This window comes from Panthera pardus, unplaced genomic scaffold, assembly GCF_024362965.1.
Source record: "Panthera pardus isolate Hobbes unplaced genomic scaffold, ASM2436296v1 HiC_scaffold_12, whole genome shotgun sequence".
Taxonomy (NCBI): Eukaryota; Metazoa; Chordata; class Mammalia; order Carnivora; family Felidae; genus Panthera; species Panthera pardus.
This window is the reverse complement of record NW_026526677.1, coordinates 93,685,095-93,757,183: the sequence shown is the minus strand read 5'-3', so window position 1 is coordinate 93,757,183 and position 72,089 is coordinate 93,685,095. Positions and strand designations below refer to the sequence as shown.

General features: G+C 39.2%; 3 protein-coding genes across 3 annotated transcripts; all 3 read right to left on the bottom strand.

Annotated features, from left to right (window-relative positions):
- Positions 1-9,129: 9,129 nt before the first annotated feature.
- On the bottom strand, positions 9,130-10,472 carry LOC109257353 (olfactory receptor 8B4). Its single transcript, XM_019433381.2, has one exon. It carries the CDS (start codon positions 10,441-10,443, stop codon positions 9,514-9,516), a length of 930 nt encoding a protein of 309 aa, XP_019288926.2. The 5' UTR covers positions 10,444-10,472; the 3' UTR covers positions 9,130-9,513.
- A 15,256-nt stretch (positions 10,473-25,728) lies between these two features.
- On the bottom strand, positions 25,729-27,586 carry LOC109257352 (olfactory receptor 145). Its single transcript, XM_019433380.2, has 2 exons — positions 27,414-27,586; positions 25,729-26,680 (listed from the first exon to the last, which is right to left on the bottom strand). Exon 2 carries the CDS (start codon positions 26,677-26,679, stop codon positions 25,732-25,734), a length of 948 nt encoding a protein of 315 aa, XP_019288925.1. The 5' UTR covers position 26,680; positions 27,414-27,586; the 3' UTR covers positions 25,729-25,731.
- A 32,228-nt stretch (positions 27,587-59,814) lies between these two features.
- LOC109257374 (olfactory receptor 8B12-like) lies at positions 59,815-60,768 on the bottom strand. The gene has a single exon (XM_019433403.2). The coding sequence runs from the start codon at positions 60,748-60,750 to the stop codon at positions 59,815-59,817; it is 936 nt and encodes a 311-aa protein (XP_019288948.1). The 5' UTR covers positions 60,751-60,768.
- Between the last annotated feature and the right edge of the window lie 11,321 nt (positions 60,769-72,089).

Below are 72,089 nucleotides of genomic sequence, written 5' to 3'. Positions count from 1 at the left end.
GGATGGCTATTATCAAAAAGACAAGATAACAAGTGTTGGCAAGGATATGGAGAAGAGGGAACCCTTGTGCATTGTTGGTGGGAATGCAAATTGATGCAGCCACTGTGGAAAACAGCATGGAGGTTCCTCAAAAAATTACGAATAGAACTACCATAAGATCCAGGAATCGTACTTCTGGATATTTATTCAAAGAAAACAGAAACACTTACTTGAAAAGATATATGAACTTGAATGTTCATTGCAGTATTATTTACAATAGCCAAGATATGGAAACAATCTATATGTCCAACAGATGAATGAATTTAAAAAATGTGATATTGTATGTATTTTTAACATATCTTACATGGTTTTATATATATACACACACCATGGAATAAATATACGGAATATATATATCATATAACATGATATATACCATATTTTACATGGATATATATACACACATATATATGTATATATACATACGCACACACACGTATATCTACCTTGGAATATTATTCAGCCATAAAAAAGAATGAAATCTTGCCATTGATAACAACATAGATAGATCCTGAGGGCATTATATAAAGTGAAATAAGTCAAAGAGAGAGAGACAAATACCATATAATCACACTTATATGTGATATCTTAAAAAAATATTCACAGATACAGACAGAGAACATATTAGTGGTAGCCAGAAGTGAGAGGAAGTTGGGCAATATGAGTAAAGGAGTTGAAAGGTACAAACTTCCAGTTACAAAATAGATAAGCCATGAGGATATAATGTACAGCATGGTGACTGTAGTTAATAATAGGGTATTTCATATTTTAAACTTGCTGAGAGAGTTAATCTTAAAAGTTCTTATAAGAAAAAAATTCTGTAACTATATATGGTGACAGCTGTTAACTAGACTTATTGTGGTGGTCATTTCATAACATACACAGATACTGAATCATGGTGTACACCTGAAAATAATATAATATATTTCAGTTACACCTCAACTTAAAAAAATAAGATCTGCCACATTCTGGTGATGTTCAGGAGATTTCTTTAACTCTGAAACAGTTTATTCCTCTGTAAAAGATGATAGTCAAGGTAATACACATTATTTCTACCTTCTAAGAGACTAAGGACAAATGGGAGTTGCGTAGAAAGGTATTCAGTCATTCCTAGGAAGTTCCTCTGCCACATCTGTTTCCTTTATGGAAGAGGAAAAAAGGATCTTTGTATGTGCTAGGGAGCTATATTTGCACAGTTAAGAAAACAAAGAAATTTCATGCTATAGACAGCCCTTGGTCCTTAACTAAAGACAATATGCTTTGTTTTTTGCTCTTACAATTATAGGTCCCAGAATTTTTGTCCAAAACTTAGATTGCTAGAATATAAAAGGAACTATATATAAAAAATGAACAGGACAACGAAAATATCACATTTTACCTAATATAGCATGAGTTACTCAGGGCCAGGAAAGAAATTTGACAAATGTAATGTCTCTGTGAATTTTGTCCAAAGAGGGCAGGCAGTTTGATAAACATTATATGTTGCTAGAAATAAAAGCAAATGGATGGGTGCCTGGATGTCTCAGTCAGTTAAACATCCCACTCTTGGTTTTGGCTCAGGTCATGATCTCACTGTTCATGAGATGGAGCCCCATGTTGGGCTCTGCACTGACAGCACGGAGCCTGCTTGGGAGTCTCTCTCTCTGCCCTGCCCCCGCTCACTCGTGTGTGTGTGTGTGTGTGTGTGTGTGTGTGTGTGTGTGTGTACATGTACATGCGCAAGCATGCACATGCTCTCTGAAAATAAACTTAAAAAAACAAAACCAAAAAACACTGGCAAACCCCTTGCTTAAAAAAAACGAGTAGGGGTTTAGTTCTAGCTTAGAAGAGAGAGAGAAAGAATCCAAACTTCAAATTGGCTCTATCAAGTCCTATTTTATAAGGTGAATTTAATCAAGATTGTATGATGAATTTTCACTGTGGAGATGATCATATGATTTTTCTCCCCACTCAATTAATAAATAAATTACATTCGATTTCCTAATGTTGAACCATCCATGCAGTCGTGGACTAAATCCTACTTAGATGAGTTAATGATGGTTTTGTTTGTTTGTTTTTTCTGCTGCTAAAATATCTAAAATTTTGTTTAGGATTTTTAAATTGATATTCATAAGTAAGGTTGGTCTATAGTTTCCTTTTTTGTATGCTATCTTGCCAGATTTTGGCATCAATGTTACGCTTATCACATAAAAATAATTTTGGAGCTTTTCTTCTTTTTCTAGGCTGAGGATCTGTTTAAATAGTACAGGAAGTATTTGTTCTTAGGACGAATTCTTCTGTGAAACCATTTGGGTTTGGGAATTTTTGTAACTCTTTGACAACTTTCTGTATTTATCCTATGGAATTGGACTCTAGACTGTCTATAACGTTTCAGCATTAGTCTTATTAAATTAGATTTTCCTCAAAAATGGTCTAGTTCATCCAGGCTTCTTAATTCATTTGAATAGAGCTGAAACAAAGTAGTTTATTTGGTGGGGAAGGTTATTTCCTCTATTTCTATCTCCCCTTCTTTCTTAACTTTTGTATTTGTTCTCCCTCCCTTTTTTTCTGAATTAGAACAGATAGAAGTTGATCTGTTGTATCAGTTTTGCAAAGAATCCACTATTTTTTATTCATTCTGCTATTGTGTTTTCTAATTCAATAATTACTGATTTTAACTATATTAATTGCTACCCTATATTTTATCTAATTTTATTATGCTTGTTTTCCTGGCACGTTAAGGCTTAATTCATTTATTTTCATTGTCCTGTTTATTGATACAGTATTTAAGGTTATGAGCTATTTTTCTGCTTTAGCTGTACACATATCCCATAAGTTGTAAAATGTTGAGTTTTCATATTCCTCTTCTGGAAAGTTTATAATTTTGCATGTTTATTTCACCTGCAAGTGGCTTTAAGAGAGTTTTTAATAGCCAGCTTATAGAGGACTTTTGTGTTCTGGTTATGTAATTAAGTTTGGTTTTATTGCACAGTGATCAGAAAACATTATCTGTACTATATCCAATATATGAAATTTATTGAGGTTTGCTTTTGTGACCTAATATCCATTCAATTTATGTGACTGTCTTGCCCTTTTCACAGTAGGCTGTATTTCTAATTTCTAGGACACAAAACTGCATACACACACACACACACACACACACACATTAAATTTATATATATCATTGAAATGATGTATATATAAATTAAATTTATCTGATTATCTTATTTAGACATAAGATTTTCTTTCTTTTTTTTTAATTTTTTTTCAACGTTTATTTATTTTTGAGACAGAGAGAGACAGAGCATGAACAGGGGAGGGGCAGAGACAGAGGGAGACACAGAATCTGAAACAGGCTCCAGGCTCTGAGCTGTCAGCACAGAGCCCGACGCGGGGCTCGAACTCACGGGGCCGTGAGATCACGACCTGAGTTGAAGTCGGACGCTTAACCGACCAAGCCACCCAGGCGCCCCTAGACATAAGATTTTCTATCTTTTCTCTTTCTCTTTTCCTGTAAACTTGTTTTGCCACAGACTGACAAAGGTAATTTAAAGTTTCCTTCCACAATATGTTTTTTCTTCTTATAGCTCCTGATATTTTACTATTTGTTGAATGGAAGGTAACAACCATTACATACACATTGTTAATTTTACTCTATAACATTATAAAGTATTCTTACTTAACAGTTTTTGGCCTGATTTCCATTCTAGCTGATACCCATATTGTTTATTTGTTTATTTGTTTGCATTTACTTGGTACATCTTTGGCAGCCACCATTTTATTTTCAACCTTTTTGAATCATTTGGTTCAGATGTGCTTTTTGTATGCAACATGGACTTGTGGTTTGCTTTATGATTCAGCCTGAGTCTTTTTCTTTTTTTTTTTAATGTTTATTTTGAGAGAGAGACAAAAAGTGCAAGCAGGGGAGGAGCAGAGAGAAAAGGAGAGAATCCCAAGCAGGTTCCATGCTGTCAATGTGGAGCCTGACATGGGGCTCAATCCCACAAACTGTGAGATCACAACTTGAGCCGAAATCAAGAATTGGACACTTAACCGACTGAGCCACCCAAGCGCCCCAGCCTGAGTCTTTTTCAATTAATAGAGAGGTTAAGACATTTACATTTATTTATATATTATATATTTGCTTTAATTCTATCATAATATTTTTTATGGTTTTTATCTTATATTTACAATATTTTAATCATTCACTAGATGGTTTGCTTTCCTTTCTCTTCATGTTTGTGAAATTCTGATACTTAAAAAGATTTCTTTTTTATATTGGTACATGCTTTATAATTAAAACTTTATATAAAACTCTTACTATATTAGTTCCCTGCTATGATTTAATGATACAATTTCCTCTTCCTATCCCCTCTCCTCCCTCTTCTCTACCATCCAGTTTTAGCCAATAATAAATCCTTCCTTAATGTTGACTTTACACTGTTGAAGATACTTACTCTTTTTCTTTTTCTTTGTCAGCTTGTAGATACTCTTGTCCCACTTCCAAGGAGATGTCAAGTTGTTCTAATTAGGAAAATGTTCTAATTTAGGATTCTCAATTTCAGAAAGCTGTATCAATTAACCCCACCTCAGTTTAGTTATCAATTAAGGCATGTGGTTGTGCATGTTAATGGAAACAAAAGACAGTTTCAAGTCTAATGATCCCATAAAATGACATCTTGAACTCTTCACCTGTAACTTACCAAGAATTTAGGGAATATCTGTTGAACCCATCAATGGTTGGGCAAATCCTATAAGATAAGCAAGCCTTCTTACTTTTCTGTGATATTATGGATTCCTTAGCCTAATTTTCCTTGTCAGATTTCTCTGTTAGCTTTCAGTGAGTCCCTCTCTCTGTGACCCTATTTGAGTTGCATTTTGTATATTCTTAGGAACTTTGTTCTTGGTATGGTTTTGAAGGGTAGCAGAATATGCTACTCCAAAATATGCCACTTTGGCATAAGGATTATTTTGAGCTGAAGGCAATTTTAAGAAAAAGTAGATACAAGAAAAACTCTGTGCCTTCCCCCTATTTACCTAAAAGCAAGATATACATTTATAAAGTTGTTCCCCCTCCCCTCCCTACCTCCTTCTGGATGAAACTGTAGACATTTAGCCCAGAGACTTCACCAGCAGAATTACATAACAAACCTTACTAGCCCTTATCTTCCATTAGTTTCCCCTCATATATTTACCTTTCCATAGTTTGCCAACCCTAGAAGTACAAAGGACTTTTTTTTTTTATCTTGCCACTTTTCTACAAATTATTTTTCCTTTGTTAAGCCTTTGCTTTCCTTTGCTTAAGCCCAAGTTGTAACCACCCTTTGGAGTTACTCATCACTGAGTACTCCCTTAGGAATGCAGGATGCACGTGTTAACATACTTCTGTTTGTTTTTCTCTTGTTAGTCTGTCTTTTGTCATTCCAATTTTTAGGGCCCATCAAGTAATCTAAGGTAGATAGAATTTTGTTCTTCCCCTACAGTTTCCAATAACCCACCACAGATCAAGGGGGGAGCATCTCGAAGCATAAGAAAATGACACCTTTGGTTACCAGAAGTATCTTATGCTAAAAGTGCAAAGATAACCATCATGTGGGAGATTTAGATCTATTAATCACTCACTGCCCCTCCCCTGTGAGATCTAACTGGTGAGAAAGTACAAGGAGCCAAAAAAGCATCACAATACCATTACACCTTTATTAATAGCAAAGCTGATTAGGGAAATATGTCAGGACTCCAACTTCCCTCCCAAAACCTGGACTCTAACTTCACCCAGCAAAGAACAGGAGGAGGAGGACTTGAAAATGAAATAGCGCAGATCTGGCTTGTTCTTGTCAAGACTTTGTCTTAATTCAGTACAAACAGGTCAGTGATCAAGAGAAACTGGGTACAGCTCCATCAATGACCAACTTGTCTCTTTTTTGGTCTTATCTGTCAGATTAATCTGTCTTCCTCTCATAGAGTACAGCAAGCAAGAGAGCAAAAATGGGGTGGAAAGTGCTCAGTTCTTAACTGTTCCCTCCTGGCAAGTGGAACCAACTCTGTTCTTTGGTAGAGATTGCTGATTGCCTACCCGATAGCCATCTCCTCCTTGAAAGTAACAAAATCCTGATTTTTTTTCCCAAGATGGTAATGTTCTGAAGCTAAATACCAAGTTGCCCCATCTGCCTTGTAAGTAGGCACGGCCAGTAAGATGTCAGTGGAAGTCACTCGTTAGATAGGTAAAGCACCCTCTTCCTTTCTTTGTCCTGTGTCTTCTTGCTGCTTGGAATGTGGACACGGGAGCTCTAGCAGCCATATGGAACCCATGATGCATCCGCAAGAATGTAGCCACGACTAAGACATAAGAAGGAAGAGAGAGAGTCTGAGTCCTTGATGACTCACACTGCCATATCAGCCTTGGACTGCCTACTTCTAGATGCCTTTTATGTTAGAGAAAAACAAACCCTCATAAGTTTAAGCTACTGCAGTCAGACACATGTCATTAGCAGCTGAGGCAATTAGTAAATGATTTATTTCATTTATGGAAGTGTGAAGGAAGGGAGGGTGATAGGTTTCTCTATCTAACACATGGGCTGAGGGCCAGCAATGAGCCATAATCACAGTTATCTTCCCATATGCTCCACAGAATACAGAGAAACACCTGTCCCGGCCCTCCAAACTCTACCCAGAGTTCTTCTTGGACTCTCACTCCTGACACTTGATGTCTATCACTTATCTCAGTACCCCCCACCTATTTAGAATGTAGGAGAATGTGCAGATATCAAGAACAGTTTATTCTTTCTTATAATCCAAAAGTATTTTACCACCTAATCATTACATAATTCTATTTGGACATCAATGTTGATGAAAGTTTTATATTTTTAACTTAAAATTGATTATAGATTATAATCATAGACCAAGACCAGAGTTATGGACTTAAGAGTCACCATAAAAATGCATGGTTGTTGAAGCCAGAAGAGATGGAGAGATGCCTGAGGAAGATCCAAGAAGAGAAGTGAACTCAGGTCTGAACCCAGAGGAATCCCAGCTTTAACAATGCTTCCTAAAGGGGAAAACTTCCTTTCCTGAAAATGAAAATGTCATGATAAGATCAGGTGACAGGGTTTTGGTATTGTGGCAGAGGGATTCACCTGAGGACACTGGACACAGAGTATCAAATTAGGTCTCTCCGTTACTGTAAAGCAGAAGCCCCAAACCTATTCCTGTCTGTTGACCACTGAGAACCTACAATTCCTCAACACCGACCTTAAAAGGACAGGAAAGATGACTTATCCTTGGTTTGGGAGAGGAGTGAAGGTCTTTGGAATTTACAAAATGTTGTCTTTCCTGTAGGAGCAATAAATGTATCTTATCTGGCTATTGTAAGAACCAGGAAAGTACCTCTGAGTTTTGTCATTTCAGATCTTTAATGGGACTGCTTTCCAAAAGATCCAAGCCAGTATCTCCATAAGTCAAACTTATGTTTTCACCTCTGCTCACCCCAGTGCCATATGTAAAGAGTGTAAGGAAGGATATTTTGTGGATTTAATGCATTTATTTCATAAGTATTCCTTTTCATTCATTCATTCACTCATATCCTTATGGTTCTGATTTATTCCTTGTTCCTACTCATTTATACCAATGGTAATTTTTTCTTTGTATCATAGTATACTTGCTATTATCTCTCCCTATTCTCTACTCTTTCCTAATATCCCCAAGATCCCCACATATCCAGACACAGACAGTCCTCCAGAGGGTAGAAGTCAGCTAGGCCCAAAGGACCAACAAGCAGTTGTTCAGTATGGCATTAATACAATTCCAATGAGTTTAATGTAGGTAAGGGACCTTAAAAGTGCCCAAACATATAGTATATACTCAGTAAATATTAAGTATGATTATCATAATCTAGGTATAATCCAAATATTTAGCAGATTTTTCTACCTTCTTTTGAGATCTCCTCACGTTAGCATATTTGGAGAAAATAAGGTTTGTCTTCTGTCTCCTCCTTAGTCGGTTCCATGCTGCAGGTCCTTCCCCATTCTGTTCTCAACTCCATCACAGTCTGGCATGCTTCTGGCCAAAACCTGGAACACTTGAACTACCTTTCTTCTCAGTATGATGCTGCTGCTTCCACATGAGTATCAGCAGAGAACTAAATGTCAAGAAGGACTAACTTCTTACTGCCTTGTTTCTCATACCAATACAAACTGAGCAACTATCCAATTTTATGGACGAGGTAAAGAAATACAGGCGAAGAAAAGTACATCAACTCAGTACTTTATATTACTCTCTCCATATCCAAAAAAAGTACCAAATACTCTTCACAGAGAGTCTTCTCAAGGGCACCCCAAGTTCTAGCCTCTACTCAGCCCCATTCTTCTAGCCACACTGAGTCTCCATCTGCCCATCTTTGCACATGGGTTGGTCTGGTCCTGGGTTCACCTTGCTGCCTACACTCAAGGAAGTTTATAAGGGTATATTCCTTGAAATCTGAACTATTCAATATAGCATAGCAGAATCTTCAGCAGAGCAGTACAAAGTGGACTTTGGCACTCAAAATCTGGATCCATTTCAAGTTTCCCTGCAAGCAGAAAGTGTAATATGACTCCTCTTTCTTCCTGATTCTCTAATAGTTAACTGTAACACACACACATACATATATCAATACATACATATTCTTAGAGACAGTAAAATCTAAATCGACTTTAAAGAATAAAAGAATTTTCCTAAATGCCCCGTAATGTACACAGTATCTCCAGGGAAGTATAGAGGAGAGGTAGCAGTTAACAATCATATAAATCTGTGAAATTTCTTCTTTGTTCTTGCTTTCAGCCTTAGCATACAGAGCCCAAGAAATTGGCCCAATTACAAAACCGCCTACACCATGGTTACCATTCCAAGCCCTAAGTGTTCTGAAACTTGGAAATGAAAGATTTTAGTTTTGATTTATCTTTACATTTCAAACCATGTAAAGAACTCTTGTGCAAGGGCTTCTCTTATGTGTACAAGTACGTACATTAAAGAGATGATTTATGATCTCCCTGGGCAAGCAACTTCTCAATGAGCTGGGAGACTATCTTACTTATGGCTCCAAGGTATCTACATTGGTCTTTGGTAAAGCTACTCCCATACCTGAAGAAAACATAAGTTCACTGTCCTGGACCTTCATACCATCACCTGCTCCATCCCCCAGCCAGAAATGTTGTTTGGAAAATCCATTTAGCCTACCAAGAAAAGAATGGAAGGCATGGGGCCACATCTTATTCATCTATCTCTTGGGCCCCATATAGAGTCTAGTAAACAGTAGACACTTAATAGATGCTAAATTGCATGCAATGAACCAACTTAAATCTTACAAAATAGCATAATCTTCAAGAAGTGTATAAGCAAGAGACTTGTGGTTAACTGGAAAGAAGACCTAGCTGAGAAAAAAGATGAAAAGTTCTGCACCTGTAAATAAAAAGATACTTAAGTATGATGCTTACCAGTAATTAATTTATACAAATAGAACCATCAGGAGAGCACTGTTCTCAGGGTTTTACCCAGCGCAAGTTTCACATCCTTATTCCTCAAACTGTAGATCAAAGGATTAAGCATGGGAACCACATTGGTGTAAAAGACTGAGGCAAATTTACTCTGGTCCATAGATGCAGGAAAAGAGCTTGTTAAATAGGTGAATGCCCCTGACCCAAAAAACAAAGCAACAGCAATTATGTGGGAGCCACATGTGCTGATGGCTTTGGATCTACCCCCAGCAGAAGGAATATGGAGGATATTAGAGAGAATCAAGGCATAAGAAATGAAGATGCTAATACTGGATATTGTGATGACCACTCCCACAACAATAAAAAACACTAGCTCATTGACATGGGTGCTGGTGCAGGAGAGCTGCAGGAGAGGAAGAACTTCACACAGATAATGGTGGATGATGTTGGAATCACAGAAAGTCAGTCTCCATATGCTCCCAGTGTGGGCCATGGCTCCAGCAAACCCTATCACATATGAACCAAACATGAGCAGAGAACAGACCTGAGGGGACATGGTGACCGTGTACAGCAGAGGCTTGCAGATAGCCACATAGCGATCATAGGCCATTGATACCAACACATAGCACTCAGAATTGACAAAGAAACAGAAGAAAAAAAGTTGAGTCATGCATCCCACGTAAGAGATGACATTTTCTGACAGAAAATCATTCAGCATTTTGGGGGTAAATACACAGGAATAACAGAGATCTATAAAAGACAAGTTGAAGAGAAAAAAGTACATGGGAGTGTGAAGGCTAGAACTTAGCCCAATTAAGGTAATCAAGCCCAAGTTGCCCACCACAGTAAACACATAGATCCCTAAGAACAGGACGAAGAGGGGAAGCTGGAGCTCTGGTTGTTCTGATAATCCCACTAGGATAAACTCAGTCACTGAGGAGCTGTTTCTCAGAGTCATTCTCTTCCAGGGAGCTGTCTGTGGAAACAAACAATAAAATACATAGATTGATAATAGATATAAGCATAGCTGATGGAAGAAGGCTCTAGAAGATGAGCCAGTGCATGGATGTCCTTCCTTTTTACTTTACTTTCTTCTCTCATCTATGCACCGCCCCCCGCCCCCCCACCCCCAGCCAAGCCATTGACAACATGCCTGTGACTATATCTGAGCCCCCCTGGGCTAGAGTGTATTCTTGGGCACAAGAATTCTGTCCCTTCTTGAGAGATGAGGAGACAGAATTCCTGCATTTGCTGCCCAAGGACTAACAGAAGGACATCACAAGAGCCAGGAGTACAACCTGAGCCTACTGCCTCAGGCTCTGAGAGACAGGAGCTCTCATGTGACTCACTGTCTCCACCCATTCTCTGCCTCCCTCCCCTATAGAGAAAGCCAATAGTGTCCCCTACTGTCTCTGCACACCCTATTCTCTTCCTCTAAGCCCTCCACTCCATCTCACATCAAAGTCAGTGTTGAGAGCAGAGAAGAGACCAATATACCCTAGACCTCTTGGATGTGGGTTTAAAAGAAAACTATAAGGAAACATGGGATTCAGACATTCACCTTCCTTCTCCCTGGCCTCACTCAGTGCTGGGCTTTATGCAGCCTTTTTTCCATTAGCCCAAAGGAGAAAATGATGTTCATGCATAAAGGAGGCAGCCTCAAGTGCACTCTTCTTATTCCCTTAGTGTTGAGAATCAGACCTTTTACAGACCCCAGTCACCAAGGTGCTCTGGGAATAGACTAAGATTTCTGTTTGTGGATTTTCCCAGATGGTCTACATCAACTTCAGGAGCAAAAAAAATAGCAACTCTCATTTTTACCAGAACCCCAGCTGGCATATCACAGAGAACTTTATGCTACTTGATGATCTCAGGGGCCTGCTTACAGACAATTTCCCTGGGAATTTCTCAGAGACTTGTCTGTGAGGAAGGACTTGCACTGTCTTTGTTGACAACCTGGATAATGCTGCTTAGCTGGCATCTTGGGACTCAGTTGTTCTACTCAAATTTCCCCATTACCCCAGGGATTTCATACCATTCATGCTGAATGTGGGGGCTCATTTTTCCTCTCCTTCATTAACTCTTGGTACTTAAGGTTGACTTTAAAGAAAAATGGCCTTGGGACACCTGGGTGGCTCGGTCAGTTTAGCATCTGACTTCAGCTCAGGTCATGATCTCACGGTTTGTGAGTTCGAGCCCCACATTAGGCTCTGTGCTGACAGCTCAGAACCTGAAGACTGTTTCAGATTCTGTGTCTCCTCTTTCTCTCTGCCCCTCCCCCACTCACACTCTGTCTCTTCCTCTCTCTCTCTCTCTCTCTCTCTCTCTCTCTCTCTCCAAAATAAACAGTAACAAAATAAATAAATAAAGGAAAATGACCTCAAACTTATTTTAGCCACCATTTCCAGATCTTCAGCAGGAGTTTTGCTAATAGGACCAAAACATTTTAGATCAGAATTGTAGATGCTACAGAGAGCACCTCAGACAAAATGTTTCTAAGAGCTTGAGCTGTTCAGAACAGTGGAGACACCACACCACCACCACCACCACAAACACCACCTACCCTCAGCTCTATTAAGGGCCACAGGCAGGCCTTTGCTATATATAAGGAGATTAAAATATACCAACACATATGCAAGGAAGCACACACACACCTGCATGAAGTTACTCTATAGATGTGTGAAGGCCGAGATGTAACAGGAGATGTACCTGTTTTAGTCCTGTCATTCTCCAGATGACAAAGCTGCTTTCCATATGATCTGCTACATGAATATTCTAAGAAACATTCAAAGGCATGTAAGCAACTGCATTTGTAAGTTAACTGAGGCTGCCTAAAATAATCCCAGTTTCCCTGGAATAGTTCTGATTTACATCTATTATCCCTGTATAATTATTAATAGCATACTTTCTCACTCTGAAAAGTGTCTGGATTTGGAGAGGAAATTACATGGTCACCCTACTAAAAAGAGCATAAGCAGCTGTTCAGGTCCTCTGGCCCCTACTGTCTCTTAGACCCATTGACCTCCATCCCCATTCTGGCTAAGGAAGTATCTGTCTTTCACCCTTCTTGCCCTGAAAGTTCTCCTTAACTGAACTTACTCCTTCTGACCAGCCAATACTGTATCTCAATAGATTCAGGTTCAAAAATAGGAAGAACACTTGCTGCAAGCTGTTTCTGATTTATACCTAACCAAAATCTCCAAAGCAGAGAAATACAAACCTGAACTACCTGCCTAAAATAGGTGGAAGGAAATAAGAGGGAAAAGAATCACATCGGTTGAAGGAATAAACATTAGTATAATTTTACCTTGTAACCATTGGTACAATGGAACAACATTGTTGAATATCATGGTATATAGTACAATAAATTGATTAGTAATATTTAACAAATTTGGACATAGACATACATTTTGACCCATCAATTCAACTGCTAGGTCCATACCCCATAAAAATAAGTATACATGTTTACCTAAAGACATGTCAAGAATTTTCATAGCACCATTATACATAATAATCAAGAACTGAAAGCAAGCCATATGTCAATCAACTGTAAACTGGGTAATAAATTGGTATTAATAAAACAGAATTCCATATAGCCATGAAAGCTAATAGCATAGATAAAGGTCACAAACCGATTATGAAACAGAAGAAGCCAAGCACAAAAGAGTGCATACTTTATGATTTCATGTATATGAATTTCAAAACTAAGAAAATCACTGTGGTGTTAGAAGTCAGATAGCAGTTATTCATGCTTGGTCTCCAGGCTAGTGACTGGAGAGGGATATATATATATATGAAGGATGTCTCAGGGTTGCTGACAGTGTTCTGTTTTTCATAGGGATACTGGTTACATGGATTTGTTCAGTTGGTAAAAATTCATCAAGCTGTATCCTTGCTACACTTGAAATTAAATGTTGAGTTAAAACATAAATGGAGAACAAAAACAAATTAATATTTTAGCAAATCATCCTGTCAAGCTACTTTAACACTAAATTTACTAAGCACCTTTGATCCATAATTCCCTAACTTGTAAAATGGGAATTTACTGACCTAACAACTCAGTATGGTGGCACATGCAAAAGGACCATCATTTTATATTTTTTATCCATCTTGTATCTCTTAAGATAAAACTCCCTTTATTTCTTATATAAAGGGAGGGAATCAAGAAGTAAAAGAATTGATGCATATGGTGCAACTACAGTACCTGACATTATGCTGGATGTTTTCTAATATAACATAATATTTACAACAACTATACAGTATACACGTATATGGAAGATGTTTTTGTTTTTTCCAAAGATGGCCATGCCAGTGCGCATGTGCGCGCTGTGCGCGCGCGCGCGCGCGCGCACACACACACACACACACACACACACACACACACACACCTTGCATCCCACATGTTCTTGGTACAATAGGACTGACATTCCTCAAATAAAGAGATGGGATTTATGTTCCCTACACTTGCATCTAGGCAAGGACTTAGGATTTTTCCAAAAGAGCATGGCAGAAGCAATGCTACGTGGCTTCCAAGATTCAGTCCTAACAGGGTACAGCTTTTACCTCTCTCTCTGTCTCTCTCTGTCTCTCTGTCTCTCTCTCTCTCTCTCCCCCTCTCCCCCTCCCTCCCTCCTTCCCTCCTTCCCTCCCTCTCTTTCCACTCCTATTTCTCTTTTGTCATCTTCTAGACTTCAGGACAGTCATATTGGAACCCTCCGGCCTTTCCTCAAGACATAGCACAGGACAGCAAGTTTATGGTCATTTATCCAATATTAAGGGCACAGAAGCCCTCTAGGACCTGCATGCTAGTTGGTAGACATCAGGGGAAAATACTCAAGGGAAATGGCTAGAGGAATTTTTAGTACAAGTTTGAACTACTTGATCCAATTCCCCCTTACTACTCAGAAAATCTCCTTTCAGTTCTGTAGTTAGATGTTTTTAGGCTTATTTTTATGAAGAAAATAGTTATTTGCTTTTAGTACACATAATTTCATATCCGCTACATTTCTCTCTCTTGAATAACAGTTTGACAGATGTATGGCAATGGCCCAGCAATGGAAGAATGGGCATGATCTCTATTTATTAGAGTAGAATCAACTTACTCATTGATTCATCATCCAATAAGTATTTATTAAGGCCAGCTATTTCCAGCACTCTTGCAAATTTTATGCTCAGAAAATTCTCCCCTGATAGAACAAAACTAAGAATTCTGAGTAAAATATAAAAATCCTCTACCTGTTAATGTTTGATGAGGCAGGAACTAAGTGAATACCTGTGAGAGCAAAACAGAAAAGATCTGTATCCAAGGGGCACACAAGCACTGGACCTGGAGTTTGTCCTTGGGGAACTAGTAGATTTCCTGTGGCCCAGAGTTGGGTGTTAATTAAGTTGCCTATGCAGGACCCAAGAGATAAATCCTGGGATAAATCCTTTTATGACTGAATCCTGGAAGCCTGAGAGTTTGGAACCATTATTGACTCATAATACTGGGTCCCCAAAAAGAAACATCTTCCATGGCTAAAGTAGATGAATTTTAAAAAGCCCGCATAGGAAGAAGGCAAAGATATGTGTCTGACTTGGCCTTGGCTCTAGGGAAGAGAAAGAGATAAAATATCCTCTGAGAATTTCTAGCAACCTCTGTGTTTCAGGCAAATAAATGGATGGATGGATGGATGGATGGATGGATGGATGAATAAATAAATAAATTTTAAAAATCATATTACATATATAACAAAAAAAAATCATCTCTGGAAAATACAAGTTAGCTCCAGATATCAAAGAATTTCCCCAGATAACTATCCAGGGATCATGAGCTCTTAATGAAAAGCAGTAAACAAACACAAAATAAGCCACCAGAAATGAGAATCATCATTAAATGATAAACCACAAGCTATAGAACCAGACCTGCAAAATCATTAGGCTTATCAGGGACAGAATACAAAATAATTTATTTAACGTGTTCAAAGGGTGGGGGGGGGAGCAAATTGGAAGTGTAATGAAGGCCCCATAAAAATTGACAAGGCAGGTTTTTAAAATAATCAAATAGAGCTTGTAGAAATGAAAACCTGATAGTTGAAATGAGGAACTGTATAAATATGTTAGACAGCCTCTTAAACACAGGCGAAGAGATAATGGGTAAATTGGAGGGTAGATCTAAAGAAATTATCCAAAGTTGGCATCAGCCTGGGGGATGGGGGGGAAAGACTATGAGTTAGAAATGTAACTTAAGAAATGTAAAAATAGTGAAGGTCCAATAGACAGATAGAGAGCATTTGCTACATTCTTGGGCCTGTGTTTCGCTCTGAGAATAAAGAGCAACCATCAAAACGGACACAATCCCTGCCCTTTAAATATATAATCTAGATATATACCTAGATACCTAGAATAAACAGATGCTTATACATAACTAGGTAGAAATATTGACTGTGCAGCATTGGTACTCCTTCCATGTTTGGGAATCTGCCCTTGTGTGACCCTTGGTTGAAGCCAAACTCAGCCTCCTTCTGTGAAACTTCCCCAAAGAACAAAAGACTGAGCTCAGCCAGTCAGATGTTCCCATGCAGGACTCTGAGTCTGGAATAAGTGACACAAGAAAGAGGAACAATTTATATTTCATTTTGTCAAAGACAAAGACAGAAAAACTACCAATTGATAACAAGTATTAGGTATTGGTGATACCCAGTGCAGCCTAACCAGATGGTTCTGCAGTACAGCTTGGCTGTGGTTCTACCACCTGGCTTCCCCTGACTAGCTTCAGAAGCTGGTTCCCCAGCCTTCTCTAAGAGTCTGTTAATTACCCCCAATTTCTTGCCAATTAACTCCCTCTTTTGCCAAAGCTAACCAGAATAACTTCTGCTGTTTGCAGTCAACAACTCTGGCTTGTATAATAAAAACTGGAGATTCATGGGGCTGTACACGGGGAGTGGAGACAGAGAAAGCATTCAGGCTGTGGGACAAATTTATCCCTGGGATGAAGGCGGACACATCTGCAAAAATCACCTTCTTAGAGGGATGTAACAAACTCTCCCTCAAAGTTTTGCTCTGTTTTGAATGATTTTTCCCCTTTCATGGAAATGTTTGGATGTGGTTTGGAGGATAAATGAACAAGTATCTCCGATTCCACAGATTATTCTTCATACTCCTACACAAAGTTTTTAAAACTTTCAATTCTTCGATGACTCTTTTTTAATGTAATACAGGCCTTAGAAAATAATAATAATAATAATAATAATAATAATAATAAAGAGGATTATATTTAACAACTAAGGCAGCTTATGGCACAATAACTATTTTTATTAATGATTAAATAACTAGCGTTTGTTTAAATTGGGCAATGTCATGATAGGGTTCTGTTTTTTGTGGACTCTATCTTCACTGTATTGCCTTTGATATTTTGTATAAAATCAATACATGGAATAGCTTTTTGTACACTTTTTAAAACTTGGGAAATCATTTTCCTCCAAAAAATCATTATAGAGTATTCTAGAAAGTATGTCTTTGATTTTTTGTAACAGGTTATTTTGTACAAATCAAAACCACATTGAGACACAACCTCACACCAGTCAGAATGGCTAAAATTACCAACTCAGGCAACAACAGATGTTGGCAAGGATGTGGAGAAAGGGGAACACTTTTGCACTGCTGATGGAAATGCAAACTGGTATAGCCACTCTGAAAAACACTATTGAGGTTCCTCAAAAAATTTTGAAAAAAAAATAGAACTCCCCAACAGGTTATTTTGTGCTAGATCTTTATTCAGAAATAGTCTCCAATTATTACATTGTTACTATGGAAATATGCAATCTGTTTTATGATATGGTTTTAGAAATGCATTGCTATTAGGCTTGAATATAAGTAGAAGGTTACCAGCAGAGAAAATCAGGAGGACATTCTGAGCAAAGGGAGTCACAAAAGGAAATTAAAAGGCCATTAGAGGGAAAAAAGCAGTGTGAATTTGGGGAATGGCAAATGATAGTGAGACTTGAATTATTGTATACATGGCAGAGAGGGGTAGGAAATAGTTGAGAAGGGTTAGGGGTAATAATAATAAATCATATCTCTCTTCCATTTCTGAAATTAGACACAGATGTCAGACCAAAAAAAAAATTCCAGTTTTATTGCTGATAAAGTTGATTGAAAGACCCCTGGATGTACAATAGGACTTTATAATTCCTTCATGGCCCATCACAAACTAAATTAATGAATATAGGTCTAAACCAAGCTGGTCAACAGTTGGTATTCTCCAATAAAGGAGAAGGGTTACAAATGAAAGAGATGATTGGGGATCTTGAGAATGTGCCTGTCCTAATCAGAAATGGGGCAAGGGGCCATAAGAAGGTGGCTAGGCCACACTGAGCCACATAAGTTCATTCTCCCAATTTCTCATGAGTCCTATAAATTGTTCCTTTCCTTTGGGTTACAGTGGGTAGGATATGGGGGAAGACAAAGGGTTGCTTCTTTAACTACCTGCCTGGGATGTAGAGTCTTCTTCACTAGGGAAAGAGAAATGTGAAGCATAAATAAGGCTAGAATCTCTAGACTTGCCTTTGACTTTTGGTAAAAGATAAGAAGGATGGAGACCAGGAAAACTGAACTAATGTAGTGGGAGGAATATGCAGAATTGACACTAAGAATAAATCAAAGACAAAGCTACTCTTAGAATTTAGAGAAGGAATTTGAGATCATCAGATGAACATATCACAGTTAAAAAAAAACTCTTTGGAAAAAAGAAAACAATGTCTTTCTGTGCAGAAAATAGCAACATTTTGCATCATTCCACTGATCTTTTAGCTTTAAATGCAATGAATATAGTCATTGAAAATCATGATTTTGATAAAAATTTAATCACATGGAAAGCTGTTTACAGTGTGTTACAGAATGAAAAGTAAAGTTACAAAATTGTACTTAATATCACATTTGTGTCTATATATATATATATATATATATATATATACACACACACACACACACACATAGTTTTTGCAAAAAAAAACTATAGTATAGTATAGTGTGTGTGTGTGTGTGTGTGTGTAGTTTTTGCAAAATGGTCTAAGTCACCACAACTACCCACACAGAAAAATATTCTGAAAAAATATACACCAAAATCCTGAGTAGTTATCTCTAGGTAGTAGGATCATGGATTTTTTAAAAATCTTTTGCTTATCTCTACTTTTATATATTCCCATAATACTTGAGCATTACTTTTGCAAATATAAGAAAAATTATTTTTAAAAATTATATTAAAAACAAAACACTAATTTAGTATTTTAAGGTCTCACTAAGGATTCGTTCAACATTTATTTAGCACTTTCTATATCTGCCAGGCATTACATTCTCTGCATGTGTTAGATCACCAGGTTGAGGTTTGAAATACAACCTCAAATAAACATTTTCTACATGTATTACTGCCCAGTCCCTATTACAGTAGTTCAGCAGGTCCCACATAAGTTTATATTACTGACCCTACTAGTTTAGTGCATTAAATGAAGAGAAAAATCTTTACGGTCTTCCTCTTGACATACCTTTTAGGCACATTGTTTCCAAATGAGAGTGAATATATCAACTTTCTCAGCTCAAAGGCAGCAGGAACTTGGACATTGCACAAATGAATAGATGTGCATCACATGTGCTATTTCTTAGGCACACAGATTGAGCCTCTGGAAGGCAGCAAGTGTAAGAGTATAGGCTCTAGAATGAGACAGTCTAAATTCAATTCTTTACTCCACCACCTACTATCTGTACAATCTTAAGCAAGCTCCTTAACTTGTAGAGAAGATTACGCGAGAACTTGTATGTACAGTCCAAAAGACATAAAGTTTCCAAAATGTCATATTGGGGTTTGAAAAACATGAGTCCCTTGAATGTGGAACTCTCGTCCACCTTCATTCTCAAGTCACGGAAGTCTGGAAAGTTAGGATAAAAGTAGGGGGTGCATAGTCACTGCAAGCAAGATACAATATGAAGGAAGGAAGCAAATGGGACTAGGAGTCCTAGCTTTAAGGAAGCTAGACAGAATGGTATCAAAACCAAATTGTGTGGACAAGAGTCTTAGGACTTTTTTCCCTCCCACTCCAGGCCTATTTCTTCCTTTCATGTGGTCTCACCAGTCACTGATGGGAACCTAAAGAGATTGTCATGTGAGTTAGTAAAAAATGGTGAGAAGGGGACCACAGATGACACTCAGGAATCACTGACTTTGGGACATGGAGCATGGGCTTATTCACAGGGAACCAGGTCTATCACTTGTACACAGACAGGTATCCTCAAGGAAGAAAACATATAAATGAATATTTTATAAACACGAATATTCTCCCATTAAATACCTACTTGCAGAACTACATTAAATACAGCTCATTCCACCTACCATTCATATTTTGGTTTTAAACACCATTTGTCTCTAAATAGAACCAGTGCTGGGGCAGGGAAGTTACAAAATAAGCCTGAAACATATTGTTTTTCTGTAAAGCAACAAAGTGCTCAAAATCTAATAGAGAGATATTAAAAGAACATAGGAACTTGCATGAAGAGGCTCCCACTGGACAAATCAGGGACAAATTGAGCATCAAAGTAAGCAATGACAATAATGAATCATAATCCATTACATAAAATTAGAAAGCATGAGTCCACAATAATATGAATGAATAACTAGATGAATGAGTGAATAGATAAATATATACAGAAGGAAACGTTCTTCCTGACAAAGTACCAACTAGCAAATGAAGGACTGATGGAGTAAAAAAATCTCTACTTTTCAACCATCAGAGTAGTATTGATTCAGGCAAGAATTATCAATGGATGCTAAAACTAGAGTGTGAAAAATTGAAAAGAAACAAGACATTTCATAGTCTCAAAATATCTTCCCACAACTTTGTTTTCATTATAAAGGGAAAAGTAGTAATTTTCCTCAATAAAACTACTAGGAAATTGCGAAGTTCCAAAAACTATATCATCAAATGTTCCCAGAAACAATCTGACAGGTTATAGAATATATTCATTTGTGACAGTAAAGAAAGGAAGATTTGCTCTGAGAAAACAGTATTGTGCCCTGCAAGGTCAACAAGGAAGAATCAGTCTATGGTCTTGGTGAACTTTTTCTAGTTTATCTTTGGGGGCGCCTGGGTGGCTCAGTCAGTTAAGCATGGACCTAGGCTCAGGACATGATCTCATGTCAGCTGCGCTGACAGCTCAGAGCCTGGAGCCTGTGTTGGATTCTGTGTCTCCCTCTCTCTGCCCCTCCCCCACTCATGCTCGCGCTCTCTCTCTCTCTCTCTCTCCCCCCCCCTCAAAAATAAACATTAAAAAGAAAAATAGCAATATGCTAATTTTTCGTTTGAACACAATCTTGCTGGCTTAATCTGATATTCTGGGGAAAATGGGAGCTTCTTACATGAATAATTTTTTTTCATTGTATAAGTTTTTCTTCAGTGTGTTGTCTCTGGGATATGAGTGAAAATGGAGAGTACAGAATGAATACATAATTGTTGGTATTTTATAAAATTTCTTTCAGAGCCAGTGTTCAATTGATAGTGATTTAGAGTTTGCTTAAGTTAATCATTTTATATTGACAGCACTATACTTGACCATAAAAAGGAGTGGAAAGTTGGGGCTTTCAAATCTAAGATAGAGCCTGGTTCTGCTATAGCCACTAGGTGTGGGTTATTAATCAAAATGGACACCAGGAACTCCCCTCACACAAAACTTACAGTCTAATTTGTAGTGGATATGTATACAGAAAAGTAAATCAGTGGCCCTACACTTTGACCAACACTTAATAGGTTAAGTACAGTATGCTCTGAGAACACAGAGTAGAGACATTGAAACCAGCAGAGAGGTGACAGAAAGCTATTCCACAAAGTCATCTCACAATAGAGAATCACAAAAGTAAAACTCCAGAGTATCTTCCCTTCCTTGGCTCAAAAAAAGATTACTGAGTTATGATGAAGCCAAGGAAAAGCCATTTAAAAAATAAAGGGACGAAGTAGAGTAAAATTTGCTACCCCAAAATATTTATCTTTGGCATAAGGGTTATCTTGATCTGATTAATTTTAAGAAAACAAAGGCATAGAAGAAGCTCTGAAAACCGAGTAGAAGTAGCCCTTTTGTGAGGGAAATTAATATTTATAAGGGAAATCTCTATGTGTAAGAGTGTCTCTCCCTCTGTACCAAGAAGAGGGGGATGACTAAATCTCTAGAAACTATTGTCTAGTAGCAACTTAAATCTGCATAGCAACTATGCCTTCATTTATTGTGCTTTATCTGATAACCTTTCATAACTGATGACCCTCCCCAACAGCATCCTCTTTTGTCTTTAGCTGGAAATGGTGTTTAAGGTCATGGCTTGGGCCATTCTTCCTGAGTATCTCCCATGTATACAGGAGGTATACATGTTATTAAAGTTCTGTTTGTTTTTCTCCTGTTAATCAGTCTTTTATCACAGGGGAGTCTCAGCCAAGAATCTAGAAGGGTAGAGGGAAAATTATTTCCCTCCCCTATAGGGAGTATATGAGGAAAAAAAAAAGGCAGAAGAAAGCAGTCTCAATTCTGCTCTTTCTTTTCTTCCTTTTCTTTTCTTTCCTTTTCTCTTCTTTTCTTTTCTTTTTTTTCTTTTCGTTTCTTTTCTTTTCTTTTCTTTTTTTTCTTTTCTTTCCCTTATCCATTCAGATACCACAAGTAATTTATGAAGTAGACAGGAATAAAAGGAGAAGACAGTAACACAACTCCAGCACTATCAAAATTAAAGGTAATCAGTTTTTATGAGTGGCACCCTTACTAGTACAGAATCTGGCCAAGAGTAGACAGTCTGAGTTTGTTTATACTGCTAGTAAGAGTGTGAATTGAGATAAACTTTCAAGAAGGAATTTTGAAATAATATTCAAAATCTCATGTCATTCAGTAATTCCCAATCTAAAATATTTATCCTCATTCGGGAAAACTCAAAGAGTCATTGAATAAGTATGCTAAGCATTATTGGTAATTTGGAAAAACAAAATAATATACAGTAGTAGAAAGCTGTTAATGAGATATACCCCCATATATTAGAATTTTGCAATCATAAAAATCAAGTTGGAAGAAAGAGAACAGAAAAACCAAATTCTGTGAGCTGTGTCTTGGGGCACACACTTATATAACCAGAGCTGACATTCCCTTGCTTTCACATTATGCTTTTCTCTCTGCCTCTTTTTGGGTACCCACAACCCTTCATATATTCCTTTTCTGCTTTTTTTTATTCATTTATTTATCTAATAACAGCCCCTTCTCCCCCTTTTCATTGGTAGTTACATTTTAAAGGAACTGCTCATAGACTTTGAAAACAAGGAAAAGATTGTGTGTATGTATGTGCAGGTGTAACTGAACTCAAGAGGCTTCCCACTTGGTGTGCACTGAATTGAACACAACACAAGAAAGGGCTGAAAGCAAAGAACTTTGTACTACTTGTCACAAGTAAGGAGAGAGGAAGATAGGTCTCAAAGCACTGTCTCCCTGTGGGGCTAGTACAGGAAGCTTTTATTCGGTATATTAGGGGCAGGGAGCTTGCATATACAATAAGGAACTTAATACAATCTCTATTACTTGGGCTCTTTGGTTCAACTGCACACGTCTGGCGTGTCAACATGCTAATGAATACATTGTATGTTTAAAATAGGGTGGAAAACTGCCCATAAGAGGAGATCTTAGTATTGTAATGAGTTAAAGGTAACTTCAGGACAACTTGGGGGCCCCTGCACAGGTCCTCAGCTCCAGACCAGCTCAGAGTAGCCCAGGCAAGGGGCTACCAGGGGAAACACCTAGCCTGGCCTTTCCTTGTCAGGAACTGCTAGTTCTGCAAAACAAAGCATATTCCTTCCCTGCTTTTGTCCCTTCCCCCTCCTCCCTTCTGCTGATAGCTTTCAGCCCTCTGATCTGAGTAACTCCCTGTTGCATCTTGGCTAAGACAGGCACTGTGCATAGAAAGACTCTCTTAAAACATACAACCAACAAGCAACAGTGACAGACCCTGGGGAGGATACAGAAGGACAAGAAAAGTAGAGTAAAGGGAGACTTCCTTTCACTGATCATTTTTTGGTAATAATTATAAATACCATGAATATGTACTGCCCAGTCAACATACAAATAAATACATATTGTAAATGGGATGTGGAAAGAATGGAGAAATGGAGAAAGAAATAATTAATTCTCTTAACAATCCTGCGGAAACTGTTTTAAAAAGGAAGAGACATCAGGGGCACCTGGGTGGCTCACTCCATTGAGCGACCGACTTCAGCTCAGGTCATGATCTTGCAGTTTGTGAGTTTGAGCCCCGCGTCGGGCTCTGTGCTGACAGCTCGGAGCCTGGAGCCTGCCTCGGATTCTGTGTCTCCCTCTCTCTTCCCCTTCCCTGCTCGTGCTCTGCCTCTGTCTCTCAAAAATGAATAAACGTTAAAAAAAAAATTTTTTTTTAAAGGAAGAGACATCAACTAACTCGTGTGAGGTCACAGAACTGCTCAGTAAAAGCGAGGGTTCAGATTTTATTCCAACTCCTTAGTCTGCTTTTTCGGAGACTTTATGCTGTTCTTCTCATCTCCCCTGTCCCAGTCATTCCAATTCTGTGATGGTTCTCTGTTCCGTGCCATCTAAACACAGTTCCCTGATTCCACCACAGTCATTCTTTTGAACTCACTCTTAGTGATCTGTACCTTCCCTAATGATACACCTCTATATCCATCCAGACTTTATTTTTACAAATAGAAGAGAATTTTCCTAAAAAGAATCTCATAAATCAAAAGTATTTTCAGAGCATTTCACGTATCGTTGCTTCTCAAAGAAATATTTACTACTTACAGTTTCCTTTTAAACCAAAAAGCGACTCTGCCTCCCTTTGCACAGTGCCATTAGGCTGTGGATTTGCAAACCTAAACTGTATAATCCTTCCACCCTTTGCTGGAAGGTGTGTCAATCAGAGTCCCAGCAGAAAACAGATGATCCCCTGAAACAAAGTAATTGAAAAACATAACAAGGGCACTATTTGCATGGGTACAGGCAAAAGAGTGGTTGAGAGAAACCCCAAAAGGATTGTAGAGGCTAGTAGAAGCAACACTACCACCCCTTTGAATGAAGAGACAAAAGAGGAAATAGGCATTCAGTGACTACAGCCCCCTGGAAGAAAGTCAGGGAAATAAATATCCTAGTATCAGGCTCCTCTTTTTCTCTGGTTTTCTCTGCTGATGCCGCCATTGCCTTAACCCAACCAGAAACCAGATGGCCATGGAGCCCATTGACAAGATCCATTAGGGAATGCCTCCCAGGACTTGGAGCAAGGTACACAGAGGCAGAAAGTTGATCTAGAGAGGCACAGAGAGAATACCTCGCGTAGTCTCTGTCATATACATTACCATAACAGTCAGTCATTTCTTCTGCTGACCGGCAGCTGTGTGGTGCTAACCTAATTACTGGCTTGTAACACAAAGTCTTCTCTATGGTTCTGAAATATTCTCCAGATTTTTAGCTGACCACCCTGAGCTTCAGACTTCTCCACCCAAGTGTTAAAAGCACAATTTGAAAACAAGGAAATGGCTGTGCGGGAAAAATTCCTCAAACCTGTACTTCATAACTTTGATACTTTCTACAAGGTCTTCCAGCCAGCATGACCAAATCCTTTCAAGTCCAAGTCCCTGAAGCTCCACACTACTGTCTGAGGAGTTACCATGCTTGCTGCTCTCTGGGTCCTAGCATACTCCCCACCATGTACTCTGCAAAATTCTTGAAGAATTTGGTCATTTAGCCAAGACCATCTCAACAAAGTTTTGTACCTCCTACCTTCTCTGCAAAAATGTGGTATTTAAAATTAGCCCTTGAAAAGTTGCATGAAATTTCTGTAGATAGAACTGGATCTTAACATCCTAGATCAGTTCACATTTGAAATGAAATCTTCCAGGGCTGATGGAGGAAGAAAGTGAGCCATAGTGGAAGGCCACTAGAATTAGAAATCAAGAGCCTACATCCTAGTCACAGTTCTGCTGCTGAGTAACTGAATGACCTTGGAGAAGGTACATAAGCCTGGACCTATCCTCAGAAACATAAGCGAACTGAATTAAGTGATTCTTAAGATCCTCTAAATATTGAGTACCTTATAGCTTTAAGGATAAATAAAATGGGGAGGATAAACTTCGAGAAAGATTTAAAATTTCCTCTATGTAACCAATGGAACCTGAATTATATAAGGAAAGAAGAAAAAAAAAAAAAAAACGCTTTCCTAAGTATCGTCCCTTTCTCAAGAGAATGTCTTTTTGCTCAATGATTTCTTCAGAGCAACTTTGACGTCTTTATTTCTTAAGCTATAGATTAGCGGGTTGAGCATGGGCACAACGGTGGTGTAGAACAAGGAGGACACTTTCCCCTGATTCATAGGTAAAAGAGAGGATGGTTTGAGGTACATAAATGCCCCTGACCCAAAGAAAAGAGAAACAGCAATTATGTGAGAGCTGCATGTGCTGAAGGCTTTGGACCTGCCCTCAGTGGAACGAATATGGAGAATGCTGGTGAGGATGAGGGCATAAGAAATGAAGATGGTAACTGTGGGCACGCCAATATCAATGCCCACGACAACGAAAACTACCAGCTCATTTACATAGGTGCTGGTGCAAGAGCGCTCAAGAAGGGGGAGGATGTCACACATGTAGTGGTCAACCAGATTGTTGGCACAGAAGGTCAGTCTCACCATGCATGTCGTGTGGGCCATGGCCCCAGCAAACCCCATCACATAGACACCCAACAGAAGAAGCGAGCAGACCTGAGGAGACATGGTGGCTGTGTACACCAGTGGGTTACAGATGGCGATGTAGCGGTCGTATGCCATTGCTGACAGGATGAAGGACTCAGAGACAACAAAGAAAAGAAAAAAGAAGAGCTGAGTCATGCACCCTGCGTAGGCGATGATGTTCTTCTTTGAGACAAAACTCATCAGCATCTTGGGAGTGATAACAGTGGAATAGCAAAAATCTATGAAGGACAAGTTGAAGAGGAAGAAGTACATGGGGGTGTGCAGGTGAGAATTCAGCCCAATCAGGGTTATCAGACCCAGGTTCCCCATCACAGTGACCACATAGAAACCTAGAAACAGGAAGAAGAGGGGCATCCGGAGTCCGGGCTGGTTGGTTAAGCCTGCAAGGATAAATTCTGTCACAGAGGAGTTCTCAGCTGCCATTCTCATTAAAGGCATTCTGTGGAAACAAGAGGAAAAAGTCACTTAGAAAGGGAGACAGAGACAGAGGCCCCTTCTTCCTCCCATTCTTGAAAGCCTGATCCACACAAAGAGATTTTGGACTTGCAGAAAGGCCTTTCGGGATGCCTGTGTGTCTGTTCTCACAGCCCCCTAAGGAGTCTGCCACTAGAGTACCCTCTGGAGGATGGACCTTTCTCCATGGTGAGGGCAGATGCTGCTGGGAAGAAGGCTCTCAAGGATGAGCTCAGGAGTCTCCTGGGTCTTTGGTCTATTTATTGTGTCCTTCCAACTCCAGCTTATGCTCAGGATTATAAAACCTCGGGCCAATACCTGAGGAGAGTCCGCTTAAGAGGTGGGAGCCAGCCCACTGTGCCTGGAGTTTCCACTCCATGGTCACCCATGGGAGAGGGTCTTCCCCAAAGCCTTTACTACCTGAGGTTGGGGACTTAGGAAAAGTTCAGCCCAGATTCAGTCACTCACCCTTCTTCAGCCCAGAGCCTCAATTGTGCCTTTCAGTCCTGTTCTTATCCTCAATTGTTCAGACAGATAAATGGCTATAATGCTAACACAGATAAAGGAACAAAGCACAGACCATTTTAGCTCCTGTCCTGTTTGAAGGATCAGAATTTGGACGGCCTTAGAATTTGTTCTGCGCTAAAGAAGGTGATATTTCATGGAGGCTTTGCCCCAAGGCTATTTTCCAGTTTGTAGAAGGGAGACAGGATCCTTACCTATAATCAGTGCCAGCTGGTGACAGGAGACTGAGCAGTGTTTTTCTAGGTTTAGAGATCTGGGGACCTGATTAGAAGTAGAAAGTCAGAGGATCCCCCGGGATCACAGCCCTAGAAACTAACTTTTTAAAAAAATGAATATTTGCTTGTACCCTTGATAATATTTGAATGGGCTTTTAGAAGAATTATTCATTTTCCAATTAACATCTACTCAGTAAAATGCAAAGCATTGTGCAAAAATAATCACTTACCATTTATTGAGAACTTATTATATATACCAAACATTCCTAGCACTTCTGTACCGACCCCAGCAGTCCAGGATCCAAAATCATTTCACAAACAATACTTCCTTTTAATTCTCCCCCAAATCCTATGAACTGGGTTTAATCACTCCTGTTTTAGAGGTGCAGTAATTCACCAGATGTTAAATTAAAAAGGCCGTATTAAATCTAGGTCCATCTTACTCCAAATCTGGTGTTCTTAGTAATTGTGTTTAACATCTGCCTATGGGAGATAATAAAATATGTAAGCAGGGTTCTTGCCTTCAAGGGTCTGACAATCTCTTGGAAAAGATAAGATAGAATACACTGAACTTAGTATGCTGAAAAAGATATGATAAAATACAGAAAAGGTAAAAGTAAAATGCTATTCAAGTTCAGAGAAGGGTATTCCATACACGACTTAAATTTCAGTTTATCACAGAAATCCCATAATATCTAGTTCAGGGAGAAACAGACTTTCCTTGTAATCCCTTGGCATTGGAGTTTAGCAGTAAAGAAAAATCCCCATCAGTTAAGAACTATTTTTTCCAAAATTGCTAAATTGTTGGAATTTTTGATGGCCCCTGCCCTCTACCCTGTCAGCTCTCTTTCAGGAGGCTCCCAGTGAGCTCATACTGACTCTGATGACCTCGTAGCTTGAACTCCCTTCTTCCTACCAAACCACCAACGTTTATGTCCCTATTTTGCTTACTTTGCTCTTTTTTAACTCTCCCTCATGACAGAAGTTATCCCACTGTGCCTCAGTATCTCAGTGTCTTGCTTGAGCCCAGTGACAGCTAATTCACACTTTTGGGGTCTCAGATTTGAAGCAATATTAAAAACCATCTAGTCCTATGACTATGCATAGTTGAGTTAGATGAGCCTATGCATATTAAAAGTGCATTTACTGCTGCTCCAATGCAAACATAATAAATTCAAATCCCAGAAGTGGAACTTTATGATCTGTTTTTACCTCTAAATCTGTCCCTGGTGATTGGGGTGTTTAGCCAGGTTTGGGATTCACTGATCTAGCCCTCCAACCCTGCATCACCCAGACAGGAAAACTGAGGTCCAGCTAGTCGCACAGCTGGTTGGTGGTGGAGTCTGGAATCAGACTTGAATCTCTAACTTCTCCAGTTGGAGGGGTTTTCCAGCCTTTCTAAAAGAAGCCCACCTGCTCTTTGACTTGGCTGAGTACAATGCAGAGCACAAGGAAAGGGCATAATTGGACATCAAACTTAGAACAGCACCCCAGGGTTATAGTAGGGAGAGACTTAAATGCCATGTCAAGAAATGTGTATGCAGTGTGAATCCATGGAACATTTTGAACAGAAGAATGGCATGATCAGGGGAATGACATGATCAGATGTGCTGAGGAAGACCAATTAGTCTAACAGGCTACTATCAGACATCAGCAGTCCCTCCAGGCAATGTTCTGTCTTGTAATTCAGACAGGATGCTTTAACTCCAAGGACAACAGTAAGACAAAGGACAAAGTATGGACTTTCAAAAAAGAGTTAAATGGAGCAAAAGGCCTTTCTAAACTTTTTGGCACAGTAAAAATCACATAATGTGGCCCCTGCCTTATAGCTGTGGTATCATCTACCCTCTGCTCTGAACAATTTTGCAAGGCCCTGTCCCATCACCAGGCTGTCTGTGTTGGACATTGTTTCTGCCTCGTTTCAGCCCATCTTTTTGGCTTCTGTTGTTGCTGTGGCAGCTGGCTGCACGCAGTTGTAGTCAAGAAGCACGGTTCACCAGCTGTACCACTTTGGACTGCTTTGGCAGATATCTCTGCCACCACACAGACTGTCTGCTGGAATCCCCCCAGCCGCTCTGGTGCATGTGCAAACCTGCAGGTGTGAAGGAGTTAACACCCCTGGGAGTCAGTGGATAAATGCTCTGCTCTTCCGTGTCTCTAGTGCTCCATTCCTCATGGATTCTCAACGGGGCCTCAGAGAGATGGGTTGTGAATTTCCCATTGAGGCAAACACCGTAATGGCCTGCCTTGGATTGGCTTTCCATCCTTCCCTGCTTCACTCTTCCTCTTCCCTTAGATCACTTCCAGAAATAAGCTACCTCCATATAAGTCCTTGTCCCCAGCACGGCTTTTCTCAGCTGAAGTGCTCCCAAAACAGTATTTGGAGCAAGTTTGACCAAAATGTTCCTTACTCCACCTGGGAGGAAGCAGCCTCACCCAAACCTGTTTGATTCCAGGTCAGGGAAATAAATATGAATCACTAAATTTATCAAGTACCAAAAAATCCACATATCAGAGTATTTTTATTTCTTGAGTATGCCCTAACAAAATGCCAAAATACTAGAAGGAACAGGATCTCAAATCATTACCAGCTCATACCCTAATGGACATTAGCCAGAAAGTCCTAGTATCTTGACTTAGATCCACTGAAGCTCCTCCTGACATCTTGCTGTCTTTGTGACCATCCATATACCTCCCTGAGCCGGGACAGGTAAGAACTAAGTTTATTCATGTTTGTATCTTTAGAACCAAATGTCAGACCTGGCTTGCAGCAGCTCATAAAACATTTTTTTCATCTCAGATTTTCACCCTTCCTCATCTGTGAAATGGGAATAATGATAATAATCCATAAGACTGTTGTGAGGGATAAATTAAATCATAAGGGCCTAGCAAAGAGGCTGACGCATGGAAAAACCTTGATAAATGTTTATAGAAAACCTACTAGAAACCCCAGAATTAGACCCACAAAAGTATGGCCAACTAATCTTTGACAAAGCAGGAAAGAATATCCAATGGAAAAAAGACAGTCTCTTTAACAAATGGTGCTGGGAGAACTGGACAGCAACATGCAGAAGAATGAAACTAGACCACTTTCTTACACCATTCACAAAAATAAACTCAAAATGGATAAAGGACCTGAATGTGAGACAGGAAACCATCAAAACCCTAGAGGAGAAAGCAGGAAAAACCTCTCCGACCTCAGCCACAACAATTTCTTACTTGACACATCTCCAAAAGCAAGGGAATTAAAAGCAAAAATGAACTATTGGACCTCATGAAGATAAAAAGCTTCTGCACTGCAACAATCAACAAAACTAAAAGGCAACCAACGGAATGGGAAAAGATATTTGGTATATCGGACAAAGGGCTAGTATCCAAAATCTATAAAGAAGTCACCAAACTCCACACCCAAAAAATGAGTAATCCAGTTAAGAAATGGGCAGAAAACATGAATAGACACTTCTCTAAAGAAGACATCCAGATGGCCAACGGGCACATGAAGAGTTGCTCAACGTTGCTCCTCATCAGGGAAATACAAATCAAAACAACACTCAGATACCACCTCATGCCAGTCAGAGTGGCTAAAAGGAACAAATCAGGAGACTATAGATGCTGGCGAGGATGTGGAGAAACGGGAACCCTCTTAAACTGTTGGTGGAAATGCAAACTGGTGCAGCCACTCTGGAAAACAGTGTGGAGGTTCCTCAAAAAATTAAAAATAGACCTACCCTATGACCCAGCAATAGCACTGCTAGGAATTTACCCAAGGGATACAGGAGTGCTGATGCATAGGGGCACTTGTACCCCAATGTTTACAGCAGCACTCTCAACAATAGCCAAATTATGGAAAGAGCCTACATGTCCATCAACTGATGAATGGATAAAGAAATTGTGGTTTATATACACAATGGAATACTACGTGGCAATGAGAAAGAATGAAATATGGCCTTTTGTAGCAACGTGGATGGAATTGGAGAGTGTTATGCTAAGTAAAGTAAGTCATACAGAGAAAGAGAGATACCATATGTTTTCACTCTTATGGGGATCCTGAGAAACTTAACAGAAGACCATGGGCGGAGGGGAAGGGAGAAAAAAAAAGGTTAGAGAGGGAGGGAGCCAAAACATAAGAGACTTAAAAACTGAGAACAAACTGAGGGTTGATGGGGGGTAAGGGGGGGGGGGAGGATGGGTGATGGGCATTGAGGAAGGCACCTCATTGGAAAGAGCACTGGGTGTTGTATGGAAACCAATTTGACAATAAATTTCATATTAAAAAATAATAATAAAGGCAAAAAAAAGAAAAGAAAACCTACATAAAATATATATAATTTAGGGAGGGAATGAGAGAGAGAAAAAGCCAGCTAAGAGCTAGATGAGCCTGTAAGGGGCAAAAGAGAGGCTAATATAGGGAGGAAGTGAGGAGAACTGATTGACAGAAATAAGAGAAAGCTGAAGCAGTGTTTTTTTTCTTCAGAAGTTTATCTAAGGCCCAACTCTCCAATGTAACTTAATGACAGACAGGATCAGGTCCTTGAGTATTCCACCTGTCCCTGCTTCCTGTCCCACCATGGATGCCCTATTTTTCTTAGAACCACACTCTACCACACCACAGAGGCCAAATTATGAGGTCAGGTGAGGTTTCATTCACAGCCTCTGATCTTTCCTTTTTGTGCCCATTTCTAGTCTCGGTAAAAATTCCCCTTCCCCAAACAACTCACAGTCCTAATGCATGCTCTACCTTCAATTGTCAAAAGCAGTTCTCAGGAAAGAGCTCACAAATTCATCAACACAGTCCACTAAGGACTTGTTGGGGATCATCCACATTCCACACCCTCTTCCAGGCATATTTTTTTTACAAAGACAAAATCTATAACCAAAAAAAAAAAAAAGAGAGAGAGATCTCTACTTATGAATTTTGAAACAGCGCTCAATTGATGAGAGGTGCATTATGGTAGGGAGTCACCTTGTACTGGGTTTATAATCAGAATTGCTGGGGTGCCTGGGTGGCTCAGTCGATTGGTCATCTGTCTTCAGCTCAGGTCATGATCTCATGGTTCGTGAGTTCAAGCCCCACGTCGGGCTCTGTGCTGACAGCTCAGAGCCTGGAGCCTGATTCAGATTCTGTGTCTCCCTCTCTCTCTGCCCCTCCCCCTCTCACACTCTGTCTCTCTGTCTCTCTGTCTCTCTGTCTCTCTCTCTCAAAAATAAACATTTAAAAAAATTAAAAAAAAAAAAGAATTGCTTTAGCACCTGTCTGTCCTCCACTTGGCAAGCTAATTACAACCCCTGTATCAGTCCTGTGTATGTGTGTATGTCTTTTGTGTGTGAATGTTGGGTGACTTTTGTGCATTCTCAGTGCTTGCCTATCCTTCACACGAGGGATATATGTTTAAATCACTTAAGACCTTAAGCACAAATCTTATACTTAGAAATTTGCCACTGCTGTGGTGATTACAATAAATCCCAGTCCCTGCTCTCATTCCTTCTCTAGTCAACTCACAATTAAAGAAAATAAATCATCATCACAAACCTGAAATAAGACCCACGGGAAAAGGGCTCCATGGGGCACAGACAGCAAAGAAGACCCAAGCTTCATTAAAAACTGACTTTTCTCTAGAAGCCTGAGAAGATTCTTGTTTGGATGATAGAACAACCAAGAAAAGTTCCTTTGGATTTATGTCACCTCGGAGCTTGTTGCCATGGGAACTACATCTCAAAATCTTCTCAACTGGGGCTTCACTAAAGTCATGTTCCTTGAAGAGCAGATGAAGCCCAAGCAGGAAGCAGTGTAGGAAGAACTATTCTTAACTGTATTCTTTTGTTGCGAAGTTGCCCTCTTTCCAAAACTTGCATCTCTATATAGTGCTTCTTTCTTTATTTATTTCTATTTTTTCCGTCTTTTTTTCCCCATTATAGTCTATTTGTATCATTCCATGCGTGGTACCTGTAAATGCAATACAATGTCTCTCACGCACATGCATTAACCCACAGACTTCTGGTGGCACAAAGCTGGTCCCAAGTGCATTGGCCATCACCACACACCAGAGGAGGCCAAGCACAAGTAACACTTTCATAAGAAGAGATGCAGAACCTCACAGAAAAGAAAAGATGGCGGCTCAAACAAAGATCTTGGTTTGAAATAGCCACAGTTAACTTCTAAGCAAATATCAAGAGTTACGTGGTTCTGTACGTATTTAATCTCAATTTACTTTCAGTAAGCATTTTCACCTACTTAACATACAAATCTCTACATAAATAATACACATATTTAACGTAGAATCCTAGACCTTGGAGGTCTATATGGGGGAAGGGGCGTAATTAACACATAATGAACGCTATGTGCCAAGCTAGTAGTTTTACATACACTATGTCATTTATAGGTAAATGAATAATCCTCACAAAGTACAGATTGTCATGCTTAAAATAATCATTCAATGGATTCAAGAACATTAATGCTAGTATTAATAGTTTACATTTTTTAAATGCTCACTATGTGCCAGGAACTATGCTAAGTGCTTTACACAGTTAGTTTTTACAAAAATTCTGTGAATAGGTGTTATTATCCTAGTTTGCACAAGAACATTTCCTTGAATCAAAGGAATCAAACTTACTTATCTTGTAGTTAGGACAGCCCCGTCTCTTTGAGCCTCCAGGCATTTGTAGTGATGGAGGAATTAGCAGGATTTGCTAGATTAATGATCACGATGGTGAGAATAGATGAAAGTTCAAGTATCAAATGTGACTAAGATTTCAATTCCGGGACACAGAAAAGGGAAGTAAAGAGGGAAAATAAAGAGCCAGAATTTAGACCTGAATGTCAACTGCTGAACGTACATCTAAGAGGGATGGTCAGTAAACAGCTGTCACTGTGAGATCAGAGCTTGATAGAAAATCAAGACTCGTATTGGGAAATCATGGAAATAGAGGATCACAGAAACCACAAGTCAAGGGTAAAGGAAAGAATCTTTCAACACAAGTGAGGAAGAAGTCATTAGTAAATGTGTCGGTGAAGACAAATGTGGTGGCCCCAAGCAGGCTTTGTAGTTAAATGACCTGGGTTCTGATCACCTCACTCACTGGCCAAGTAAGCTTTATGATGTTTATATCTCAGTGACCCCATGTATAAACAGAGATATTAACACCTAGCATAGAGGACTGTTCTGAGGATTAACTATCATATGTTTAATAAGTACAGTTCACCTGTGAACAACACAGGTTTGAACTGCATGGGTCCACTTTTATGCAGATTTTTTTTCAATAAATACACCACAAGACTATAAATGTACTTTCTTTTCCTTATGATTTTCTTAATAACATTTTCTTTTCTCTAGCCTACTTTATATAAGAATACAGTATGTAGTACATATAACATACAAAGTATGTGTTAATCAACTGCTTATGTTATCCGTAAAGGCTTCTGGTCGCAGTAGGCTATGAGTAGTTAAGTTTGGGAGACTCAAAAGTTATACACAAATTTTTGACTTCCCAGGAGTTGGTGCCTAACTCCTGCGTTGGTCAGCGGTCAATATAAATTTTGAATTAATGAAGTATCACAGGGCCCTTATTCTTCTATTTCTCTTCTTACCTACTTGATCAAATTCTGCCTTTCATCCACTGCTTCAGGAGTCAATTTCCCCAGCCCAGCCCCGATTGTATCACAAGCTACTGCAAAACACAATCATATGTTGAAATACTATTTAATTTACACACCCAGTATGGAACACAATGATGAACACACACATTGTTCATTAATATTTACTAAGTTCAGTAGAAGGAAATATACATATGGTTCCATAAAAGCCCAGATGTGCAAACTGATAAATTCAGGGATATATTTATTTTTCAAATACTGAAGGAATTTGCTAGAAGTTTCCTATATAAATAGTTTTGTAAACCTTTTTCTAAATGGTAAATAAATAATGTAGATTATATGTAACTGGTTTCACTGTAAATATGTTTGACATTTTAAATATACTAATGTTGACACTGAATTGACAGTCATGCCTGGTGATGTGTGCTTATTGGGTGTGACCTCCAGGATTAAGATATTTACAGAATAGAAGAAGGCTACCAGCATTTTGAGGACTGGCAAAGGAAAGTTACCCAGTGACAGAAAGAGCTACAAAGCCTTCCCAAATTAGGAGCTGCCCGGAGCTCAGTTTCATCATAGCCCACAGTTTGTGGCTCTTAAAATAGGAATCCATTTTTAAGTGACATTTAACTCAGCAATATATGTGCTATAAAAAGCAAATTACACTAACACTAGCAGTGTAAAATATATGATTCCAAGGTATGTTATGGACACACCATGTTCCAGTATTGTGCTGGGGGCGGGTGGGGGGGGGGGGGTGGCAAATACAAGGAGATAATATGGCCTTATTTAAAGGCAGTTTGAGGGAGGGGAGATTATTCTAGCCATTAATGGGAATGTCTCAATTGATTTAAAAAAAATCCTATAAATGAAGATTCACTAATATAGGAAGCAACAGACTTCTTTCCTTGTTGGACAGAGATGTCTCAGAAATCCTAATTGTAACATGGTGAAGATTCTATTTTTTAACATCTCTTCTGGTCAGGGAAAGCCACAAAAGCTCTGTAAGGATTTTTTTTTTTTTTTTTTTTTTTGCACTTTTCAAAGGTTTCTCTAGAGAATGTTTCTAAAGACCAGTTTTAATCAAGAAGCAATGTGATGTAGTTGAAGGGGCCAGATTTAGGGGTCTAAAGATCTGTTGTGCGGCCTTGGAAACCTAAAAATGTCTCTCATTCTGGGATTTCTTCTTCTGTACACAGGAATATCAAAACCCGCCTTATTAACAACAACAACAGCAAAAACAAAAACAAAACAAAACCAAAAAAACCCTGCCTTATTTACCTCGTGATGTTATATACAGTATACCAGATGTCTTCTTCCCTGCCTGTCATTAAATGTTGAAGTACTTGAAATTTCCAACGTCCTCTCTCTTATCCTACAATTTAAATAACATCTATTGATGGTTAATTATCTGTTAATTGCCTTAAGTATTCAACTGCTAAAAGGGCTCACAAGCTTCAAACCTTTTATATACTAATAACAGCTTTATCTCAAGTAAAGGTACAGCAATATCAGAAGGGTGTACAATGAAGGGTGTCCAGATATTTCTGTCTGGCACAGGCCTCTTTGCCCTCCCACCACTGGGTTGCACAACATGCACTTTGTCTTCAGGTCTCAAACCACCACCAACATATATGAGAAACTTCTTGATACCAAGAAGTCCAAAGTCTGCTACTCTTAAAATGAGCTGGTCTTGTAGACATAGTAGACCTATGTGACCAGCCTGAACTGTTGAAACCCCCAGGCTCTGCTGAAACCTGATGCAATTATTATTATTCCTGAACTATTATAATCCAATTATTATTACTAGATAATGTTTCCAAGTTGTTGCATCCTGCCCCAAAGCAGTTCAGAGACGTGGTTATAAAATACCATTTATCTTTAGTAAACGCATTCCATCGGATCGGCTAATGGTCAGTACCTTGCCCTAGGCAGCTCTGGAGATAAACATGCAGTCACTCCATACATTCGTTCTATACAATTGATAGCTGCCAAATGTATTTGTCTAGTTTATACTTAGGTCCTGCACTGTCAACAGATTAGCAAACATCCCCACCTGAATGTCTTGAATACACATCAAAAACTCAGCCATGTGAAATTGTCTTCTCCCTAAAATGTCCTTCTCCTGTGTTCTTTAATGAAAGCAAAATAAAAAATTAACAACGAAAATTAACACAATCTTCTTATTCTTGTATGACCTCTCCATCCAGCCTCACATCATAGCTAAATTGATTATTTAAGCTGAAACTCAACTTCTCAGCGGTGATTTGTGGGGAAGGAAAAATTATCCTCCACCCCTCAAGGTCTTCTGGCTGGTCAAAGAATTAAAATTGACATGAGGACCGCTTAACAGGAAAAAAATTAATTTTGTATGCATGGAGCCCAATAACAAAATTGAGACCCAAAGAAATAACCAAGACGTGCAGGTTTTATACAATTTAGACACCCCCCCCAAAAAAAACCAAAAACAAAAACAAATAAAACACATACACAAACCCATAAATCTGTGAGAAATTCAGAGGACAAAGAAAATTTCATGTTTTGAGGCTTCACTTAGTAAAAAATTCTAAACAGAATTTATGTGGGGTAGTAAATTAGTAAGAGCAACAAGATTTGTTTATGTAGGCTTCTTTGGCCCTGAATTCCCTGTCTCTGATGGTAAGGATCCCTCTACCTCTTGGTACGGGGAAGGTACCATTCACATGGGAGATTTATTTCTTGCTTTCAGGGGGACAAAAGAGGGTCAGATTGTTCATTTTGCACTGGCTGATTCTTAAATAACTTGAATTTAAAATAAGCAGTTTGCCAAAGTGGCATATTTGGGGGCAGCCTGCCCTAAACTCTGTCAGATTAAAAAAAATCCTGTCACTCATTAGTTAGTTACCATATGCAAAACAAAACTAGCTATTCAGCATGGATGATCAAAGACCTGTACCTTTCTTTTTGATCATTTAATTTCATACATAATATATACCCGCATACATATGCATAGCTTTGCTTTAGAGCATAAATGCAAACGTGTGATTTTTGTGAATGTATGTGTGTGATCTAAGACCTAAAATTAAGGCCCAACATTATGTGTTATCTCAACATCTGGGGGAAACCAGAAGAGCCTCAAATAGCCTAACTATGCATTCTTCTCTCCACTCCGGTCCCACTGATGAGGTCTCCTACCCAAACAACCCTTCCTATCAGAGGGACCAAGCACAGTCCCTGCTCACCCCTGAGTATCCCAGAGTTTCAGTGCCCTGTCAGTTTGAGAAACTATTCAAATAAGCCAGTTACCTTCTTGCGTTGGAAGTAGTGGGTACTTAGTCCTCTCAATGCTAGAAAGCCTGCCTCCCCCAGCCCCTGGTTGTTCACCCTGTTCCTGAATGCAACCCCTTGTGGACCTGCATCAGGTGCTGTGCCCTGCACTCCTGGGTTGTTAACTATATGTGACTATTAACCTTCTGTTACGCTGTCTGTCCATCGCTGAGTGTTGTGTGCTCAGCCATTCCCATAATCATAGGGTGGGGATGCCTCCCTCAACAAAGTGAATAGGATATGATTAAACTAGAGCAGCCTTTTTGAAACCTTTCTGAGGACAGCCTGGCCACGGTGCAGATATTATAGATGTGTTATATAAAACAAGAAAAGTTTTCTATTATCCCCTTACTCCATTAAAGCTGATAACTTCAGATTCTAACTAAAATGTGGCACAGGTGTCAAAAAAAATGCTTTCACCCCGATTTATGCTCCCTGCTTCAGTTATTAATAACTTTCTCCCTAAATTGACAGAGGCCCCTGCCATATTGGACCAAAAAGCTTAAGCTCAGGGGAAAACAAAAGGTAAACCCAAATGCCTGGATGACAACTTACACTTCAATGGCATATTAACATTTGAAAATTATTTCCATATATATTATCCTATATCCTCCTTAAACCACCCCTGAATTTGTTTGATTCTTCATTTTACAGATAAAAAAATTGGCTCCTCACTTGGTAAAAGTTAAAACAGATTCAGCGGCTTGTCACCTTGATCCAAATGCCGGGCTCTATCAACTGCATCACAAATTACCTAGATTTGGGACCATGCAGCCTTATTCTTTCATACCCTGGCATACATTTCAGAATTGCCCAGATGAAAAGGGGTAGTTTATTTCTAAAGTGAACTAAATTCACAAGGTCAACTAATGAAATAGGCTGGTTTTCACCTCTAGAAATTTGAATATTTGAAAATTAGAATATTTGAAAAAGTTGTAAGTTGTAGCTCCAAAGTTCTCAGCTGTGGCTGCATAGTAGAATCACCTGAAGCTTCGTATAAATTCTGATCCTCAGGCCAGAGTACAAACCAACTAAGTCAGAAGTTTTGAAATGGGGCCCCAGCAGCGGTATTTTCCAAAGTTTCTCGGACGATTTCAAAATGCAGCCAAGGTTGAGATCACTGTTGTAGGCAGTAAAAGCTCCAGATGTTGGGCCCCTTTTCCTCCTACCTTCCTGATTTCTGAAATCAAGAAGACCTTGGTTGGTTTGATGGAGAGGAGGAGTTACCATAATAAGTTGTCTCATTTCTGCTCAATATCTTCTATCTAGGTTGTTCCTTCCAAAAATTATTTTAATAACATTAAAGAAAAGTATATCCCAAACATGGAGGAATATAAACAGATGATTGATTAGATCTTTGTTATTGAGCTTAAGCATTTTCCAGAATACCTGCTTAACCCTAAACTGACAGTCTAAGAGAGTATCTCAGTGTATTTGACTAACAATTCACAACTGATGAAGGGGCAGGCCTTTTACAGCCTTATAACTTTAGCCTTATAACATGCAAGTTTTGCATATATTGATGTCATTTCAATTTGTATAGTTCAATAAGAGTTAACCCTAAAGATAATATGGTTTTATTGCCCTGTAAAACATTAATTAGCCATACGTCTAACACAGCAATCTTATTTTAGCATCCTTTTCCTACATGTATGTGATTTTATATGCACCTGTATAAAATTGTATATGTGTGTGTGTGTGTGTGTGTGTGTGTGTGTGTGTGTGTGCTTCACCTATACTTCACATGCTCTTAGAATCAGCTTCTTTGTCTTCCTACTGGTTTCCTCATTAATAAGTGAATATAATTTTGACATGTGCTAGAAAGACATTAATATTTAAGCAGCTTTTTCAAATTATAGCAATAATATGAATGATCAACATTTCTTTTTTTTTTTTCATTTTTTTTAACGTTTTATTTTTGAGAGAAAGAGAGGCAGAGTATGAGTAGGGGAGGAGCAGAGAGAGAGACAGGGAGACACAGAATCTGAAACAGGCTCCAGGTTCCAAGCTGTCAGCACAGAGTCCGATGTGGGGCTAGAACTTGGGACCAGCGAGATCATGACCTATGCCAAAGCTGGACGCCCAACCAACTGAGCCACTAGGTGCCCCTGAATGATTAGCATGTCTTAGATGCTTAATTTAAACCAGACATTGTACTGTTTATATACTTTATCTCATTTAATTCTTAATGAAATTGATTCTTATCCTGTTACTTGTTACTTGTTATTATACTAACTTTAGTATAAAATTATACTAACTTTACAAATGAAGGAACTGAATTTTACAGAAGTTGCTAACTTTTTGGAATTCACAGAAGTAGCTAGCGCACCTGAGTGGCTCCATCGGTTAAGTGTCTGACTTCAGCTCAGGTCGTGATCTCATAGTTCATGGGTTCCAGCCCCATGTCGGGCTCTGTGCTGACAGCTCAGAGCCTGGAGACTGCTTTGGATTCTGTGTCTCCCTCTCTCTGCCCCTCCCCCTCTCATGCTTGGTCTCTGTCTCTCAAAAATTAATAAACGTTAAAAAATATTTTTTTAAGAATTCATAGAAGTGAGAACCCAACAAGCAATTCCAAATTGTATTACTCTAGTAGCCAAATTCTTAGCCATTGATAATCCATTTTCTTTGAGTTTGTGGTATCTCTGTACATTGGCCTAATGGTTTTGCCATAAACAAACACTTCAATTTTAATACCTCCTAAAAAATAACTTTCTCAGGCCCCCTCCTTGCACTACCTGCCCCCACTCCCTCCCTTTGGAGAGAGCTTCTGCCATATGACTAAGGAAGGGATACAGTCCTGAGCAAATAATCAGAGTCTTCCTGTCCCTGAGGATGTATTCCCAATATCCTGGCTCCTCATCATCCAGCCTCAGTAAGTTCGAAACCCACATTTAAAGCAAGAGCTGACACTTGTACCTCAGTGTATAGTTTGAAACCCACTTTATACACTATCTCAATAAATTCTTGCAATTCTGAAAGAATGTACTATTTTCCTAATTTTACAGAAAAGACAACTGGGGTACAAATACCTTTAAAACCCCAGTGGGGAACTTTTGCCTCCAAATTTCAAAGTTGATGATCTTTCTAATATATTCTTTTCTGCCAAGCATCCTCTAGCTTTTCCAGAACTTTGGGTCTAAAAGGAAACTCTAACAATGAGATTAAAATGTTATGGAAAAAGACCAGAGTCAGGGAGGTAAAACATGTACCAAATGCAGAGCAGTTTTGGGAAATAAATCAGGGCTCAGAGCCAAACATCCCTGGGACAAAGCATACTATAAGTGGAAGCAGTCCTAGCTGAGTTTTGGATCCCTATTCCTACCCCAAACAACAAAATGCAGGCCTTCGATGCATTTTTTAAAAAATCAAACCAAATTCCACACCAATTAAATGGGTGGCCTGGTCCCACAGTACTCCCTCTCCCCACATACCTCATTCATGAGAGGGCAGCATAAAACCACAGGGCTCTGCCTCCTACTGAGAGACAGCTGACTGGCACCATTCCAGTTAAAGTCCCAATCTCGGCATTCTCTACCAACAAGGACATATTCAAGGTCAGGTCTCCCTATAATTACCAGTGTCCTGGCCCCTAGCCTGCCATGTTATTCAGAGAATCATCTCTTGCTGCTAGCACAGATACTCCCAAAACTGGAACTGCAAACACTCTCTGCTTGGGGCCAGCTGCGTGAATCCATTGTGTCTTGGGATTCCATCCTGACAGCTGTGTAAGCCCACACTCAGCAATATCATATCACTTGCACACACGACTGCAGAGCACATGCTCACAGGTCCTCCACTGCCTCCACAGAGGCCCTCCCTCAAGAGATTGTTCCCTGCCCAGTGAACTCCTGAGATCTGATGATCAAGTTCATAGCTGTGGGCTTTCTGCTGTTGCTGATGTCCCTGACATTTTCCTAAGAGTTCTACACCAGTGCTTTGTTGTCATGAGCCACTTTTGAATTGCCCACAGTTTGAAAAGCACTTGTCTGAAGAATACATTTTGAGACCAAAGAAGCATGGGGAAAAAAAGAGAGAGAGAGACAGTTCAGCTTAAACTATTACCACTTCCATGATTTTTCAATCAAAATCTAGAAACAAGCTATTTTATCTACAGGTTAATTTTTATTACTTTGAAAAATTAAGTTTCCAATCATGTAGATCTCATTATTGAGGCACAGTAATTTCTTCAGAGACTAGAACCTCTAAAGTTCTGAGGCAAGAGAATTATTGGTTTTGAAATGTTTCACTCCCCACCTCCAAAGCTATTGATTACATATTGTTAGTGCCCAACGTTGCCTGGTACATAATATGTGCTGGATAAATGTTGCTTCTGTTTCTTCTCTACTTTTTTTTCCATCCAAACCATGTGTTGTTTTGGGCTCTCGATTTATTCACCCATTTCACAATCCCTATTAAAGAGAATGTGGAGGGACGCCTGGGTGGCTCAGTAGGTTGAGCATCTGACTCTTATGTTCGGCTCAGGTCATGATCCCATGGTCATGAGATCAAGCCCTGTGTCAGGCTCCGTGCTGAGCATGGAGCTGCTTGAGATTCTCTCTTTCCCTCTGCCTCTTTCCCCACTTACACACTCTCTCTTTCTAAAAAAAAAAAAAGAGAGAGAATGTGGAACCCCTAGGATGTGGCAGACCTGACCCCCTATTTTTTGTGATGCTGTTTGCTTATTAAATTTTCCATTGAGAGAGCCTCAACCTCATCTTGCCTGTTTCTTCTCCATTAAGTGGGAAAAAGCATCAGTTTGTCTAATGTCTTTTTCTAGGAAATGACAATGGGAAAACCAATGCCAAATGCTTTCCCACTGCATTCACTTCTTTCCTCCAACACCACTTCCAACCTGTACCACTCCCCTGCATCAAAACTCAGCTTGAAACAATAAATCCTCTAAAACATACCACCTACCCCAGGAAGTAGACATCAACATCAAACTGTATGAGTGCTGGTGCCGACATGCATGTTAGTTACCAGACATGGGCCACTGCTGGCCTGTCCGGGTCCAATAACTGTTGGGAAAGAGAACTCCCAGACTGGAAGCCTGAATCAGTGCATTTAGCTGGAATGAATGCAGTTCCTTTTCCTATTATGACACAGCAAGGGCCTCCCCTCCCCGCCAGAAAACAAACAAACAAACAAAAAAAACCCTTGGGCACAGTGCCTGTAAAATCAAAAATTTGGAAGGAGGCAAAGAAGTAGCAACCCAAAGAATTACTGATAGATTGTGTTCCATCTCTCGTTTTCCATTCCAGCAGAGGGCCGCCTTGAGAATGCATTCCTGTTCCAGGGCTTCCTATCAGTTTCTTAACATTAACTTCAGTAACCGGCAGAGTGCCTTTGTGGTCAACCCATTTAGGAATCCCCCAGCTCACCACAAGCATGATGAGACTGGCCAATACAAGTTGTGTTTGCCTGCATTAGATCCCTGCCTGTCTATCTATCTGCCTCTACATATCTTCTGCCGTGGAAGGCATCTGTGGCAAAACATTCTCTGTTTCATCTGAATTCCTTTTATTCATGTCATAATCTTTCTTCAAGTGCTCAGTGATCCTTGACTATTCTCTTGAAACTGAGTTGATAGGACACTCAACAGGCTTGGGCCACACTTGGAAATTGGAAGACTTCACTCTTTGGTGGTTCATGTAAGAACCCCAACTTCAGTATCTACAGGTCTTTCCTCATAGGCTGGGCAGTTTCACCAGAAAGGAGACCCTGGTCTTCTAATTTAAGAGGTGGAAGGAAAGTGCCTTAATAATGATGCTGCCAACATTCAGAGTTTGGTGACTAACTCCAAGAATTTCACCTAATCCCTGTCTTTTCAGTTTGGTTGGTCCCCTTGCCTAGTGTCTAGAGTCCAGGGGCCCTGTGGTTCAAACTCTTCAAACAGTAAGCCTTAAGATTTCAGCCAGGCTGGAGAAGGGCAGGAAAATTGTGAAATTGTACCTGTTAGGGGAGAGAGAAGATAAAGAAAATAACATACAATAATGTCTCAACAATTTTTCTGGCATATTAGCTGTAAGTAGCAAGTTAAAGTCTCTAAGCCTCATTTACTTCATCTGTTAAATGGGGTAGCAGAACCCACCTCTCACTGTTAAGTCAGGAAACAGATTCCTTTTTTGGTCCTTACCCATCATATCGATTTTCAAAAGGAAATTTCAATAAATTGTAAGTAGAACATGAAACTTCATATTTCCTTCAGAAAGGAAGAAAGCTAGGGGAAAAGAGGAAGTTTCTGGCATTATGCAAAGTGCTTTCCAGAAATTGTGTCCATTATTCTTAATGGCAGCCAAATGATGTTTATTTCTTTTTACACGTAACTAAGCTGGGTTTAACAAAGTGAAATAATTAGCTCAAATTCACATGGTTAGTAAAAGACAGAGAAGAGGTGCAAACTCATGTCTGCCTTCTCTCAAAAATACTAATGCGCTGTGCTGCCATATATCCAGAACTTTATATTGGAAACTCTGATTACAACATTGTGGTTACAAATTGGGTGGGCTCCAGGCAGGAATTAATTCTCTTATTCTCAGAGAGATTAAAACTGTACAGCAATGTCATTCCGTGCAAAGTATATGGGATTTGTGGCCAGTCAGAGCTGGTTCAAACTCAAACTCCTTCATTTGCTGTGAGAACAACATGAACTCTGCTAGGTAATAGGATTTCTTCTGCCAGTTAAAGGCATTGGCAGTGTCAGTCTCCCAAGGGAGAGGTAGAACGACAAACAAAAGTTGACACTGAGACCCTACTTAGACTGAGGAGGGAGAAGTCGGTCTCCCGCTTTATCTGGACATTGAGACATACACATGTCCGAGTGAGACCCTAAATGCTGAGGATGAGAGAGGGCTTCTTCCCCAGGTACAGGGAGGAGAGTAACCCCTGTGGGGCATGTACTAAATATGAGTAATGACACCCATAAGACACATTCTCCACAAGTGTTCTGTGTTTTGTTTTATCTAGCCTTTATTTTCTGGCCCCATAAAACTGTGTGTGTGTGTGCATGTGTGTGCATGCGTGTGTCTTTTTTATTGAGATTTAATGTAGAAACAAGAAAGGGCACAAATCTTAAGTGTCAATGAATGTTTACATATATGTACATCTATATACATATAGCCGAGGTGCTCCCCAGCCTTTAAAAAAGAAAATAGCAGGGAAGTCATTTTGGAAGTATTATTTGAAAGTCTGTGGCCTCGCCACATGCAGTCATTTTTCCCGTGTTGAGCACGGGAGCATAGGGAGTGGCAACCCTATGAGGCCTGCATCCCATTGGGCAGCACCTATGTGATGTCAGCATCAGGCAGAAGACACAAGGGCAAGAGAAGGAGGAGTCCCCAGTGAAGAACCTATGGCACGTGGTCTGATAACTACTCTCTACCCAGAGAATCTCCTTCCAGTTTCAATGTTGAATGTTCTACGGCTGACTTTTAGGAAAATTCTCTCCCCTTTCAGCAGGAAGACTCTTACCCACTGCTTTCTTCACTCCCTTCTGAGATTCAGCAAATGTAAAGCAATAGCCAAGTCACTACAGTATAAAATACAACTTTCATTCATTCATTTACTCTCTTATCACTCATTTATTCATTCATTTATAAAATCTAAAATTATGTACGGGGCAGCCATTTGGGGCCATATAGCAGTTGGAGATTTAGAAAAACTCCTTCCAGTTGAGCATGCTGGGTTAAAGAAAAATACATAATTTTGGTGCATGACTGAGCTGCCAGGAAAGTAAAGAGGTTCTTGGGTGGACAGAAGAGACAGGAAAGCAAGAACCATACAAAGCAGGTGAAGGGTAGAGCCTATACGTATCCTGGGGAATCTTCGAGACCAAGTGTTCATATGCGAGGGACTGGAGACAAAGCCTGGGCCCAGGCAGCCTTCCTTCCCAGTGAGTGAAGTAGAAAAAAAGTGTCCCAGGCTCTTCTTAGCATTGGCTGTGGATGAAGCAGTAACACTCCTCTGGGAAATCCTAACTGCAAGCCCACACTTGTATGTATTTGGGGCTGGAATCCACATTGCATGTGACGCCTGAAAATCCCAAGCCAAAAAGTTTCAAAGAAACGAAAGCTTGTGATAACAGGATAAATCAGACTGAATCTCTTCAATAAGGAAGTGAAATTTGGGCAGAAACTTGAGCAAGGTGTGTAACTGTCCTATTTGGTGGGGTCTTCTCTTATGTAAGTCTTAGCGGAATCTCCACACTATGGGAGAAACCAGGATACCTACCGTTAACACTTCCCAATAGTGCTGTCAACCCAACCTCAGGCATTCAGATGCTCCTGCCCAGGTCTATGCTCCTGAAGCAATTTAGAGTCCATAATGCTAAAGTCAGAGATGATAACCTGCCAGCTCCCTGCTCTGGAAGGTGGCAATATTAAGGGGTGCCACCAGCAGTGCTCAGTTGTCCGTGGAAGAGATATCAGTAGCTCCCACCATGGTTCCAACCAGACAGTAGGGTGATGTGGCCGAGTTTCCAGCTGGCTGCCTTCTCCTAACCCCACTGGGTTCCCAAACCTGGTTCTTTCCAATAAACTCCCTGAAGTTAGCCACAGTCAGATACAGTTCTTTGCACCTAAGAACCCTGCTGGCTATACTGGAAGTTAGCCAGATGGGAAATCTGAGGAAGGGGGTGGGGAGAAAGAGAGCAGGCAGGCTGTGGCACCCTTTCTTAAACCTCTGTTTCTGCTCATAAACCCCTTCCGCCACCATCTTGGCAATGGGATAACAGACCCTCCTCTTGCTTCCCACAAAGAATTGCGCTCTGTTTAGATTCATTTGTTCCCTTCCAGGGTAATCAGCCTAGTTATGAACGCAACCTACAAATGAGGCCCAAAAGAATAGAGAGAATAAAAGGATAAAATGTAAGGTTCCCAAATATCCAGGCATGAGTGTCAGGAGAGCTGAGAGCAGCAAGAAGACATCTAAGTGCTCCAGGAGGGTGAGGTCCATTGAAAACTGCCAGTTTTTGTCAGAATTGGAATGGGGCCAGGATAAATGAGAAGGAGTCAAGTGTTTCCAGCTCTGTCTGGGAAAAGCAAAGTTAGCAGAAACCACGATACCTACCATTAACAGAAAACAGGCCCATTGCCTTCCATTGCAAGGGGAGTAATTGATTCCAATGGACAAAACAAAACCTCCCCCAACATGCAGAACCTAGAGACCTAGAGAAGTAGAGCAGACAGAGGAAATGCTCCCGAGAAATGGACAATTCAGATGTATTATGTTCTGTTGTTGTTTTTCACTAATGTCACAGCAGTGACATAAAAACATGGCTGTCAGTTGGGAAGAGTACCACACACTGGCAGAGTGCTTCATGCATCCCCCTCAGATCCCTTTGTCAAATGTTTACGCACACCAGCTGCAAGTTAGCCTGTCTTAACATCCCAACACCTGTCCCTGCTTCGCTTTCCCAGCGAGCTTGCCTCAGGATGCTGGAGACTGGTTTGTCCGCACGGAAGTATAGAAGTACCTGGGAATGCGCATTCCTTTGAAGGCAGCCAGGAGTGAATGACCGGTTAGTGTGAAGGCACAAATACTCCAGCTCCCTTAGCATTAACGAAGACAAACTCCGAGGCACGTGAAATAAACTGAAAGATTGCGGTGGGGAGAGTGGACGGAAACATTGAAGTAGAATCTCCACCTTTCCCAAAATGCTGCCCAAACAAGGCTCATTGTGGACGGTGTGCTCTGTACACGCCACTGGGGCCCGAGTCACGGTAGGGAAGGGACACTTATCCAGAGACGGAGAGGCTAAGCCCTCCAGCCTGTGCCCGAGATGAAGCAGCCAGAACAGAGCATAACTCCTGCGGGGAAAATTCACCATTCACTTCTGTTTTGAAGCTCTGTATGTTCTCTTCAAATGTGTCTAAAATCATGGACCTGGAGGGGCGCCGGGGTGGCTCAGTCGGTTCAGCGTCTGACTTCGGCTCAGGTCATGATCTCGCGGTTCGTTGAGTTCAAGCCCCGCGTCATGCTCTGTGCTGATGGCTCAGAGCCTGGAGCCTGTCTCAGATTCTGTGTCTCCCTCTCTCTCTGACCCTCCCCCATTCATGCTCTGTCTCTCTCAGTCTCAAAAATAAATAAACGTTAAAAAAAAAAAAACTTAAAAAAAAAATAAGATCATGGGCCTGGAAATCAGACACAGCCTTTTAAAAAATCATCTTCTCAAACTCCCGGAGTCTTCATTCTTTCCTCCACTAAGTAGTTATTAAGCATCAAGGGTACTCCAGTTACTCTCCTAAGCAGTTTTGAGATAACTGGACACCATAGACACTGCCCTCAATGAATTCATATTCTTGTGTCAGGATGAGCCCCACAGAAATAGGCAATTGCTCTATGGTGGGGTAAATATTCTAGCAGGTTAAGTGAAGAGTTCTGTGGAGGAACGTAATGGAGGCACCTAATCTTAATGGGAACAGGAAGATATGGGGATTTAAGTCACACATCTCTAAAGAATTTATCTTAAACAACAGAATGTCTTACCTGCTTCACAAAGACCCATATTTCTCTCTTCTTCCAATTTCAAGGATGCAAAAATTGTAGTAAAATTAATGAGACCGAGCTTAGTGCACACAATTTATGTATCCAGAGGCAAAAGCAGAGGAAAAAGATGTGCAATGGCTCTTCCCTGTCATTGGAGTAAGACATGCAAAGAGAAATGAATAAGGTAAATTGCCTTTAAATAATCGAGATGATTGCTTCTCAGGAGCTAAACCCTTTGTAGTACAGTGTGTCTGACAAAGTGTAGACATTCCATCAAGATATTTATCTGCTGTTAGGAGTATAAATTGGAATAAATTCACAGCATGCCATTTGGTACCTTCCCTGTGGAGAATCTATTCTGAGGAAATTGTCATAAATTCAGCCAAAGATTTTTACACTGAGGTGATAGTCGCAGTATTATTTATTCTGATAAAGCACTAGATGATCTGAAACAAGAAGACAAAAGCTTTACAAAGTGTGATACAGCCATTATGATGAAATAATATGCAGCAAAACTATAATTTACAGAATAGGGAGAAACAGGGAAAACTCATAGCACATTAAACAAGAAAACATTTTGTGACATTTTGTAACATGGATTATAGAATATAATCCTACTAAAAGAAAATGATTCAAGTTTACTTATTTATTTTGAGAGAGAGTGTGCGTGCATGAGCAGGAGAGGGGCAGCGAGAGAGGGAGACAAAGAATCCCAAGCAGGCTCCATGCTGTTAATGCAGAGCCAAAGCAGAGTTCAAACTCACTAACAGAGAGATCATGACCTGAGCTGTAATCAAGAGACGGACACTAAACCAGCTGAGCCACCCAGGTGCCCCGTTGATAGGCTTTATTTTCTTAGAACAGTTTTAGGTTTACAGAAAATTGAGCAGATAATACAGAGAAATCCCATATGCCCCTTCTTCCTCACTCACAGTTTCCTCTGTTATTAATGTCTTGCATTAGCGAGGTACATTCATTACAATATATGAGCAATACTGATAACACTATTATCAACTAAAATCTGTAGTTTGCATTCGTTTTCACTCTTTGTGTTGTACAGTTCTGCGTGCTTTGATAAATGCATAATGTTGTGTACCCAAGATCACAGTATCATCAGAATAGTTTCACTGCCCTAAAAATACTCTGTCCTCCACTTATTCATCCATCTCCCCCTCCCCCATGGCAACCATTGATCTTTTTATTGTTTGTATAGCTTCTCCTCTTCCAGAAGGTTTCCAGTTGGAATCATTCTGTATATAGTCTGTTCAGAATGGCTCCTTTCGCTAAGCAATACGCATTAAAGATTCTCCCATGTCTTTTCATGACTTGATGCCAATTGTATCAATTTGATTGATGATGTTGTTCAGTTTCACTATGTTCTTACTGATTTTCAGGCCGCTGGATCTGTCAGTTACTGGCATAGAGGTGTTGAAATCTTCAGCTATAAGAGTGGATTCATCCTTTCTCCTTTCAGTTCTATCAGTTTTTTGCTTCATGTATTTTGGTGCTCTGTTTTCTGGCATGTGAACTTAAGAATTAGCATGTCTTCTGGAGGTGTGATCCCTTTATCATTATGTATTCCTTCTTTATCCCTGATAAGTTTCTTTGTTCTAAACTCTGATTTGTCTGAAATTAATATAGATACTCTAGTATCTATTAATTAGTGTTAGCATGGTACATCTTTCTCAATCCTTTTAATTTATATTACATATATATGTTTATATACAATATATTGTTTATATTTTATATTATTTATAATAATTGTATTATTTACATTATATCTTTATATTTTATATGGGTTGCTTTGTAGGTCACACATCACTGAGTTTTACATTTTATCCACTCTATCAGTCTGTCTTTTAATTGGCATATTTAGACTATTTATATTTGTAGTGACTATACGTTGAATTAATATCTATATTTGAATCTGTTTTCAACTTGTTACACTTGTTCTTTGTTTCTTTTTTAATCTTCCACTCTACCTTCTCCAGTTTTTTTTTAAGTTTACTTATTATTTATTTTGAAGGAGAGAGAGAACAAACAAGCAGGAGAGAGGCAGAGAGAGAGGGAGAGAGAATCCCAAACAGCCTCTGCACTGTCAGTGCAGAGTCCCACACAGGGCTTAATCCCACGATGGTGAGATCATGACCTGAACTGAAGTCAAGAGTCAGACACTAACCAACTGAGCCACCCAGGCACACCTTTTTTCCCCTAAAGTTTATGTGCTCCAGTTTTAATTGACCATTTATATGATTCCATTTGTTTCTCCTCTCTTAATATCAAATATGCTTTTTTAAAATTTTTTAGTGATTGTCCTAGAGTTTGAAATATACATTTATAACTGATCTAAGTTTACTTTCTTTTTTTTTTTTTTTTTTTTTTTTTCAGAGAGAGAGGGAGAGAGAGAATCCCAAGCAGGCTCCGTGCTATCATTGCAGAGCCCGACATGGGGCTCAATCTCAAACTGTGAGATCATGACCTGAGCCCACCCAGGCGCCCCTAAGTTTACTTTCAAGTAACACAATAGCACTTGATGGGTACTGAGTTGCCTTATCACAGAGTCTCCCAATTGGTCCTTTCCATCCCTTCTAACATTGCTATCATTCACTTCACCTATCCATAAGCTATAATTACCCAGGTTACCCAATATATTGGTGCTACTATCATTTGAACAAACGTTTATCTATTAGATCAATTAAGAATTTAAAAAATTAATGGTTTGGGGGCACCTGGGTGGCTCAGTCGGTTAAGTGTCCAACTTCAGCTCAGGTCATGATCTCACCATTCACGACTTCAAGCCTCAGCTCGCATTGAGCTCTGTGCTGACAGTTCAGAGCCTGGAGCCTATTTCAGATTCTTTGTCTCCCTCTCTCTGCCCCTCCCCTGCTCGTACTCTGTCTCTCTTTGTCTCTCTCTCTCTCTCAAAAATAAATAAAACATTTAAAAAACTAATGGTTTTATTTTACATTTATTTGTTCCTCCTCTATGCTGTTTCTTTTTTTTTTTTTTTTTTATGTTTATTTTTGAGGGAGAGGGAAAGAGAGAGAGAGAGAGAAAGAGAAAGAATGAGCTAGGGAGGGGAAAAGAGAAAGGGACAGAAGATCTGAAGAGGGCTCTGTGCAGCACAGAGCCCCTTTCTAGGCTCAAAGTCATGAACCATGAATCATGACCTGAGCCAAAGTCTGATGCTTAACCAACTGAGCCAGCCAAGTGCCCCGCTGTGCCTTTTTTATGCAGATGTCAGTTCCTGACAAAGTTCCCTCTCTGAAGAATTCCTTTAACATTCTTGCAAGGCAGGTTGAGTGGTAACAAATTTCTTTTTTGTTTGTCTGAGAAAGTCTCTAACTCTCCCTCCTTTTTGAAGGATAATTTCATTAGATACAAAATTCTAGGTTATAGAGTTTTTTCTTTCAATACTTTGTAAGTTTGTCACTCCACTCTCTTCTTGCTTGACTGGTTTCTGAAGTGTGTTGCAATTCTTGTCTATGGTTTTATGTTGTAATGTAGGTATTTTTTTCCTCTGGCTTCTTTCAAGATTTTCTTCTTGTCTAGTTTTCTGCTGTTTGAATAAGATATGGCTAGGTGTCAATTTTTGGGTATTTATCCTGCTAGGTTTCACTAAGGTTCTGTGTCCATCATTAAATTTAGAAAAGTTTCATCTACTATTATTTCAATTTTTTTCTTCTGTTTCTTTCTCTTTCTTTTTTTAATATTTTTATTTTTTTGGTATTCTCATTATGTGTATGATACACATTTTATAATTGTCCTATGATTCTTGGCACTCTACTCCATATTTTTTGTTCTCTTTTTTCTCTTTACATTTCAGTTTAGGAAAATTCTGTTGGGATATATATGGTCAAGATCACTGATTTCTTTCCTCTGCCATGCCTTGTCCACTGGTGAGCCCATCAAAGGCAGTTTTCATTTCTGTCACAGTGTTTGGTTTCCTGCATTTCCTTTTGATTTTTTCTTACAGTTTCCCTCTCTCTGCTTACATTACCCACTGTTCGTGCTTACTGTTCACCATCTCCATTAGAACTCTTAGCACATTGACCATAAAGGTGTTAAATTCCTGACCTGAGAACTCCAACATCTCTGCTATATCCGGATCTGGTTCTGTTGCTTCCATTGTCTCTGCAGACTTTTTTTTTACATTGGCTTTCAAGGCGTTTTGTTATTTTTTGGTGAAAACTAGGCAGGATGTTTTGGGTAATAAGAACTGAAGTACTTGGGCTTTAGTGTGAGGTTTTATGTTTATCTGGCTAGGAGTTATGCTGTGTTAACTGTTTGTTTAGCTGTAGGTGTCTGAGTCTTCGATTTCCTCTAGTGTCATTTTTATCTCCCCTTTTGTCTTTAGATTCCCCTAGAAACTCTTAATTAAGAGTTTGAACCTTGCTATTCTTTCAACTCAGTGGCTGTTATTATAATTTTTTTTAATGTTCATTTATTTTTAAGAGACAGAGACAGTGCAAATGGGAGAGGGACAGAGAGAGAGGGAGACACAGAATCTGAAGCCGGCTCCAGGCTCTGAGCTGTCAGCACAGAGCCCAATGCGGGGCTCAAACCCACGGACTGCAAGATCATGACCTGAGCCAAAGTCGGACGCTCAACCGACTGAGCCACCCGGTTGCCCCTCAGTGCCTGTTATTATAAAGATTTGTTGGGATGGGAGGACTGGGAGTTGGGTATTTCCCTTCCTTTCTCCAACCTTCACCATGAGAACCTAATGGTGCTCCCTGAGGTAAAGTTCACAAAAGTGTAAAGGTCCCCCTAAGACTGAGTCTTTAAGAGTTTTTAACATTTCAAGCCAGTCCATACTCAGCCTCCAGGGATCCATCAATTACTGGTTAAGTGTTACTATCAATATATGTATATAATCTCCAGCAGCTTCCACTCGAAGTAAGCTGTGATTGTGTATTCTCACCTCTCTCTCCAGCTTTCAGGGAGAGAGTTTGCTCTGTGACCTCAGTTCTCTGTTGGATCTAAGAAGAGCTGTTTGTTTTCAGTTTTCTCAGTTTTTTTCTTAACGTGAGAATGAGTGCGATGGCTTCCAAGCTCTTTACCTCTTAAAGCTAAAACTAACTCCACCTAATTTTTTTAATCAAACTTTTTATTTTTTTATTATTTTTTAATATGAAATTTATTGTCAAATTGGTTTCCATACAACACCCAGTGCTCATCCCAACAGGTGCCCTCCTCAATGCCCATCACCCACCCACCTCTCCCTCCCACCCCCATCAACCCTCAGTTTATTCTGTTTTTAAGAGTCTCTTATGGTTTGCCTCCCTCCCTCTCTAACTTTTTTTTTCCTTCCCCTCCCCCATGGTCTTCTGTTAAGTTTCTCAGGATCCACATAGGAGTGAAAACATATGGTATCTCTCTTTCTCTGTATGACTTATTTCACTCTCCAGTTCCATCCACGTTGCTACAAAAGGCCATATTTCATTCTTTCTCATTGCCATGTAGTATTCCATTGTGTATATAAATCACAACTTCTTTATCCATTCATCAGTTGATGGACATTTAGACTTTTTCCATAATTTGGCTATTGTTGAGAGTGCTGCTATAAACATTGGGGTACAAGTGCCCCTATGCATCAGCACTCCTGTATCCCTTGGGCAAATTCCTAGCAGTGCTATTGCTGGATCACAGGGTAGATCTAGTTTTAATTTTTTGAGGAACCTCCACACTGTTTTCCAGAGTGGCTGCACCAGTTTGCATTCCCACCAACAGTGCAAGAGGGTTCCCGTTTCTTCACATCCTCGCCAGCATCTATAGTCTCCTGATTTGTTCATTTTAGCCACTCTGACTGGCATGAGGTGGTATCTGAATGTGGTTTTGATTTAATCAAACTTTTTAAAAAGAAATAAATAAGCAAATATATGAATGTTTGTTGAATCGATAATGCTTGCCATTCAAGCACCGTAAGCATTAGGTGCTGCTGCCCCAACACAGCAATAAGAAACAAAGACTTGGGTCTTTTATTAAATAATCCCCATCATGGGGACAGAAAATTGGGAGAAACTGAAATGTTACCAGAGCTGAAGCTACCCTGGATTTTCTGTATTTCCTTCTCATTCTTCTTTCCTACTCACACCTTTTCACGTGTCTTGATTTCTCTTCTTGCCCAGCATGTCCTCTACTCACTCCTCTTTATCTTCCATCTCAACTAGAAGATACATCTTTAGATGCTCTTTTACCGAATCTTAAAACAAAAAAGGGAGACCCTAGATCTATAAATAGATAAGTAAATACATAGAAATAGATACAGAGGTATGCTTTTACATGCCTTTTTCTATTTCTGGGAATAGTTACATCTAGGGAATGAACACAGGCATGGGATAATTGAAGTACAAGAAAGGCTTATTTTTACTGTATACTTTTTGTGCTATTTAAATTTTTTATCGTTTATGTATTTTCTAGAAAAAGACACAATAATCTCTAACTGATGTTAATCACCCACTCTTAATCTGATCATGTTTTCTATAAAAAAAAACAAAAACAAAAGAAAACTGCAGCAAACACCATATTCAGTACCAAAAGCCTGAATGCTTTTACCCAAAGATTAGAAACAAGGCAGAGATGTCTGTTATTCTCATTTCTACTCATCGTTGTATTGGAGGTCTTAGTGTAATGAGGAAAACGAAAGATCCTTAAGGAAGAATCAAACCTGTCTTTATTTGTAGGTGGCATGATTATATAGAGAGAAATACAAAAAAAAAAAAAAATTTCCCATTTCCTCTTTGTTAGTCATTAAAATATTTAATAAAAAAATTAGGAAGGTGGCTGGATACAAAATCAGTGCATTTGACCCTTGAACAAAACAGGGGTTGGGTCATCAACTCCCCACATGGTTTAAAATCCATGTATAGGGGCGCCTGGGTGCCACAGTCAGTTGAGCCTCTGACTTTGGCTTGGGTCATGATGTTGCGGTTTGTGAATTCGAGCCCCACATTGGGCTGGCTGCTGTCAGTGTGGAGCCTGCTTTGGATTCTCTGTTCCCCTCTCTCTCTCTGCCCCTACCCCACTTGCACTCTCTCACAAAAATAATAAATAAACATTTTTTAAATAATAAATAAATAAAATAAATAAAACCCGTGTATAACTTTTGACTTCCCAAAAACTTAACCACTTAAGCCTACTACTAGAAGCCTTACTGATAGCATAAACAATCAATTGTCATATTTTGTATGTTATATGTCTTATATACTGTATTCTTACCATAAAGTAAGCTAGAGAAAAGAAAATATTATTAAGAAAATCATAAGGAAGAGAAAATACATTTACAGTACTGTACTGTAAAAGCTCCACGTATAATGGACCCATGCAGTTCAAACCCATGTAATCCAAGGGCCAACTCCATATAAAGATAAAATGCATTCCTATATACTAGTAATAAACAATTGAAAATTAAATTTTAGGGGTGCCTGGGTGGCTCAGTTGGTTAAGCATCTGACTCTTGATTTCGGCTCAGGTCATGATCTCACGTTTCATGAGTTGGGCTCTACACTGACAGCACCAAGCCTGCTTGGGATTCTCTCTCTCCCTCTCTCTCTCTGCCCCTCCCCTGCTCATGTGTGCTATAAATAAATAAATAAATAAATAAACAAACAAACAAATAAATAAAATTAACACAACAAAATGAAATTTAAAAACCCATTTAAAACAGCACAAAAGAGGGGCGCCTGGGTGGCTCAGTTGGTTAAGGGTCTGACTTTGGCTCACGTCATGATCTTGCGGTTTGTGAGTTCAAGCCCCGTGTCGGCCTCTTTGCTGACAGCTCAGAGCCTGGAGCCTGCTTGGGACTCAGTGTCTCCCTCGCTCTCTGCCCCTCCCCTGCTCATGCTCTGTCTCTCTCTCTCTCTCTCTGTCAAAAATAAATAAACATTTTAAAAAATAAAACAGCACTAAAGGTACCAAATTCCTAGAATAACCATAACATCCCCTCAAAGCAAGTCAAGAATGTTTGTTCTTACCATTTCTGTTCAACATTGTGCTGACAGGCTCCAAACCAACTCCTGTCCAGCTAGTCACATAAGATTATCACATGGTCTTCAAATAGAGCCATATAAATACAGCCAGTACAATTTAAAGAAAAGATATGTCCTTTTCTTTAAGTTATTCTAAAACAATTGGATATCTTCCTGAAAAAATAAAATAAAATTTCTACTTCCCACCATACATGATAAGCAATCTAAAATTTATCAAAAATCTAAACATTAAAGGAAAAACAATAAAGCTTTCAAAAGAAAACATGAGAATACATTTATAACTTCATAATAGGTAAATATTAAATAGGATACAGCACTAATACTAAAGGAGAAAGTTGAGAGATTGAGCTTCATTAAAATTGAAACATCTATTACCAAAAAGACATCATTAGGAATGACCATCTGCATGGGCAAACCATATACTGAGCAAAAATAACTGCAGTGTATGTGGCTGAAAAAGGACTCATATCCAGAATATGCTTTCTTAAAACTCAAATTAAGAAGAAAAAGACTTAAGACACTATTTTTGAGTGGACAAAAGACTTGAACTGACAGTTCACTTCAACAGGCACTTTGCAAAGGGTGATTGATATCCAAATAGCTAGTGAAGATATTATGAATAGATTATGACTAAATAGATAGCCTGCAAATCAACATTATTACTTATTAGGGAAATGTAAGAAAAAGTCTTAAGTGCTATCACACTACACATCTAAAAGAATAGTTAAAATTAAAAGGATTAGAAAATAATGAATGTTCAGAAGGATGAAGAGCATCCTTACCTGGAAACTGTTGGGAGTGCAAATCAGTTTACACCCTTCGGAAGACATCTTGGTAGTATTTAAGAAGTTTAGATATTTATCTATTCTGTGACCCAGTAAATCCACATCTAGGTATAGACCCAAGAGAAATGAGTATCTTTCAAAGAAACTGTATGCTCAAGAAGTTTTACAGTGTCTTTATTAATGATAATATGCAGAAACTGAAAACAAGCCAAATGTCCATTACGGGGGTTGTTGATAAATAAATTGTTCTGTATTCATATAATGGAATGCTAAACAGCAATAACCAAGAACAGAATATGTACACATATAATGTTATGGGTGAAACTCACACTATACTTTCTATTGAGAGAAAGAATGCAGACATAAAACAGGTAAATACAATATTGAATATTTATATGAAGCTCAAGAATGAGCAAAATGAATCTGTAATGATAAAAGTAAGAATAGTAGCTATTTCCAGAAAAAGAATTGGGAGTAATATTTACTGGGAAGGGTCAGGGAGCAATATTCTGAAATGATGCAAATCTGTCTCTTGGCCTAGATGATGGTTACATAGCCTTATACATGTGAAAAATCATTGACACTTAAGACTTGTGCACTTTTCTGTACATAACTTATACTTCAACTTAAAAGGGGTGGGATTATTTTTTTTATTTACCAAGATTGTGCTGATTTTCCATCAACCTTACGAAACCCTCAACTTAGAAGTGTACTCAATTCAGTGATCTTTCCCTCCATAATATTATCTAAAGCACAGCCCTTCCCTTCACTTTCATTTCTTTTCTTACATGCTCATTGAACGGAACCATTCCAAAGAACAAAACTAAACATTTATCCTAACTTTCCTTTTTTCTAATAGAAGAGAACTTCCTAAGAAAAGTTAATAAGTTAAAGTATCTTGGGGGCGCCTGGGTAGCTCAGTCGGTTAAGCGTCCAACTTCGGCTCAGGTCATGATCTTGCGGTCTGTGAGTTCGAGCCCCGCATTGGGCTCTGTGCTGACAGCTCAGAGCCTGGAGCCTGTTTCCAATTCTGTTTCTCCCTCTTTCTCTGACCCTCCCCTGTTCATGCTCTGTCTCTCTCTGTCTCAAAAATAAATAAACGTTAAAAAAAAATTTTTTTTTAATGTATCTTGGAAACAGTGCACACACTATTCCTTCTGAAGGAGCTGTTACCACTAATAATGTATTCATTGTTCTTTATATAAGCTGTGCCTGATTCTCTATATAGGCTGTGCCTCCATTTACCTAATACTGTGAGTGTATGACCTGTCCTGACACCACCATCTCTTTGCCTTTACCATTAAAAAATCACAGCTATTTGCAATGTCTTAAAATACAATAGCAACTGCCTTCCTGGTGACTAGTTGGTTGGTACTACTCTAATGACTCACATCTGCCCAAAACTATTACTCCATTACTTCGTTCAGACACAAAGTAAGTCTCCAAATTCTACCTTATTAATCTGTAAATAATGAGCTAAGCTTGTATCCAACATTTTTAACTCCCTTAAATCTGTATAACTCTCCATTAGAAGGTCTAACAACTTAGCCTATACCCTTAGAGCTCTGCACACTGACTCAATGGATACGATCCTTGATTCTATATGGAAATTTGGCTCCCACCAAAACACCTTAAGACTTAGCATTTTGCAAGATCAAATTACCACATTTTTAACTTTCAACATTGTTGCAAAAATAACGTTCCAAAGGTTATCTCTTGAAAAGTTGCATGACATTGCTGTAAGTAGGTCAAATGCAACGTGCGTTTTTAAGTGCAAAAAGAAAAAGAAAAACCTTTGAAATGAAATCCACCAGGGAAAAGGTGAATCAAGATAGCATGGCTAAAGGACCGAAGAGCAAAGTAGATTAGAATTCAAGGGCCTAGGTTCGAGTCTGGCAAGGGGTACATGTGTCGCCGTGAGCAACCTACAAATATTTATGAGTCCCCAGTGTGTAACGCAACACATGAAGGGCTAGATTAAATTATTTCTTAGGCTTATTCAAGAGTAGCCATCTACGACTGTGGAAACTATTTTCATAAAACAAATAATGATTAGAATAGTTAGGGTAGAGTAAGGAGTAGAGGGAATAATTATACTTGAGAACAAGTTAAATTTTTCCCTCTAAGTAAAGGAGAACGAGCATTGGTATTTGTTTCCCTCATTGAAAAGAAAAAGAAACACTCTGGCAAACAAAGCTTTGGATCTCCTTTCTCAATCATTTTCACACGAAGAATTTTCTGCCTAAGGTCTTCTTCAGGGCAACTTTGACATCCTTGTTCCTCAGACTATAGATTAATGGGTTGAACATGGGCACCACAGCAGTATAGAATATGGAGGACACTTTCCCCTGGTCAAGGGGTAAAATAGAAGGTGGTTTGAGGTACATAAAAGCTCCTGATCCAAAGAAAAGAGATACCACAATTATATGGGAACTGCAGGTACTGAAGGCTTTGGATCTGCCCTCAGTAGAACTAATATGGAGAATACTAGAAAGAATGAAACCATAGGAGATAAAAATAGTCACAATGGGCACCCCAATGCCAATGGTCACAACAAGGAAGACCACCAGCAAATTTATGTAAGAGCTGTTGCAGGAGAGCTCAAGGAGGGGAATGATATCGCACATATAGTGATTGACAAAGTTGTCAACACAAAAGGTTATAAACATTATGTTTCCCATATGGGCAACAGCTCCAAACACTCCCATCCCATAAACACCTAACAGAAGGAGTGAACACACCTGAGGAGACATGGTAACTGTGTATAGCAGTGGTTTACAGATGGCGACATAGCGGTCATATGCCATCGCTGACAAGATGTAGGATTCAGAAAACACAAAGAAACAGAAGAAAAAAAACTGAGTCATACACCCTGCATAGGAAATGATGTTTCTCTTTGCGACAAAACCCATTAGCATTTTAGGGGTCAGAGTCGTGGAGTAACTAACATCTATGAAGGACAAGTTGAAGAGGAAAAAGTACATGGGAATATGAAGGTGAGAATTCAGCCCAATCAGGGTTATCAGGCCCAGGTTCCCCACCACAGTGACCATGTAGAAACCTAGAAACAGGAAGAAGAGGGGCATCTGGAGTTCTGGCTCATCTGTTAAGCCTGCGAGGATAAACTCTGTCACAGAGGAGGCATTATCTGCAGCCATTCTCCTCTAGGAGAGTCTGTAAGGGAAAAAGAAGAGTCACTGAGACAAAGAGAGAGAAGCCACACACCATGGAACTTAAGGGGCTGACATGGAGAAGAAAAGAATGGGAACATTTACTGGCACTGTTCCAAATGTTGTGTGGCATTATGAGTATCCCCATTTCACAGGTGAGGACACTGGACCTAAGTGACTTGCACAAGTCCTGATGCTACTAAGTTACAGCAGGAGGTGAACTCAGGTGGTCTGGCTCCTGGGGTTTGAGCTTTTACCCACTCTGCTAGAGGACAGACCAGGGCAGGCAGGCACTCACCCTCCTCTGCTTGGAGTCACAGTGCTGTTCTCCACTGGCTCTCATCCATCTCTTTCATCGAGACTCAACTGGCCCCGATGAAAAGCAAGTGACAACTCAGAGCTCAGACCCTCTGCTTCTGCTTCTCTACTTTGAGGGGCGAAACCTCTAATTTATCTTGCTGCCCTGAAGAACTTGATCTTTGATTGTGGCTTTGCTGCAAGTCTCTTGTCCAAATTCCGGGGATGAGACAACATCCTTTCCAAATGCCCATGGATAACAAGAGACTAATCTCAGTGACGTAGTTACAGAGACTCCCTCAGGATCACTGCTCCAGAGACCCCTTCCCAAAGGAAGAAGAAATGTTTGTTTACCCCCTTGGTAATGCTTGATGTGGCTTCCAATGATCCTTTCATTCTGGTTACATCTTTTTAAGATTAAGAGCAAAGCCTTATGGGCTTGCCTCCTTGTATTGAGGACTTACTGTGTACCTAGCATTGTGTAGATCCAGCACCCTTATACTAAAACCAAGTGTCAAAAGCAATGTACAAATAATATTACCTTTTTATTCCTCACCACAACCTTACAAATTAGAACTATTACTTAATCCCTCCTCTAAAGTGAGAGGCACACACACTACAAGGTTCCAGAATCTTGACTCAAACCCTAGTCTGTCCAATTCTAAGCTTCTTAGTCTTCATCACTAAACATTCAGCCTCCCTCTAAGTGACCATGAAATCTCTGAAGCAGCATTTTTACTTAGAAGGATCTCATGAGAATCTTTATTGATAAAAACAAGCACTTAGATACCTTGAAAGGAATGTAGAAAGTGTTAAAACCAAGAGAGGTAAAATTAGGGGAATCATACTTTAGAGAAGGATCATTATTTCCTTCACATCCAATATATACCAAGAATTATTTGCATCTTCTCCAAGCTTAAAAATAAAGAAACTTTCACTGAATTTTCTCCACCACTTGGTCATCCATCTTAAGCTTCATTATTAAAAACAAATACTGGTCAGATAACTAATAACAACTTCTATCAAGACCTAAATGCAGAGAACAGAGTCTACAGCCAGTATGTCAGATAACGGGGAATTGGTGAAAGACTTTGAACAAGGATGGCATTGCTTTAGCACATACCAGTTGAACACTGACCCTGTCCCTGAAACTTTTGTAAGTCCTGGTGATTTCTTCAGTGGAAAAAAAAAGCTTTCTGCCCTCATGGAGCTTTTATTCAAGTGGGAAAAGACAGAAAATACATGAAAGAGAGAGGTAAAACCTGTGAAATGAAAGGGTATATGAGCAAAAGGAATGCAAGAGGCAGGGCTAGAAAAGGCAGGCGTTGCAGATTTCAGTTTTAAATAGAATGACCTGACATTCGAGCAACTTTGAAGGAGACCTGAAAAGCATTTGCTTGGTAAGATCAGTTACTCCAATAAAACAATGGACATTCACAACTTAATGTAGCACCTTTCTAAGGCATCGCATTTTTGTCCTGAGCTTCAAACACAATATGTTAACCCCGATTACTGGATCTGATGGAGAGAATTGTGAGGGTGGTAACAGGATAGGGGGGCAAGAGTCCTTGCTGAGGGTTTAGATAATCACAAGTCACACAGTGTAGTTTATTAACTGAGACTGATATCAAGACTAATAAAATTTTGTGTGACAACTTGCACTCTACACCCTTTTCTAGGGTGTATGGCAAACTCTATCCCAAGAGTAAATCTCTATTTGTATAAATTCAAGTGTCAGCAGATGAGTTATATTCGTGCTCAGAGTTAAGGGCCAACGTCCTCTTGGAGAAGTTACGAAATGCAAACACAAAGGCAGAAGTCCATTTTCCTCAGGCAAGTCCAACTAAAACCTCTGCACACATGCCTGAGTATGTTTGTGTGTTTGTGAGTGTGTGCACACACCTGAGTGAGAACTTGCTCGCCCCCAGCTATGACTCAGCAGGGACAGTGCCTCATCTGTCTGTTTACACTGAGAATTTTCCATGGCCCGGAACAACTCTAATGAATCCCAATCCCTGTTCTGAATCCCACTACACATATTTAAGAAATAGAAAAAGCAACTCATTATCAAAACATTAAAATAAGCACTACAAGCAAACTTTTCTTAAGGCCCAAGGGCAAAGAAGACCTTAGGGGTTCATTAAATGTTCACTCTCCTCTAGAAACCTTAGAGGCTTCTTGTATGCATGATGCAACACCGGGGAAAATTCTGAGATTTTTGTCACTTCAGAGGTGGTTTCCATGGGAATTTCATTTCAAATGCATCGAGATTTTATTTCAAGTGAACCAGGGCTTCTATAAAGTCATTTTCACTATTGACTTGCTCCAATACAAGCAGAAAGAAACACAGAAATAAATATTCTTGATTAAATCACTTTTGTTGCAGAACTATCTTTCCCAAAATTTGAATCTCTGTATAATGGATTTCTTGTTCTATTTATTGCTAATGCTAAAATATATGTGAGACATGGATTATAACATACCAATGTGGAAAATATGTATAATGCAGCATCTTTGCATATACACCTCATGCACATGCATTAATCCTCATAAGTCTGGTAGTCCTTCAGGCAGCACCAGAGTGGTATGGGGTCAGTAACCTTCACCCCACATAAGAGACCTACAAGAATAAACCACAATTCCAACCAAAAAAGTCAGAGAGCCTGTCCAGAGAGAAAAGATGGCAGCTGAAATATCTTCATTTGATGTGACTTTAGTTAAACTCTCAGGATGGGCATAAAATTAAATACATCTGTCAGAAGTCATATGATCTGTATTATACTTAATGTTGAATTAGTTTTTGATATGTGCATTTAGCATATTAAAATGCTAGGTAAAAGGATTCAAAAGAAATGGTTCGTGCTGTAAGGAGGGATTTATAGTCTAGTCGAGGCATCTCCTATTCTGTCTCTCTATCATGTTATTCTCCTCATGTTTCAAATTTTTCAGTGCCTACCAATTTTCTGAGCCTCTTCTTCCTTAAATGTTTGTGAGCTCACCCACAATTTCCACAACATCATCTGTATGGTTAACTCCTAAATTCTCACTTTTCTGTTAATTCCCTGTCCTGTGTATACAACCTCTCTATCAAAATGTTCCAGTATGCCACCCTGAACTCAACAAGTACAAAAATTAACACATCTTTTTTGTCCCCCAAACAGACATCTGCCCAACCTTCCCATTCCTTTATTGGAGACAAACTAGAGAGTATCCTAAGTCCTGGTTCATTTGGGTTGGTCCTAGTTTATATCTGTTGCCCCAGAAAAATTATTAGAAGCAGCTTCTTTCGCCAAGAAATCTATTCCAGTTAAATGAGGAATTGTATGTGGAATCAAATCAACCTCTACGATTCCTAGCTCTTCCCCTTACTAGCTGTGTAGCCTTGGAAACCTCTTGGTTAAACTTGGTTTGACCTCTCCTGAGCTTCAAATTACTTATCTTAAAATGGGGTTAATAATCCTAAATGGTGCCATTTGCATTACTTAGGATGTAGAAGACATAAAAAATGTTGTTGTTGCTATCGTCATCATCAATCATCCAAATCTATACCCTGGCATGATAAAGATATTTTGGACTGCTCTCGTATACAGGATTAGCTAAAACTGGGAGAGACTAAAAATAGGAAGATCAGTTAAGATTTCACAAGCAATGGAGATAGTAAAGTAAAAATGGTGTCAAGAGATAAGATCATGGAAGAACAGGATTTAGTATCTCTGTGGTTTGGGAGAGAAGGAAAGAAAAGAAAGAAATACATATCAAATATGATTAAAGTTTTGAGTTCATATGACCACGAGTAAGATGGCAGAAGTAAATAAAGAGTAGGGACCATAAGGAGCTAGATTTTAGTCTAGATGATGAAATGCCAGCGGACACAACAAGGGTCCCACGAACCCCTAAGTTATGGCAGCCACCAGGGCAATTAGGACTCCCCATGCCTGTGACTAACAGACAAGACCTGGATTCACCATCCTGGCAAAAATAATTGATCCTAATCAGCAAGGGAGGTGGGGCGGGTATTGCCTTTACTCATAGGGGCAGAAAGGACCATGCGTGGAACACAGATATTCCATTTGGATGCTTCCTGATACTTCCTTGCCCCATTGTAGCTGTGAATGAATATAGGCAGCAAATCTCAGATAGGAAGGATATGATTGCCAAAGATTCAAACCCTTTCATAATGAAGGGATTCCTCTTTTTTAGATGTTTATTCATGGATCAGTATATAAGGAGGCCTAACTCATAATAGTTATTAATAAATATTTGTTGAATTCATTCTTTCCACTTAAAATATATGTGGGTTTAGTTCTCTAACACCCTCCCACTCCAATTTTTTGTCCTATCCTTTCAAATAGTTATATTATACCTCTTTATTCTCAATACTTAATGTATTGAGAACTATAGAACTGCACAAATAACTATCACTATACAAATAACCAGCCAAATACTATATTCTAATTATGTTCCCTACCTGTGCTATCTGAAATTTTTCCTGGAATAATTTCTCTATGTCCTGTATCTCTCCTTCATATTTTCATATGCTGCATAGTATCTATCAAATGCCCATCAGTATTAATTTCCAAATATTCAAACATATGTGATAATCTGTCAATTTCTTCTTTCTCTTGGAAACTTCCACCCTCTGTTTGTATCTGGAGTGATTGCTTTTTAGTCTCAATGCATGGCCATCAGCCTCAAATTCCCTTTTCTGCTTTTCTGTGTTGGATCCCCTCTTTCCTAAAAACCAGTATTGTCAGTGAGAAGTCCAGTCGCATTCTCATTTCTGTCCCTTTATATATTATGTGATTGTCTTTCCCCCCGCCTCTCTCTCTCACCCACCTCCCCACCCTGCCCCCCCTCCCCCCCACCCCCTCTCTCTGATAGCTCCTACGATCTTCACCCACAGTGTTCTTAAATTTCACAATACTATGTCTTAGTAAGTCTGTTTTCTTTCAAAGTATTCCTTTGATCTAGCAATACAAATCATCTAGTTCTGGGAAATTTTTCTCATACTCTTTATTGATAATTTTCTTCCCACCAAATTTTTTTGTTCTTTCTTTCTAGGATTATTAGTATTCAGATGTTGGAGTTACCCTCCTCTTTTCTATCTCTTTGAGCATTTTTCATACTTTTGAGAGAATTCATCACCTTTAAGTTGTGCCATATCTATTTTAACATTTTCTTATTGGTCTACATAATAAAATTCACCCACTTTAAGTGTACAGTTCAATGAATTTTAATAAATATATACAGTTGCATAACCAGCACAATAAAGATATAGAATGTTTCTATCACTCCAAAAAGTTCTCTCCCACTTCTTTGAAGTCAAATTCCTGACCCCATTTCTGGGCCCAGACAACCATGAATCTGCTATCCCTAATTCCATGTAAATGTAATCATCAACTATGATGTCTTTTATATCTACTCCTTTAACTTAGAAGAATAAGTTTGAGACCCATCCATGGTGTTGCTGTATCAGTAGTCCATCCCTTTTTATTCACAAGCTTTATTCTATTGGATAGACAACACAACTTGTTTATCCATTCATTTCTTTTTTTCTTTTTAATTTACATCCCAATTAGTTAGCATATAGTGCAACGATGATTTCAGGAGTAGATTCCTTAGTGCTTCTTACCCATTTAGCCCATCCCCCCCACAACCCCTCCAGTAACCCTCTGTTTGTTCTCCATTTTTATGAGTCTCTTATGTTTTGTCCCCCTCCCTGTTTTTATATTATTTTTGTTTCCCTTCCCTTGTGTTCATCTGTTTTGTCTCTTAAAGTCCTCATATGAATGAAGTCTTATGATATTTGTCTTTCTCTGACTAATTTCACTTAGCATAGTACCCTCCAGTTCCATCCACGTAGTTACAAATGGCAAGATTTCATTCTTTTTCATTGCCGAGTAATACTCCATTGTATGTATGTATATGTATATACATGTATATGTATATACTTAGTAGTGCAGTTACTGGGTCGTAGGGTAGTTCTATTTTTAGTTTTTTTTTTTTTTGAATGTTCACAGCAGCTTTATTGATAACAACAACAACAACAACAAACTAGAAACAACTCAAATGTCTGTTACCAGTGAATGGTTAAGCAGCACTACTAAGGAATAAAAAGGAACTATTGATACAAGGAACAACCTAAAATAGATCTCAAGGTAATTATACTGAGTATAGAAAAAAAAAGACAGTATCAAGTGTTATATACGTATGATTTCACTCACATAACATTTTGAAAGAACAAAATTATAGAGAATGATAATAGATCAGTGGGTGCCCAGAGTTAGGGCACTATGAAGGTACAATATCAGGAAGTTTCTTTGGGGTTGATAGAACAGTTCTGTATCCTGATTGTCATGATGGTTACACGGATCTATATAAGCTATAAAATGTCATAGAACACTACACACACACGCGCGCGCGCGCAACACACACACACACACACACACACACACACACACACACACACACACACACACCAAATTGGATTAAGTCCTGTACTTGAGTTAATGCAGTGGTTCTCAACCATAGGCAATGGTGCTCCCCATCCCTAAGGGACATTTGGCAATGTCGGGAGATATTTGTGGTTGTGAAAACTGACATGGGGGAAGGGTGTGTTGCTATTACCACCTAGTGGGTTGAGATCAGGGATGCTGCTAAACACCCTACTATCACAGGACAGCCCCCCACAATAAAGAATTTTTCAATTCAAAATGACAATAATGCCAAGGTGAACAAACCCTGAGTTAATAGCATTGTACGTATATCAATTTTCTGATTTTGACAAAGTATTATAGTTAAAGAAGTTATTATCATTGGGAAAACTGGATAAAAGGTACACAGGAATTCTCTGTACTACTATTTTTGCAAATTCTGTGAGTCAAACTATTTCAAAACAAAAAGTTAGACTAATTACTACTACTACTACTACTACACTACTATTACTACTACTACTACTAATAATAATAAAACCCTCCAATGACTCCTCATTGTTCTCAAGATAAAACCCAAACTCCTAACATATATTTCAAAACCCAATTCTATCTCCACCACTTACTAGCTGTGAAAACTTAGGCAACTAACTAAATCCCAGTTTTCTCATTTATAAAGTGGAAATAATAATTCCATAAGGATTATGTAAACTAATGCTCACAAAAGCACTCTTTATATTAGGAATTGCTATACAAATGTGAAGAATGATTATCACTTTTAAGCCCTGGCTCCCATGCCCCCCCTAGCTCATCTCCAGGCAAATTGAACTATTAGCTGGCCCATGAATACACTGTTTCTGTGTCATCTTCATTTTGAGCTATCTGCCTAGACTCTCTCTCCCATCTCTCTGAATTTTACCCATTGAAATTCTCCCCCACAAATAATTCATGCACAAAAATGCACTGACTACACACACACACACACACACACACACACACACACACAATGGAATACTACTTGGCAATCAAGAAAAAAAGAGAAATCTTGCCATTTGCAACAAAGTGGATAGAACTAGAGTGTATTATGCCAAGCGAAACAAGCCACTCAGAGAAAGACAAATATATGATTTCACTCATGTGTGGAATTTAAGAAACACAACAGATGAACATAGGGGAAGGGAAGGAAAATTAAACAATATAAAAACAGAGAGGGAGGCAAACCATAAAAGACTCCTAAATACAGAGAAAAAAATGAGGGTTGCTGGAGGGGACGTGTCAGGGGATAGGCTAAATTGGTAATGGGCATTAAGGAGGGCACCTGTTGGGATGAGCACTGGGTTATATGTAAGTGATGAATCACTGGGTTCTACTCCTCAAACCAATACTCTACTGTATGTTAACTAACTTGAATTTAAATAAATAATTTTTTTAAAAAGCAAAATTTATATATTAGAAAAGTATAGTTATTGAAACAACTATGGTATGATGTATAATTACAGATCAATCAATACAACAAAATATATGTTTTAAAATATGAAAAAAAATGCACTGGTTAGATAACAGGTGGGGTAGGAGGATCTTAAATGTTTAACATGAAAGAAAATGGTTAAGAAAGTTGTTACAAAACAAAGAAAGGAGAAAAAAAGAGAGACAACTCAAGAAACAGATTCTTAACTATAGAGAACAAAATGATGGTTATTAAAAGGGAGGCAAGTGGGGGATGAGTGAAATAGGTGATGGAGATTAAAGAGCCCTCTTATGATGAGCTATACTGAGTATACTATACTGAGTAATGTATAGAACTGTTGAATCACTATATTGTACACATGAAACTAATAGAAAACTGCATGTTAACTAACTGGAATTCATTTTTTTTATTTATTTTTTTTTATTTTTTAATATATGAAATTTACTGTCAAATTGGCCTCCATACAACACCCAGTGCTCATCCCAAAAGGTGCCCTCCTCAATACCCATCACCCACCCTGCCCTCCCTCCCACCCCCCATCAACCCTCAGTTTGTTCTCAGTTTTCAACAGTCTCTTATGCCTTGGCTCTCTCCCACTCTAACCTTTTTTTTTTTTTTTCCTTCCCCTCCCCCATGGGTTTCTGTTATGTTTCTCAGGATCCACATAAGAGTGAAACCATATGGTATCCGTCTTTCTCTGTATGGCTCACTTCACCTAGCACCACACTCTCCAGTTCCATCCATGTTGCTACAAAAGGCCATATTTCATTTTTTCTCATTGCCACGTAGTATTCCACTGTGTATATAAACCACAATTTCTTTATCCATTCATCAGTTGATGGACATTTAGGCTCTTTCCATAATTTGGCTATTGTTGAGAGTGCCGCTATAAACATTGGGGTACAGGTGCCCCTATGCATCAGTACTCCTGTATCCCTTGGATAAATTCCTAGCAGTGCTATTGCTGGGTCATAGGGTAGGTCTATTTTTAATTTTCTGAGGAACCTCCACACTGCTTTCCAGAGCGGCTGCACCAATTTGCATTCCCACCAACAGTGCAAGAGGGTTCCTGTTTCTCCACATCCTCTCCAGCATCTATAGTCTCCTGATTTCTTCATTTTGGCCACTCTGACTGGCGTGAGGTGGTATCTGAGTGTGGTTTTGATTTGTATTTCCCTGATAAGGAGCGACGTTGAACATCTTTTCATGTGCCTGTTGGCCATCCGGATGTCTTCTTTAGAGAAGTGTCTATTCATGTTTTCTGCCCATTTCTTCACTGGGTTATTTGTTTTTCGGGTGTGGAGTTTGATGAGCTCTTTATAGATTTTGGATACTAGCCCTTTGTCCGATGTGTCATTTGCACATATCTTTTCCCATTCCGTTGGTTGCCTTTTAGTTTTGTTGGTTGTTTCCTTTGCTGTGCAGAAGCTTTTTATCTTCATAAGGTCCCAGTAATTCACTTTTGCTTTTAATTCCCTTGCCTTTGGGGATGTGTCGAGTAAGAGATTGCTACGGCTGAGGTCAGAGAGGTCTTTTCCTGCTTTCTCCTCTAAGGTTTTGATGGTTTCCTGTCTCACATTCAGGTCCTTTATCCATTTTGAGTTTATTTTTGTGAATGGTGTGAGAAAGTGGTCTAGTTTCAACCTTCTGCATGTTGCTGTCCAGTTCTCCCAGCACCATTTGTTAAAGAGACTGTCTTTTTTCCATTGGATGTTCTTTCCTGCTTTGTCAAAGATGAGTTGGCCATACGTTTGTGGGTCTAGTTCTGGGGTTTCTATTCTATTCCATTGGTCTATGTGTCTGTTTTTATGCCAATACCATGCTGTCTTGATGATGACAGCTTTGTAGTAGAGGCTAAAGTCTGGGATTGTGATGCCTCCTGCTTTGGTCTTCTTCTTCAAAATTACTTTGGCTATTCGGGGCCTTTTGTGGTTCCATATGAATTTTAGGATTGCTTGTTCTAGTTTCGAGAGAATGCTGGTGCAATTTTGATTGGGATTGCATTGAATGTGTAGATACTCCATTGTATGTATGTATATGTATATACATGTATATGTATATACTTAGTAGTGCAGTTACTGGGTCGTAGGGTAGTTCTATTTTTAGTTTTTTGAGGAACCTCCATACCGTTTTCCAGAGTGGCTGCACCAGCTTGCATTCCCACCAACAATGCAAAAGAGATCCTCTTTTTCTGCATCCTCGCCAACATCCGTTGTTGCCTGAGTTGTTAATGTTAGCCATTCTGACAGGTGTAAGGTGGTATATCATTGTGGTGTTGATTTGTATTTCCCTGATGAGTGTTGTTGAGCATTTTTTCATGTGTCGGTTGGCCATCTGGATTCTTTGGAGAAGTGTCTAGTCATGTCTTTTGCCCATTTCTTCACTGGATTATTTGTTTTTTGGGTGTTCAGTTTGATAAGTTTTTTATAGATTTTGGATACTAACCCTTTATCTGATATGTCGTTTGCAAATATCTTCTCCCATTCTGTCGGTTACCTTATAGTTTTGCTGATTGTTTCCTTCGCTGTGCAGAAGCTTTTTATTTTGATGAGGTCCCAGTAGTTCATTTTTGCTTTCGTTTCCCTTGCCTCCAGAGACGTGTTGAGTAAGAAGTTGCTGCAGGCAAGATCAAAGAGGTTTTTGCCTGCTTTTTCCTCCAGGATTTTGATGGCTTCCTGTCTTACATTGAGGTCTTTCATTCATTTTGAGTTTATTTTTGTGTATGGTGTAAGAAGGTGGTCCAGGTTCATTCTTCTGCATGTCGCCGTCCAGTTTTCCCAGCACCACTTGCTGAAGAGACTGTCTTTATTCCATTGGATATTCTTTCCTGCTTTGTCAAAGATTAGCTGGCCATACATTTGTGATCCATTCATTTCTTAATGGATACCTGAACTAATTCCAGTTTTTTGGCTATGATAAATAAAGCTACTCTGAACATTAACATTCATTTTCTAGTATGGACATATACTTTCATTTCTCTTGAGTAATATATAGGAGTGGGAGTAAGATTACTGGGTTGTATGGGTTGTAAGAAGCTGAAAAATTACTTTCAGAACATTCCTATCATCATGGGAGGTCCACTTTGTCCAAATCCTTGCTGCTACTTAGTACTGTCAATTTTTGTAATTTCA

Bases quoted from the DNA above. Each gene is read 5' to 3' on its own strand.
- LOC109257353 (XM_019433381.2), bottom strand. From the start codon at position 10,443: ATGACTCTGAGAAACAGCTCCTCAGTGACTGAGTTTATCCTAGTGGGA.
- LOC109257352 (XM_019433380.2), bottom strand. From the start codon at position 26,679: ATGCCTTTAATGAGAATGGCAGCTGAGAACTCCTCTGTGACAGAATTT.
- LOC109257374 (XM_019433403.2), bottom strand. From the start codon at position 60,750: ATGGCTGCAGATAATGCCTCCTCTGTGACAGAGTTTATCCTCGCAGGC.